This window comes from Amphiprion ocellaris, chromosome 17 (genome assembly GCF_022539595.1).
Source record: "Amphiprion ocellaris isolate individual 3 ecotype Okinawa chromosome 17, ASM2253959v1, whole genome shotgun sequence".
Lineage (NCBI taxonomy): Eukaryota > Metazoa > Chordata > Actinopteri > Pomacentridae > Amphiprion > Amphiprion ocellaris.
The window spans coordinates 3989511-4060211 of NC_072782.1; the positions used below are offsets into that span (position 1 = coordinate 3989511).

The 70701-nt window shown below is 38.6% G+C and overlaps 5 protein-coding genes and 1 long non-coding RNA gene across 9 annotated transcripts; 3 read left to right on the forward strand and 3 right to left on the reverse strand.

Annotated features, from left to right (window-relative positions):
- Positions 1-1785: 1785 nt before the first annotated feature.
- On the reverse strand, positions 1786-30130 carry hook3 (hook microtubule-tethering protein 3). Of its 4 annotated transcripts, none has more exons than XM_035958622.2 (25): positions 29952-30130; positions 21384-21469; positions 20953-21025; positions 20589-20639; positions 20271-20403; positions 20086-20153; positions 18506-18568; positions 18118-18201; positions 17208-17270; positions 15378-15541; positions 15140-15280; positions 14631-14718; positions 14277-14390; positions 14000-14110; positions 13610-13694; positions 13413-13482; positions 11098-11238; positions 10594-10681; positions 9296-9330; positions 9052-9134; positions 8766-8866; positions 8537-8641; positions 7258-7329; positions 6667-6803; positions 1786-5183 (listed from the first exon to the last, which is right to left on the reverse strand). In XM_035958622.2, exons 1-25 carry the CDS (start codon positions 30006-30008, stop codon positions 5168-5170), a joined length of 2229 nt encoding a protein of 742 aa, XP_035814515.2. In that variant the 5' UTR covers positions 30009-30130; the 3' UTR covers positions 1786-5167. The 4 variants fall into 4 exon arrangements, with proteins under 4 accessions (XP_035814515.2, XP_035814516.2, XP_023148965.1 ...); XM_035958623.2 differs by having other exon boundaries at positions 1786-6492; XM_023293197.3 differs by lacking the exon at positions 17208-17270.
- A 2167-nt stretch (positions 30131-32297) lies between these two features.
- rnf170 (ring finger protein 170) lies at positions 32298-40076 on the reverse strand. The gene is made up of 7 exons (XM_023293203.3): positions 39839-40076; positions 37690-37853; positions 36807-36882; positions 36046-36160; positions 35672-35745; positions 34142-34273; positions 32298-33793 (listed from the first exon to the last, which is right to left on the reverse strand). Exons 2-7 carry the CDS (start codon positions 37827-37829, stop codon positions 33524-33526), a joined length of 807 nt encoding a protein of 268 aa, XP_023148971.1. The 5' UTR covers positions 37830-37853; positions 39839-40076; the 3' UTR covers positions 32298-33523.
- A 60-nt stretch (positions 40077-40136) lies between these two features.
- Positions 40137-40880, forward strand: LOC129347327 (uncharacterized). Its single transcript, XR_008599369.1, has 2 exons — positions 40137-40545; positions 40660-40880. It is a non-coding gene; the product is annotated as an uncharacterized LOC129347327 (long non-coding RNA).
- Positions 40881-45358: 4478 nt separating this feature from the next.
- Positions 45359-48472, forward strand: gpn3 (GPN-loop GTPase 3). Its single transcript, XM_023293209.3, has 8 exons — positions 45359-45518; positions 45685-45793; positions 46402-46569; positions 47068-47192; positions 47304-47419; positions 47686-47782; positions 47865-47993; positions 48259-48472. Exons 1-8 carry the CDS (start codon positions 45471-45473, stop codon positions 48322-48324), a joined length of 858 nt encoding a protein of 285 aa, XP_023148977.2. The 5' UTR covers positions 45359-45470; the 3' UTR covers positions 48325-48472.
- A 136-nt stretch (positions 48473-48608) lies between these two features.
- Positions 48609-53124, forward strand: arpc3 (actin related protein 2/3 complex, subunit 3). The gene is made up of 7 exons (XM_023293208.3): positions 48609-48748; positions 49125-49224; positions 50386-50462; positions 50930-50998; positions 51655-51781; positions 52456-52550; positions 52851-53124. Exons 1-7 carry the CDS (start codon positions 48743-48745, stop codon positions 52911-52913), a joined length of 537 nt encoding a protein of 178 aa, XP_023148976.1. The 5' UTR covers positions 48609-48742; the 3' UTR covers positions 52914-53124.
- A 112-nt stretch (positions 53125-53236) lies between these two features.
- LOC111583950 (ubiquitin-conjugating enzyme E2 G1-like) lies at positions 53237-57131 on the reverse strand. The gene is made up of 6 exons (XM_023293200.3): positions 56940-57131; positions 56520-56622; positions 56311-56408; positions 54955-55133; positions 54361-54471; positions 53237-54213 (listed from the first exon to the last, which is right to left on the reverse strand). Exons 1-5 carry the CDS (start codon positions 56980-56982, stop codon positions 54385-54387), a joined length of 510 nt encoding a protein of 169 aa, XP_023148968.1. The 5' UTR covers positions 56983-57131; the 3' UTR covers positions 53237-54213; positions 54361-54384.
- Between the last annotated feature and the right edge of the window lie 13570 nt (positions 57132-70701).

The window sequence follows — 70701 nt, forward strand, 5'->3', positions numbered from 1 at the left end:
TTCATTTTAATGCCTGGTACAACTAAAGGTACATTTTGTTTGGACAAATATAATGATAACAGAAATAGCTCACAAGATTTTAATTTAAGAGCTGATATCAGACATTTTCCGTGGTTTTCTTGATAATAACCAAAGTCACTTCAGTTCTTCCATCAGTAGCTATGGCATTGTTCTGCCAAAAACAGCTTTTAGGATTCCATGTTTTCTTTTCTGTCTGTTTTAGTCCCATGATCCACACAGGAGTTAGTACTGATTCATAACCATTGTTTCTGATGACTGCAACCATGCATCTTGGATGCTCTCCACCAGCTTCTGACATTGTTCTGCTGTCACAGCAGCCCATTGCTGTTGCACTCATTCTAACACATTTGCTTTGTTTTTGGACTTGTGGTTCTCCATTTTACATTTGATGATTTCTCACAGGTTTTCAGTTGGATTTAGATCTGGTGATTGAGCAGCCAAGGCATGGTTCCAATGTTCTGCTTCTCCATCCAGGCTTTAACTGACTTTGCTGTGTGGTAAGGGGCATTGTCTTGTTGGAAAATCCGGTCATTAGAGGCACGAAAGAGTTTTCCAGCTGATGGAAGAAGACTGTTTTCTAGAGTAGCCCCAAACATGACCTGGTTCATTGGCCCTGTTCCACCCAGACTGAAACTACCCCAGATGGTCACTGATCCACCCCCATGTTTTACTGTAGGGGCAGACAGTCTGGTTTGTAGCTTCTCCAGGTTTCCTCCTAACCAGTAAGCTGGATGGAGAGGACATCAACTGAAAACTGGATTCATCCCTGAAGAGAACCTTAGTCCAATCATCAACAGTCCAATCCTTGAGATCCCAGCAAAGAGTAACCAGGCTTTCCTCTGCCTCTCCTTGATGAAGGGCTTCTTCCTGCCCTGTGTGACTTCAGACCAGCTTCAACAAGTCGCTTTCCAACTGTCCTTCCTGAACAAATCACATTTCTCCAGTGTTCACTCATTTTTAAGGTCCCTGGAGGTCTGAGGACGATTCCTGACAGGAACGGATGAGTGACAGTCATCTGGTGGGTAGAAAGACGTTTCCTGACCAGCTAGCAGTTTGGTAGAACCATGTTGGGCTTGTTTTTTCTTGGTGTAATGAACGGCTGTCTTGGAGATCTTCAGTTTTTTCGCTACCTGTCTCTCATTCATGCCAATTTCCAGCAGTGCCAAGATGGCTGCCTTTGTAGCTTCACATAATTCTTTAGTTTTAGGCATTATGTGAGAGCTGACAACTTCTGAGTTGTGCTACAGCTTGAATGTCAGCAGGAAACCACTCTAGACCTTTGGATGTGCTGCTGATGACATTAAATGTCCTCTTATATACCCTGGAATACAACGAAGCTGAAGCATGTCAGATGGGACATAAAGTATGATGGAATCAGCTGTATTTTTTTGTTGTGTTCATTGTATTCTTCAGGTAATATACCTTTAGTGGTACCAGGCATTAAAATGAAGAAATTGAAGAAAACAAGGGTGGTCTAATAATTTTTTCCATGACTCTATATCCTGGTCGCATATCCGCATAAGAGACACAACACACCTGAGAATAATCTTCTGTTGGTTAATTATTAAGAGCAACACTGCTGACACACTGTCATTTGATATTGTTCTGAAAATATCAGGCCTGGCTGCTATAATTAAATGAACTCATTTTAAGAGCAAATAATGGATTTTACCCCTCCAGCAGCCAACTTTGAGGTCTGACGACGCGTGTCTGGTGACTGATAGCAAGAAAATTATGCAAAACATATCAAAACAGACAAGCAGCCTGTTTTATACAAGCTTTATTTACAATGTCATTTCCAAGTTTTGCGGTGTAGGAAGCACATTTCCATCAGTAAGTCCTCAGCGGACAGATGCTATAAGAAATCCACCTAACTAGACATGGTTTTTTGTATTTTCTCAAATATCCAGACACTTCCTATACCACTACCACATACTGTATGTACATAGTGTGTTTGTATACAAGCAATATAAAACTTGGCAAATGGAAGGTTATTTGCTACTTCAATATGTAAAGAAATGTTCTCCAATGAGTAAAAAAAATACAGCAAACACTGCACACGTTATGATTCCGACCTGTTGACAGCCTCGTGTCGTTTATTTCATCCGTCTAATACATGTTGACTGGCCCTCAGTGCCGTTAGCAGTCAAGTAACACTAGGGAATACTGGGTAGTCGGTTTAGCTTAGTCATGTGAATAAAAATACACATTTTGACACATTTTGAGAGTTTTGTAAGGATTGCTGCTGATTCTCATTTTGATCTTTGCTCTTGAACATGAAAAATGAGCGAAGAGTTTGGCCTACAACATCATGTTGTCATCTTTCCTTCCCTTATAAACAACTAATTGTTATTGATAAGGGTCTGAAAACGGCCCAAACCACCGGACTTCTTAAATAACAGCAACAGAACACAGTGGCTGATTTGACGGGAATAAGACAATCTGCTTTCTCTTTAGGGAAAGATTAAAAACAAAACAAAAAAAAGTTTCCCCACATCCCTGATATAAATTTCAACATGTCAACCACAATGTGGATGGGCTCCATTATATACAGATTTCTTACCAAACCAACTCATGGTGATGGACGGTTAAAAGAGTTCTGTGTAATATAAGTTAGAGCTCAAACTGCAGATGTTAACGGCTAGTGGTTTACAAAACTCTGATTTACACAGAAACAAGCAGAGACCCTGACGAGACGCTATTTCACGGCTCCGGTTTGGAAATTTGTTTGATCGTCAAATATAGGATCTGATTTGACCTGCTAATAACATTTCACGTGCATCTTCAACCTTTTCCTCCCACAAACAAGGCCTTGGTCTGGTCGCTAAACATTAGAAAAGACGCTCATTTGTAGGGTCACAGTAAATTCACCAACCATTCCAGGAATTAAAAGTGTAACATGTGCTTTTTTTTGATAAAGATAAAACATTCCTTTTCAAACGATTTCTTAGCACAGTGATTTTCTAAGAAACTGCTTTTCCTGAAAGAAACTGGAGGTAAATGTAACTGCCTCCAATTTACGCCCACCTGTCGTGACTCTGACGCCATCATTAGATGGAGACGAACGCTACGCTGTGAACAGCCTCCTCCTCCTTTTGTTGCATAAGACGAGTAATTAACAGTATTTTGATGTCTATGGAAACATCACATCCATTGTAACAGTATAAGTGGTGAGAGAATAATACGACTGATATTTATATATATATATAAAAAAAAAATGTTAACACTGCTGTACAAGCGGCAAAAGAATAAATAAGCCATTAAGATAAAAATGCACGGCATGAATTGAACTAAGGTTACACAGTATAACAATTAGAAGTAAAATGGGTTAAAAACTGAGCAGAAAAGCCCTCATTAAGCCCACGTTTCAAATGAAGAGATTTATCAAGTAGATGAAGATCATTTCAAGCAGTTTTTTCCTCAAATAACACAATAAATCTGGTCACTACGGCAACACGCCTTACTGCCTTTAATCCTAAAAATAACCCAATGTTATTTTCTATACATTTTAAACACAGGCACTAAATTGGAGGATTCAGTCATCTCTCTCATTTACAGAAATATATGCATTTATGCCTATAATATGCATATATCCTCAGGTCCAGGGTGTGGTTTTTTATCCTTCTCACCCATTTCGTCAAAATAATTTTAATAAGCTCTGGAAATAAAAGGTAAATAAGACATTTATTTAAAAATTAAAAAAGCTACACAAAATGTACAGTATGACTTCGAGTAACATCAGTCTCCCTATTACTGATACTATAGCTGGTGTCGTCTATAACACTGTATGTTTAAGGAGGCAGCTTCCGCCATTATTGATTTACAACCCTAAATCAACATAGCACTGTAACACAAACGCAGAATTCCTTTGAACTACCAGTTGTGAAAGCTGTAAAAATGTCTGTGATCAACGGGATCTTTTGAGATTACTGCAGCTGTTTCCCTTCACGCATGTTTTAACCGATTAGCCCTTTAAGTCTAAGTGAGCTGACGATACATCAGCATACATGAGCTAATGTCATTTTACACTTTCTTTAAATAATAATTTTATTAAATTAGAGTTCATTTTTGGGGCAAAATGTATTAAACATATGACAAAGTGCAACAGAGCTTCTTGTACTTGGCTCAATTAGACCACAGGTTATTTGCTCCACATCAACTATAATATGGGCACAAACACTATAGAAATGTTTATTTTATCAAGAAATAGATTGTGTGCTCGGAAAAAAATGCAAGTAGGGTTAATGGGGGCTTTATCCTGCACATTTGTAACAATGTTATTTAAAACACTTGTTTTGTCATTCTATGCTCCTACTGCAATCTGTCCAAAAACCTACAGGGCGACTCAGTAAAGCCCCATAAGCTCTCCGTAAAGTCCAAATCTTGCTGTATTCAATACTTGAGGTAAAAGCTTCAACTTCTAAGATCCCACCGAGCAACAGGTTGAGGACAGGTTGGACATAAACACTTAGTGTAGCAGTTTAAAAAGGGGAGGTGACTCATTCGTTATGTTCTGCAGACTGATCAGTTATTACCTCACGTCCTCCAACCACGTGAATAACAACGGATATGTGGAAATATGGCATTGAGGTATCCTGAAACAGCTCTCCAACAACAGGTTACACACGAGTACTACAAAAAAAAAAATGGGTCATTAAATCAACTGGTAGATTGACAGACAATACTGCGATATTCTTCCCCCTTCCCGGGTGTTTGTAACGTGTGCTGAATCGTAACAGACTTGTTGCAGTGCAAGAAGCACGAGCAGGCATGTCCATGAAGAATAAGTAGGAGGAGATGGAGACAATAACAAAGAGCACAAGAACGAAGGAGGAGGGGGAAAGGAGCCAGAACAGAGGAAAAGAACTTAATTGGAGGAAGGGGTTTCTTTTTCCTACCCCGTCCCAGCACAGGCTTGTCTGGAGGTTATAACGCATGACTCTGCAGAGGGTTGTTAGTGCTCATGCTGCTGCTAGTGGGCTGGTTATTTGCAGGCTCGAGTCAATGCAAGGTCATGCAAACAGTACGCGGGCAGGTAGTTCATGCATTGCGCGCCTCAGCCTAGCCCAGCCACAGGGTCAGTGGAAGCCACAGAAAACGGCCCGGCCAGGCCACACGGGGCTTGGACAGGTCATTGGTGTGCCAGTCATGCAGTGACATTGCTGTTGAGGGAGGAGAGAGAGAAGTGATGGTCAGATGGCAGGGCTTGTTAGGTGAAAATCAACAGTCTGCCCCTGATCTAAACAGGCTTTGGAGGTTAATAAGAGATCATTCACAATGACAGTATGCATTAACAATGACAAGGTAGAGAAAATGGAACAAAAAAATGGGTTAAAGAGATGATGAGAACAGTTGCAACAAGCATCCCTATTCAGTCCTGTGTAACACTCATCGAAACACCTTAAAAAACCTTTTTATACTATAAAAGCAAGCGACATTGAATAAATGGCATCCTATTACTGACTTTTTGGCATTAAAAGTGACCTACAAACTAAATCCCCTACAACCAGACAGTCCCAGGGTGTAAAACTTTCTTAACTTAGTGGAAAAGCCTGCAGTGTTGCAAGGCTACCATTGACAAATTACTGAGGTACAGACATTTAAAACTATCACTATGGCACATAAGGTGTTGTCTGACACAACCTTGGAAATGCTGGTAAAGCTAAAACCAAGTGAGGTGGTTTTTGCTCGAAGGTGGATCCTTGTTCTTTGTGAGAGAAACCAGTTTACACTATTATGTGCATTAGCTGTGGATGGCACCTTTACAAACAACCTCAAAACCAGATGAAGTTACTTTTCTGTTGTTCTTAATAGAATATAAAATTATTCTTCAGAATTATTGCTGCACTATTACCAGCCAACAGTTACCGCTTTTTTTTGTCTAATCAGATCATTCACAACATTTAGCAAGCATATCCAACATTAACATGATGATACATATTCCTATGCCTCAATGGTCATGTTATTTAAGACTGACACAAAATCAGATGAAATAAAATTAAACAGTGAGACGAGTAACTGAAAATTGCCCTTAACCTCCTTAAAGCTACATCATAAAGCATTAAAACACAACGCAGGACAGAAAATCTGTTAACTCCAGTCAAAAAACAAGCCAAATGTTATCACAATTAGAGATGCGCATAAATACTGCATGAACAGGTTGAGCGGTTCCTCTTTTCAAAACTGACAGTAACTTCTCAAGAAAGGTGTGATTCTTCTGAGCCTTGGGTTCCAGATTACCTGCGCAGCAAACGGTTGCCACAGAGTACAGATTCAGGAAGGTCAGTGGTTGAGAGGGAGGAAGAGAGGACATTTGGAGTGATTAGTCAGATCCTATCAAATACGCTGGGATGTGAAACAGGTAGAAGCCTTGCATCACAGGTGTCAAGGTAAAATATGCTTAGTTGGGGGGGGGGAAAAAAAGTGGTGCAAGATTTGGGCAGCCTTGCCTGGCATCTCTACCTCATGGATCTGATCAAGAAGGGAAAAAAAAGGAAATCAATGGGGAGAATGCAAGAAAACAAGAACTTCCATTAGAAATGAATGGAAATAGAGTGCCTCAAAACAGGCACGTCTACTGCATGAAAGTTCAGGGGATTTTTAAAGTAGTTTGTCGCAGTATTTTTGTGCCCTACTGCCATCTACCTGGCGGTAGCTGGCTGGACGTGGCCTGGGTAGGAGCGGCGCGTGCTGGTGGCTTGTCTCTGCCGGGCCAGGAAGGACTGACCAGAACCGGTGTTGGCGAGTCGGTCTTCAGCCGCCTTCTTCTGCATAGACATACCCTGAGAAAAGATAGAGGAAGAAACTTTATGGGTCTTTATAACTGCGAGTATAACAAGGCAGGAAATAGAGCCAGTGCTTACGGTAGAGCACAAACTGCTTGAACACAGAATAAGATGCTCCTCTAGAGAATCAACTACCATCAGTCCACTAATGCTGATGTATGAGAAAGTAAATTAGCCGAAATGTAACATTAGTGCTGATTTACCATTTCATGAACACTAATACTGGCAACTGATGAAGTATATTACAAGCAAACACTGTCTGGGGAGGTTTTAGAAAAGTCAATGCTGCCCTCTAGTGGTTACAATGCCAGCTGACTGCAACACATGCAAGTTTATGCAGCATTATCACAACTATTTAAAATACAAATGTAATATTTTACAAAATACAAAAATGAACCCTGAGCAATCAGTATGATAAAGCACATTTTCAGGTTTTATAGGTCCTTCTTACCATATTGTACCAGGCTGACACGATCAGTTTCTCCTCGTGTTCTCTCTGGCTCTTTGTCTTGTCCATCTCTTTCTGTTGGGAGGAAACATGAAGGGACAAGAACTTCAGCAATGTGACAAGTTGACCAAATATTGCCGCACTTCCGTCTCATAAAGTTATTTCTATGTTTATATTTATATTTACTGGAGATGGCGGCTGCTACTAATCAATGTATCCACTATTTTACCGATTAGTAGCTTCATTTAAATTAAGCTTAAATTTAGATAAATTTTTTGAATTAATTCAAATACTTGTTATCCTTAACTTTATTTTATTTTGGCACGATTTAAACTAGTAGCATGTCTAAGCAAAGTTTACAAAGAGAGCTTATTTTCTAAGTAAGTAGAGCAACTCCAAAAGAAATCCAAGTTTCCATTAAACCCGTTAACAACGCTGGATCTATATATTAACCAACTGCAACATCTCACTGGATATTTTTCAACACAGAGCAGCTAAATCTTTTTCCTGATTATGCAATTGTTCTTCAAATTTGGTAGCAGCTTTGAGTTCTATCAATAGGTAGCTGAATTTACAGCACAACTCATGGTGACATTATGACTGTGTGAGTTTTTCCAGACAATATCACCATAATTATTTTGCTACAATTTCAGCAGCTTGAAAGTGACTGCTGGTTAATATGTAGTCTTCTATGGCTGAGTTTCAGTTACTATTTCATACTTCTGTTGTCTGCCAACAGAAACCAGAAAAATACGTAAATGAGAAAAGCTTTAATGGGAATTTGGCTGTGTTTAAATGGAGTAAAAAGGAGCACAGAGGGCGGAAGAGAAGCAACCAGATGTGAAGTGGCTCTGCACCAAATAGCTCCTGTGTGTTTTCTCTTGTGGTGCTTCTGCTTCATTGTGCTTCTGCTGCTGTGGTCTGCCCCAGAAACTCAGACCAGCTTGTTTGTCTGTGATCATTAGGAGTACTAACATGCTTATGAAGCTCTAGAAGCTTGTACACTGATCCGAGATGGACAGCTGCCACCATCTGAAACTGTATCGCTGTCTGCAGCTGACTAATGACTGGAGCCAAAAACAAGTGATCCAACAATTACGCTGTCATACTGAGGAAAAACACTTGTGACTGTAGTAGAAAGGGAGATGTCAAAACATTTTCAGCATCGACATCAGCAATTATGTCAACAAATCATGGCCGGCTCTTTGAGAATCATCCAATTACTTAAATGCACCTTGATGAGCACTATCCAGCAGCCTCTTTCAGATTATCTGATTCTTACCTCCAATGAGATTAACATTCTCTCCTTTTCCTGTAGCTGGTTTTTCAAAGCCTGCACCTCTGGGCCTGAACCCTGGTTCTGTTTGGGGTCCAGCGTCCGGATCACCTGTAAAGGACAGATTCACATCACTTCGTGCTGCCATCTTACAGTTACAGCGAGCATCAGCGGCTGCAGTGCGTCCTGCAAGAGGCAGTTTGTCTGCTTGTGCTTTGATGAAAAATATACTCACACTCTTGGCTTTTTCAAGGTATTTCTTATATCTCTCCTCCATCTGCTTCATCTCTTCATCTTTCTTCTTCAAGGCCTCTTCCAACTCGTCCACTCGTTGGGCTGAGAGAGAAACATGTCAGTCCAGCTGTCTAACTAATGTGGCTTTTTTCTGTACCGTGGTAGCTGTATGGCAAAATTACACATTAAACTGTGTCAATTTAAATTAAAAATCAGAACAAAAGTTGATGTGAGGAGAGGATGAACATCAACATGTTTCATATATTCAGAATCCACTCTAAACTCACAGCTGGCGGTGTATTTAGGCTCCATTTCATCGATGAAAGCGTTTTTCTTCAGTAACTCATTGTTCAATTCTCGTACTTTTTCCCTGAGAGAAAGAACAAACCACCAAATATAAGAGTTTCCTTGCATAATTGTGCTCATCATTCATGTTAAGAACTTAAAGATTAAATGATAGACACATGAAATTATCTTCAAATAAAGTGCACATAACCTTGTTAGTAAAGCAGAGCTCAGAATATCACTTACATGTGCTCCTCGTATTTCTTCTTCAGAATGGAAGACTGAAAAAAGACAATAAAAATTCTGTTTTATAACACATGCAATTCAGAGATAAAACTTGCATCTTAAAAAATGCAAACTTTAAGAGAGCAATTTTGTTGAGGGGAGTCAGGAATTGCAGAACATTTCTGAAATGAATCCAGTAGATGGCAGTGTGGAACAGATTATTTTTGTAGAAGATGATCAAAGATTAGATCTAATATGTTCAAAAGACAACCAATATTTTGGACCTCAAGCAAACATTTGGTGTGAGAAACAATGCAAATGTACAATTCAGTCAGTCTCATGATGTATTTCATTTTGTGATCATGCGTTTGGAGTGTTTGTGAGTCCCCAGTGTTATGCAACAAAATGACGTAAAAGCAGAAGCTTTCAGAAGATTCAAAGACTGTGTGCTCTGATGGACTACAGCATGAAGTTAGAGGAGGAAACAGGAACTCTGGGTGTCTATGGGACGAGGGGTTCTTTTATTTACTAATGATACTGGCAGTCCTTTATGCCCAGTTCTTAAACACTGTGCAAAGTTTACTACATTCTGTTCTACAGTTACTTCAGGAAGCTAAAAAAGAGAACTTGCGAGAGTCATTACATACTTACTATGGTCTGACAGTGGGAGCATTATTTGAAAAGAAAATGAACAGTTCTTTTTTTTTTTTTACCGAATGACAAGAATCAGCTGCATTCATTTTATAGAAACTGACTCATTTAAAGTAAAAAAAAAAAAAGGGCTATATTTACTATTTCTACTATTTCTCTCTACATTTCCAACTTGATTACACAATATTTGAAACACTCATATGGTAGAATGATGTTTTCCTACAGCATGTGGGGAATGTAATTCTCCATGTCGCAAACCACAATGAAGGTCTAGCAAAACAATGCAACAAATATATTTTGCAAAATATTATGCGGGAGTCTATTACAAAGAATCACAGACCTCCCAAATGTCTATGATTTCATATGCATTCAATAATTTATCATTGGATATACATTTAATTTACCCCTGATGCTAGCTCTTTCGCTAAATGGCCGCAACTGTACTCAAAATTTTCTGAGTGAAATGAGCACTAACTCAATAATGGGGCTACGGCAGTAAGGAAATCTGTTTTCTTATTTTTATAAACTGTACCATGCAAAAATAATCTAATAACATTGAGCCTTTAGGACGAGCAGTGTGCTGCAGTCTTGCTATGATGGGAATTTGGCTCTCCCATTCAACTGATATCAGAGTTATACACAGAGTACAGAACAAACCAATAACTCACATCATCTGCTTTGGAACCCTGTTCTTGAAGACTCTTCTGTAGCTCCTCCACCTGACTCTGTTCCTCCATCAAGCGCTGATTGATTAGCCTAGATAACAAGTACAAAAGACCCGTTTGTCAACATGGTGTTTAACACAGCAATGAGCAAATTGCAAGCTATACAACAGTAGATCAAACATGAAAGAAGCAGACTTTTGGCATAAAGGGCACTGAGCGAAGTACGAGTTGAGACAAAAAAATAAACTTTGTGGAGAAATAAATGGAAAATTGATCCACATCCGAACACAGAGCTGAAAATATGGCTCTGAAATCCATAAGACCACTCTGAAGTTGTAAAATATTCTCTTTGCTCTTATTTGATTCGACCTCAATGACACATTGAGTGCAAATGAAAGAAAAAAGTGCTTTTTTGATTGACAACTGTATTAGCAATTCAGCCTCAATGTTGCCTTCTTTTGCTGTTAACACTGTGAGGCTGCATGTGTCTGTGTGCTCTTTGCTGACCTGTTCTCTGTCTCCAGTTCATTCTTTCTTCTGTTGGCATCCTCCAGTAGACTCTGCAACAGTGCGATCTTCTCATTATCGGAGCCCTCCTGGGCCAGCTTCAGCATCTTGTTCTCATGCTGAAGGCGAATCAGATGTTCTCTGTACAAACACATGGACCAGAAGCAAGTGTTAATTTAGAATAACACTGACACTTGATTGCATATAGGTGATTGTTGTATACAACATCCTTTAGAATATTTAGAATGTTTTCTGATATACATTTATGACTAAAGATACACGGTGACACATTATTACATCTGTTGCTCTCTGGATATTTATCATATCTTTCTCAGATTGGTATTCAACAGAAACTATGCATCACTGACTGACACCACAGAGGAAACCTCAACCACAATAGGAAGAGCACCCACTTCAAACTTCTGTACTTGTTTGTGCTGAAATATATACACAACTGAGTCTGAAAAAAGTAATCAGAATCGGTCATTCATTTCAATTATTAACCATGGTTAAAGTGAATGACCGATATGATAACTGATGATCTCAATGGATTACCTCATAAGATAAAACACAGCAATTTTGTTGTAAAATAAATTCCACATAGACCTTTTGTAAACATATGCAACAACTGGCTCAGTCTAGTTAATATTTAAGGCCTTGTTGTAAAAAAGATTGGTTTAACACTGCTGTAATTATACTCTAAGTGTTTGACCATCAGACTAGCTGACACTGCCGTCTCCACAGCTAAAAATATGTTTGGGAGAGAGCAGTCACAGTTTGAAAGTCAACGCTTATGACTACAGCTTTATTTCGGCTCAGTCATCCAGTTTGCACCTTTTCAATTTGTATGTTTCCTCCCAGATGTCTGTGGTGGAGGATGGGATCAATTAAGGTTGCCTTTACAACAACAGCAAGAGCCGTCACAGTCAAGAGTGGCACAGCGGTAGGTCAAATGCATTCAGCATAGAAAGTGTTGATCAACTTTGTCCTCTATACTGGACTACTGTGGTTCAGTTCTCCCATTTTCCTCTTTTTGTATCATAAAATACTATCCAAAAAGTCCACAAACATTATGAATTTCACACTGCATATAGTTAAAAAGGGAAGGAGGACAACTATGTCTTGGATCTTGGTTCTATGAACAGTTGAACATCGCCAGAATCTGAAGGATTTGTATTCACATAAACATTGAAACAGCAGGTGGAAAGACAGGTAAGAAGCTTTGTTGTAGCTCAGTCAGTTTTAGATGTTTGACAGGCTGGTTGTCAGTGGGTCTCTCGAGTCGTGTTTCTTTAGGGCGTGGCTGCTGACTCCTTTCGAGCTAAAAACTGTCTAAATGATTCCAGACAGAGTCCCAGCTGCTCGCTAGTAAAGGCTGAGCCAGGAAAGGAAAAGAAAGACTTCAGAAGAGGAGCAGCAGAGTGAGAGAATAACTGCAGCTCCAGCTGTTCCTCTTGCTGTTTTACAATTCAGATAAATTTGACAAGCAACTATACATCCCAGAAACTGCTTTTTAAAGCAACAGATTGATGCTGAACAGGCAGTCAGTTGACATAAATTAGCATGACGTGTTGTTATTGCAACATCTTACTTCTGGCTTCAAAAGCATTCAGAATGAGACATCACTTCAGGACACAACGTTTCCCTCTACAGGGTAATGAATTGCCTCGACTGGGTTCATTCAAGCCTTTTTTCTCCAAAGTAGCTTTCAGAAGATTTAGACTTCAATGTAAATCCACATTTTTTCAAGGGTCACAAGTACTGAAAAAAAATCCAAGCATAGCATGCAGCCAACAGAAAACCCAGCCCTCTTGGAAAGCTGCTGTCAGGCTGATGTAACTCGCACACAACTATTACATAATTCTCTACAGAGACACACTTCTACCTTATAGCAGCAGAGAAAGCATGTGGAACAGACTAGAAAGTGTCTGGCTACAAAGTCAATAACAGCCCACAGACATACTGTACTGTCCAAGATCTTGGCAAGTTATATTGTTCAAGTCCATTATTTTGATGAAAATAGTCACAGCATTAAAGCAGCCTGTCTAATGTTGTGTAGCTCCCCCTTGTCCCATCAAAACAGCTCTGGTCCATGGAATTCACAAGACTTCTGAAGGAGTACTGTGGTATCAGGCACCAAGACATTAGCAGCAGATTCTCACAAAGTCCTGCAAGTTGCAAGGTGTGGCCTTAAGATTGAGATTTAAGGAATTAGCAGAGGAGGCCAACGCCTTGAGCTATTCGTCTCCTCCCTGAAAAGCATTTAATCCCAAAAGAAAAGGAAAATTTAGAGTTCAAAAGACATAAACACATACCGAATCTCTGGAGTGGTGATCTCAGCAGCCAACGAATCAGAACCGTCGTTGCTGACCAGCGGAAACAAACCTGAGCAAACAGAGAGCATCCATTAATAAATGCTAATCACAACTACGATTGACTGAGTGGACGATAGTAAGCTTTAAAAAAGGCTGAGCTCAGCTACTTATATTTAGGCACTAAGTCATTTCTTTACTTGATGTGAGCTGTCCTTCTTGAGCTTGAACACAGTGTAGTTCCTCAATAGTCTCCTTCAGCGAGTCTCTCTCTGTCCGCATACGCTACAAAGGAAAACAGAGTTAAAATGTGTGAAAGGACACAGAAATGAAAAGACAAGCAGTGCAAGATCTGGAATAAACATATCAAATGTGCTAAATGGCAACAGAATTTTTTTGTTTAGTTGTTTGCAGCTTTTGATCTAAATCTTATCTCTTGCTAAAGTCTATCTATAAAATGGGAATGATAACATTCATAGTAGAATATTTCTATGAAAAATACACATATTCTCTTTGCTCAGCAAAAATTAAATACTTTTGGATCATTCTTTTGCAGTTTATCTGTCTTTATAATAGTGAATTATACATACATCTTTTTCTTTTTGTAGAGAATCCACTTTCTCTTTGACGCGTTTGTACTCAAATTCCATCTTGTCAGCCTTTTTAGACTCTTCTGACAGTCTGTTCTGAAGTTCCACTACCTGTGAAAACAGAGGATAGTTCAAGACAAGACATTATCTCTCAAAATATATTCATACATGTGAGTCTACTGAAATCAAAGAGAGCTAAGTTATATTACACAGCCTGGTGAAGCTTTAAAAAAATCATTTTTGCAGGTGAAAGTTGACATGTCTGTTTGTCACGTACCTGTCTCTTGTATGTCTCCAACTGGCCCTTGGTAGCGTTTGCCTTTCGTAGTTCTTCCTCTAAGCCGACATTGGTCTGCATTAACGCTGTGTTCTTCTCTTCCATAAGTTTATTCTGGAAAATAGCAACAGCAGAGGAAGCATTACTTATGATGCCTGACTTCTGACTACTGTCATTTCTAGCAAGAATATCAAATTGTATTGTTTTTTTAGACTGCCATAAGGGTGGGAATGAAACAAATGATTCAAACTAAATTCAAGGTTTGTTACAGAAGTTCTAAAGTAAGAGAAAGCAACAACTATTCATCATAATGAAAAACACATTAAGGAGCTCTGCCTGTCTGTGACTGGGTACCTGTCTCCTGAGAAGTCCCATGTCCTCCAGTTTCTTTTTGTAGTTTTCCACTGTGCCCTCCAGCTTTGACACTTTGTCTGATGAATGCCTGGGAGGAAAACAGCAGACGGTCTCGTTTTGTGAGGTTACATTTAAAAAAGAAGGGAGGGAGAAAGCTTTATCACCGCTCTGTTTGTTTCCTCTCTGTATTTGGTGCAAGACTATTACTCTTCTTTTCCATGATTTATAACTTTAATTCTATGCTCACATTTTAGCAAGCTGTTACCAATACTAGACATTTGATCAATTTCAGACTCATGGAAGATTAAAATCCAGAGCAACTGTCACCTTTGACTTCCAATTTCACTCTAAAATAAAATGCAAATAAGCGCATAACAATCATTATCTGTAAGGCAATGAATGCCAACACCAAAACTTGCGATCCTATCAACAGTGATTGTCTCATCTTCTTGTGCTCAGTTTCTTTTACTTCACTCAGATAATCTCACTGTGATTCATTTCCATCTTACCTGAGGACATCCATCTCATCCTTGAGAGACTGGGCTTCATCAGCCAGTGATGAAAGCTCTTCATTCTGGGACTTTACATCCAAAAGTTCTTTTTCAAGCTCCTCACAACGAATGCGGTAGTCGTCTTTTGCTGCCTCCAACCTGGGGTGAATTGGAAACAATACAGATCATCAAATCTGAAGTCATTAGACATAATGTAATGACATAAGGATCAGTCAGCTGAACTCTAACTCCATACCTGAAAGTTTCTTCCTGTAGTTGCTCTAGTTGTGTCTGCAGCTGGAGATGCCTGCGTCCAGCAGGGCTGTTTATATCCTCGATGGAGTCAGACTGGTTAAGTCTCTCCATCAGGACCTGGTTCTCTGCTAGCAAACTGCTCTTCTCCTCTTGCAGAGCTGCCACCTGGGGAAAGTGTTAAAGAAAAGGACAAAGAAAGGATGGATGCATGGAGTACAAGGAGGAGGTAGATATGGATTAGGAAAGTGAAAATGGGATACCACAGGGGGAAGGAGGATTAAAGGTGTGGAGGGAGAAGACAATGAAGAGAAGAAATGTAGAGAAGTGAAACAAGTTAGAAGGTAATGAGAATTGACTTTGTAAACTGCATCTCTTAAGCTACTTAAAGGTACAAATAACACGTTATTTACAGGATTCAGTCCATTAGGTTCACTGCAGCATAATGTCTGATACTAAAGCAAGCACACACCAAACACACTTCAACAAGGCAAATCGGCAAACTCCAACATAGCAAAGTGGGCAACATATGGATTGATGCTGTCTTCTCAAATGTGATAGACAGGGAATCAAACTCCACACAGAGCAAAGCAGAAGCTGATTGTTGTCTTTCTAAAAATGTGAAACCATACCTTGACAAATATGGGAACTGACCTTGTTATTTGTGGTATGAAAAATACAAACAATCTTGTAGCATTATTAAGGAGTGTTCTGTCATAGAATGGGCATTTAAAGCCATGACCATTTTCTAGCCCTGATTTTTCTGAATTTGCCAGAATCAAATCATTAAATTGTCTTAGACATATTAGAAAATAACATAAAAAAGAAATGTCTGTAATTTTGCTAAAGTTAGTGCTCTATAACCCCAAATTGTTACAATATCCACAACCAATGGTAACTGTAAGTGAGAGCAACTGTTTTTAATGTCTTCTAAGTGACAAAGTGAGAGTGATGATTTCAAGTGGAGAATTTGTTTTGGGTATGATTTCAGACTCAGGTATTAACTGATATTACACCTGTTGAATTCATTTTTGTAGTTTAAAATTTAATAAAATCTAATTTCCTGTGACAAGGTACGTCAGTTTAACACGCATGTTTAAAATGTGTGCCATTTAAGTCGTGGTAACACTATTATGTGGAAGCATTCTGGGAGAACTTGCACCAACGTGAAAATTCTCTCATGGCAACAAGCCTTATATCACATCAAAGATGTGAAAAGGGCAGCTCAAAAAGCAGGAAACCAGGTGGGAATCAGATGTATTCACTCTCAAAACCAGGAAAGGTGTCATAAAAATAGACTTAGTTCTTACAGGTATTGAGATACGGTACATGCGAGACTTAACAACTGTGCTGACAGGAGTCATGCAAGGGACCTGGGATAAATCTTCAAAAACGGCACATCAAAAAGGTTGTTAATATATTTTTCCTACCTAAAAAGGGGAAAATAAATATGAATATTGTACTATTTGTGTAAATATTGAACACATAATCAATAGTTCTTCCTGGGTTCAAATGCCAACCTCTTTCCCTCGCTGTATGCTGTTGTTGTGGGAAAGCATGAAACACGCCAAAGTAAAGAACGCTCAGTATTATTAGTGAAGGGATGACATCTGACACACCCAGACAAAACTGCAGTTCTGGCTGGTGTGTCTCAAGAGGACCACGTGTATACGTGTGCACAAACACTTGTGCACAAACGTGTACACAAACATGCACACACGGTTTGGAGAAGGGGAATCTGGTGCAAGCAGACTGAAAAAATCCAGTACTATTTGACACACCACACAGCATGGACAGAAGAAAGAGACAGAAAGAAAAGAAAGTTTGGATTTACCCTCTCTTCTAGCTCATTAAACTCTAACCTCAGTCTATCACGCTCATCTTGGACATGGAGGGCCTTAGAAAGTAAGGCACACAGTGTTGAAATATTAAAGAAATAGGAGGAAACTGATTCAAGACAACAGGAGAGCAGGTAACCCTTTAAACTACAGCTCCATTTTCTGTAACAATCATTAACAGAAACCATATGCAGAACAATTACGCTTATTGATCGATTGCTATGAAGACAGACATAAATTGTGTGTTCTCTCACTTTCTTTTAACAGTTTATTACTGTTAAGGGAAAAAAGTATTTATAATAAGTAAGCATAAGCCATTCAGATGAGTAAAAAAAACCCAGAATCAACTGTTTTAATAGCATGTAATTATAGAGTAATTGTGCAAAAAAGGGAGCTGCCTTTAAAGCGTAACCAAAAATATCTGTAGAAGTACGACAACATCAGTTAAGTAGTAGAAGAGTTACAAAACACAGCAGGAAGAAAAAGTAAGAATCACACTCTTCTTTGAAGTTTGGATATGAAAATGGTTTGTATTTTGTTCGTTGTCATCACATAACACATAATGTACTTGACCAATTTATTCATTTTATGTAACCGTTTCAAATTGCATTATCTTAACACATTTATCGTCACTAAATACCAATGAGTGCCTGATGTTCAACAGTTATTTATTTACGGGTATTTTCCTTGCTGTGTGATCTACATGACACTCCTCCCTTACTCACAAATTCACTTTAATGATTGTGCAACAGTAATAATAAACTTGAAGGACCACTGGTATGGGCAGTGTATATTAAGTTAGGACATTCAGACCTGTGATAGACTAACCGAAGACTATGCTATGGTGCACAAAACCAGCTGTGAAAGAGCCTAAATGATGGGGACGTATTCCACCATAAAACCAACCTGCATATCGAGCTCACGACACCTCTGGGCGATCTCTTCCTTCGTAGCCAAAGCATCATTCAGCTCCTCAACTGTCTTCTTCAGCTGAGAACAGAGAGAAAGAACAAATTCACGTGATTTATTGTTCATGTGAGTGAGACTACAGATTTCACACACATGTTGAATAAGGAGCTTTACAAATTGAACTGAAGAATATGTCTGAGACATTTTAAAGCATTTTGTAGACAGTAATGATAGCTTTGCAGCACAGTGGTTCTGCTGAAGCCATCTTTTCCACAGATCCAGCTGTTTTACAGGTCTCTCGCCAAAAAAGGAGGAGACTGGAACATAAACATGAACAGAGATGCATTAAAGGTTACTATTATTATTATTACTATTATTGTTATACCTGTCTGTCAAGATCCACATAGGAGTCATTTCCTCCTGTGACTGGTGTCTCTTTACTCATCAGCTGCAGAAACACACAAAAATCTGTTAATGGCTGGAACAAGTTAAAGACTCACAGAAGTAATAACGATCACTTTTCATTCCCTCTAGGAATTCGCAATGTTGCGATCGCAACAATTAGCGCAAATTCAACCAATCTCTGTGAATTCTGCGCAACCTTGCAATCACCAATCACCGGAACTTTGTCCAGCCTCCCATGAGCTCCACCAATCATAGCAGTCCCCAGCGCAAACGTAATGCATGTACGTCACAGGATTCACCTCCTTGTTTATGGTTTGAAGATGCAGACATGTTGGATTCTAATGTCTCTCATTTACCAACAAAAATTACTGCTCAAGACCGTAACAAACAATTCCCTGATGTTCTTCACGAAAGTGGAGGTAAACTGTTCTGCACCTCACGCAATATTGAGATGGAATACAAACAAAAATCATCGATTGACAAACACTTTTCTACCATGAAACATATTAGGAGAATGGCTGAAACAAGCGGACCACAGACCAGACAGCTGTTGGAGCTCTGAAAGAATGAGAATGAAAGAAAGATGAAAAGAATGATTAAGTTAGATCCATTAATTGACGTGACGAGCATGTGCGAAATTAACTTTTTAAGCCACTGACAGATATGTCCAAATATGATTGATTCAATAGCAAATCATCATTTTGTGCCTTAAATCTACCAACCACTACATGTTAAACCAGTATCTGGCTGCTGCTAATTTCCCACGGTGGTGTACCAGCTTGAAAAAAAAAAAAAAGCAAAAAAATTTGTTTAGGAATAAATACAGTCAATTAAAATGTTGAAACGTTCTAAAAGCTCACAAAATGCAGCTTTTTAGCAATTGTCACTGTCTCCCACATTTTTATCGCAACAAATACACTTGAAACATCACAACTTGGATCGCAATTTTTTAGAAAAGCTGCTGCGAATTCAGGCATTTTAGACAGCAACAATCTTGAAAAAAGCCCGCAAAATCCTGGAGGGACTGATTTTTAGGATTTTATTGATATATCAGTATTGCCTATATTGTTTCCCTGAACTTAATGTGATTAAAATGTATAAATAAGCACACCTGTGATCAGTGTGCCCTTCATCCATAAAAACTACAAGGGATCAGGGCTTTGAGTTAATTTGTTCACCGATTATGAGAGGTATATATTTGGTTGTTGGTGATGCATTCATAATGTTTAGACAACAAAAAAAAATGCAGATGACTGAACAAAGAAATGCATGATGTTCAAAAAACAATTTTGATTTACGACAGATTCATGGTCCCTATCCCTAACTCCAACACTTGCTATGCCTTGGTTCAGCAATGGTGAGAATTAGCAATTGGGACTTTTCTCTCAATTCATTCCTGCAAGATATTTTACGAGCTGATACCAAAAACGTGCCATTACAGTGCTACTCACAACCCTGTTTTCTATAAAAGATATTTCTGACTGCTACCATTTTATTCCAAATCATTAGTTATATCTGTAAATACTCTCTGATCCGTGTGTGAACAGAACGACAGTCTACCTCTTGGATGGCTGTCATGACGACATGCTGCACTGATTCTTCCATCATCATTATGGTTTGGATGTATTCTAGAGATCACAGAGAAACACACAAAATTAGGAGGAAAATTGAAGCTTCTGAGTATGTTTGCAAGTCCTCATCACAGAACACTGTTTTTGCGCACACACACTGTACCCAATACACACCTTGTTTCTGTTCACAGTTGACAGCACAGCCCAATATAAGTTGTAGCATCCTGCCAAGTTCTGCTGCGTCGGAGTGTTCTCCGATAAGGTTAACATCTGGTAGTGTGAAGTCATTAATGTGCTGGCCTAAGACCTAGACAGGGACAAAATAAGATTTATTTAATTATTTCATGATATGAAAACTGGACTATCGGAACCTGTGCTGGCCTGAAGGGATTAAGGATGGAGTAGAGGAGTCACAACTTCTTTCCTTCAACAGAACTACTTCTGCAGTCTGGATGCTGACATTTTAAAATGTTTACAATAAATTCTTCTCACCTCCTGGTTATAGTCTAGGATGCCTTTTTGGATTTTCTTTAGATTGCTGACCTGAAGAAAGAGAGAGAATTTAGGAAGACATTTCCCCAGATTACTGGAACAAAATATAAGTGGCACAAGAGAGACTGACAAAAAAAAGTAAAGACAACAATTACAAATTTGTGCTCAACAAACATTTAAACGTGCATGTATTAAAATCTGCAAAGTTATGGTGGAATCACATTCAAGTCAGTTCAAAATGTAAAGTATCAACATACAATTACCATTTTCGGACAAAGTTACACTTTGATAGGTCTGCTTTGCTTGCTAATTGTGATCTCAGCCTTAAATTGCCACCATTAAAACAAGAGTAAATTATCTTTACCTTTAACCTCCAGTTGTCCCCAACGTCTGGCTTGATTCTACTTATCCAAGCATCGTTGAAATACACTATATCTCTAAAATTCAGACAGACAAAAAAACATAATGTCCATAAGTTTGATTGGTGAATAAGCAAAGCATAAACAAAAAGGCCAGACATCAAAGGGATGAGATGATTTAGGAAACCGAATGAGTAACAGGCTGGAGCTACAGCGTTGGAGTCATATTGAATGTTTGAATACGTCTACTCATTAGTGAGAAACATATTAGGAGTTGATTCAAGTATATTTATTTCAGTTTACACACATTTTCCCACTCGTGTGTAAACTGACATATATCTTTACACAATGAAAAGAAAATGCATTTTCATGAAAGAGTCAACTGACAACAAATATTGCATTTTCTCATACATCATCCTTAAGAATAAAAACTTACATTTTCTGCAGAGCCTGGGCCATGACCACACCACTGGTCAAGTCTTCTACTGTCTTGCATTGAGCCTCCACACCAAATGTCTGGATCTAAACAACAAATGGACACAAACATACATATATTGAGCACTAAAGGCAGAAACGATGCAACTGCACAGAGTAACCAGTTCATCAACCACAATATAATCAGTTCAAAACAGTCAACAAACATGTTCTGTGAAGGGCGATAATTTCCTCTGCACATGTTGTTCAGGGATGGTAAAAAAAAATTGGGGTAAAACAGGCTTTACTATGGTTAGCATCAAGATTGAAAAGACTCAAAATTTAGTTTTTCCAGTCAAATGTCTGTGAAATGGCACTTTGATGTTATATTTGCCACAAGAAAGCAGCTCAAACTTTACTTGCCATCACTGCTTAGTTTTCCGTTACATCACCTCTAATGTATCCCTTCCTCTCCAACTACCTCACTTGACATGTCTTTGTTCTGCTTTTACCCTTTATATTCTCCTCTAACGGGTATCCTCCAGGCATAAAACCTGCTGTCCAGACAGAAGTGTTATTTTTCAGTCTACATGCCAACAGTCTATGTGCCAAAGGAGGAGGGGACACTGAGAGAGGGAATGTTGGAATTCCAACAGGAAGAAAATGACATGGTTAAACTTCTGCCTGCACAACAGTCTGTCTTACTTTTCATTACACGGCTCAAATACGACATGCGACTGACGAGTCAAGAATCTCAGCAGACTGGCCAAATAATTTGAGAGACCACCTATTAACCAGGAGGCAGGCTAAATCCCTGATGAAAGGATTTCAGATTCTTCTCGTCTCAAGCATGCAAGTCATTCAAATTCCTTGTGCGTATGACTGGAAAGAGTTTCCTGTGAAAAGCAGCAAGAAGCATTAGTCTGCCATTTTACTTGTTGCCATCTCAGCTCACTGCGATTTAACTACTGGCTGCAGAGCTGTTCATACAGTTTTCCTAAAATAAACATGATGCAAGAACTGAGACCCTCTCCGACTAATGTGCTGCACTAATGCCAGCATCTATTCTGAACTTAAACAAGGACAAGTGAATTCACTGTGCTCGATTAAGGTAATTTGTTTAGCAACAGCTATATACATGTGGGACATTGAGAAATCTCTCATTAAGACACAGACAAGCAAACGAGAGCATTGCATTACCATTAGCAGAGCTGATGAAAGAGCAGTAAACAAGAAGGCACTGTAAACAGCGGAAGGACACACTTCACGTGGTATGACGACAAGATGACACACCACAATAACATTCATGGCTAGACAAATTAAGCTAATCTAAACAAAAAGGCTTTAGAATGAACTGAACTGTAACACAGCTGTGAACTTTAAACGGTGTCTGTCTCTTTCTATTTGGATGCTGTGATGGCCTTCAGGGGACCAACAGACTGCACGACAGTATCAATGACAGCTTTTAAAATGACTGACTTATCAACAAGCTTGTGAGGTTTTTAAAGGTAGCCAATAAGATTCTCTCTCTGTCATCTCAGTTTATTATTCGGCAGTAGGCAGCTAGTAGCTAAAGCAAGCCACTGGGCCGGAGCCAACACCAAACAGGACCAAAACAATGGCTCTGATTACATAATACCAATTACCAGTGAGAGACGGGGAGAAACTTTACTTGCTGTAATTACTCACACAATGTTCACTCAATAGTTTAGTTGAACAGCCCTGTCAATTACATACATTATATATATGATGACGCTTAGCTGTAAGTTCAGGAAGGAAGATCAGTTTACTCGCATTCTGTCTGTTGCTCTCATTGAATATGGATCTTCCTTCTGCTCTATTCTCTTCTTCGCTTCCGTTTTCCCACGCTGTCAAAATCACTTAATTCTCAATTTCACCATCACTAATCTTGGCCAATGATTTATCTGCCAATCAGCCTCTCGACCCCATCCTTCACGTTAATTGTAATTCTGTCACTATCCCTTTCAGACAGTCGATCTTGCATCCCTTCTCCTCCCCATCTCTACCTCATCTGGGCATCTCAATCAGTCTCTATTAACCATCTAACTATGTGCAACTGCTAAAAGAGCTGCAACAATTAATCAATAAGTTGCTGACTATTACAGTAATCGCCAACTACTCTGATAATCAAATAACTGGTAATTTTTTTAGACAAAAAAACTTATTAAATCTGGATATTTTCCACTTTCTTTGGTCCTCTATGGCTGTTAATTGAATATGTTTGGGTTGTGGACAAAACACAACATTTGATGATGTCATCTTGAGCTTTGGGAAACACTGCCATTTTCATAATACAAACAAGGAATCAATTAACAGAAACAAAAATCAATTTCAACAATAATTGCTAATTGCTTCCCTAACCACCCCCAGTGTCTACACTTGCGGGGGTCCTGTCCTTATCTCCTACTTTCATCTGAGACTCTATGATCTCCCCTTATTAAACTGCAGCTCAGTCAGGATTACACCCTTTCCTGTGGTGCTACTTCATCTTGTATAGTGGGTAACAAGCTGACCTGCTGTTTTAGATATAAGTGGGATACACACTGTTGCTGAAGATGACAGTAAACACTTGACTCTCTAAAAAAAAAATCAGAATAGACAGACAGTGAAACCGTCGGGTCACAAACACAGTAAATGTAAAAAATTGATAGAAATCAAACCACGTCACTCAGCCGTAAGCCACACTAAAGGGAACTGAAATACGACAAACACCATGGTAGAAATGGTTGCATGCAGACTTATTGTTCTAAACTTCGTGACAGCCGTCCCCCACACCAGTATTTGGTTTGCATCATTTCCCTTTGCAGGAAAGAAAATATAGGATGAGCCGGCCTATCACAAACAGGCAGACAACCAACGAGAACATCAGCGTGACAGGCAGTCAACAGCTGTCACCAGGCTGTAAAAGCATGAAGGGCATGAATCAGCAGCCCTGGTAACATATAATATACCAAGAGCTTGATGCCAGGTTGAAAAACTGACAAACACCTCCTATTTTTACTTTGCTGATGAGTTAAAGTATTAGATCAAGTTACCTTCAATCAACAAGCTACCGACGGCCCACAATATCAAAAACTGTCTTTTCTGTTTTGTTGACTGACAGTATTTTCACTCCCCTTTGCGGGGGCTGTAGCTGTTTTTAACATCCTAAACTATTGTTCCCATGCAACAAAGACTCCCGTGGCCACGTGAGCTCCACATGCTTGACTGCATGTCACATCTACAAACCTGTAGCACATATGTCACCACATAACAAAGCCTTTAAAAGGAATGTACGCCCATGTGATGCCTTTTGTGCGTCCGCAGTGGGGCAGCACAGGTGGGTTGCTTTACGTTGTGTAGGACATTGTGGAAGCACTGACTATCCATGACAGAAGCCTGAAATTACTGGTTCCACTGCAATTACTGATGGCGCATGAATTGTACTTTCAAGGGTTACCTATTTGTGTCATGCTTGCTGCATGGAGTGCTGATCAGGCACACGTATACCAACACTTATTTAGTGTTTAACAGCCTATAAAGTCAGTCAGCCATAGATCAAACCTCTTGCTGACAGCTGATTTGTCTGTCTGAGCAACCAACTGGATTACACTGCCAAATATAGAAACTGCTAAATACATAAACAACAATATTTTTCTGATGTCTTTCATTTTGTACTCTTAAGGTTGAACCAATAACTAAATATTTTGTGTGTTCAAAGTTTCTGGATATTTACCGAGAGACTAGCATATGTACTATTCGTGACGGGATAAGCGAAGTTTGTATTTTACTCAAATTTACTGACATTACAGCCCGGATATGATGTGAAATCTGTGCACGTCTGATGGGTCACAGAATCCGGTGTGATGCCTGCTCTGTCCAACATGTTGAACCGACAGTGTTGCCAGGACAACATCATTTGTGCTTTCTAGAACCCTTAGGCCTGTACGTCACTGTTAAAACCCTGTGTTGTAACAACGCTACTGTTAGGGTCTTGTAGGTTTAGGCACAAAAACCACTTGGTTAGGTTTATGAAAAGCTTGTGGTTCGGGTTAAAATGATCATTTTTAACCTGGGATGTAGTCATCACGTTAAAAGTAACGGTAAATATGTCAAAGCAGCAACGTAACTTGAGAACAGTGGACATGGTTGTCGGGAAAATGGGCCGTCAGGGCGATTGTGTTGAGCCTGTTGAAAGATAAGCCGAGAAAGATGTTTCTTAATGCATGCTGCTACGCATGTCATCCATTTCAATATCCTCTCAGATTTCCCTCTTCTTGCTGATATGATTTTGCAGTTTCTGTGAATGGTCCATAGGCCTGTTATGTAGAGGCCTACTCCCACATTTGCTCCTAAAATGCTGTCAATAATTTCCACCACAGCCTCCAGAATTCAATCAGGAAAGAGGTAGAAAAGTCACGCAATAAAAAAAAAAAAAACCAACTAAAATACCCCCCAATCACTGTGATGCAGTTTCACACGGGATTAGTATTATAACAGGACGATGGTGTTTGGCGAAATATGGTAGGTAATTTGCGGTGGATTTTTTACTTTACAAATTGCAGACATGGTGCATTCGCATGGGATTAAGATCACAGACATCCTCTGCAATTATTACAAATCACCATTAGTCCTGAGGTAATACTAATCCTGTGCAAATAGGGCTATAGTCACTATTTACGAGGATTTTTTGGTAATTACAATGTTAAGACTGCAACCAATGTCTTAGAGTGAAAACTTTAGTCTATGTGACCTCAGAGGTTTTTCAGTAAATGTGTTATTAGTGACCCGACAGAGAAAAAAATGACGAGGAGCTATCCACACCTAGCTGATTTCAGTTGTAATCGCAGCTTTTCTCAGACAGCCCTGTGAGTCTGGGCTATGCCACGTTCTCTGTCATGAGGATCACCTCCCAATCAGCTTATTATGATTATACTAATCTTGGAACATTGAAGCACTGACCGCAGAGCAGATGGAGGTCAACAACCACCTCTGCATCTATCAGAATAGTCTTTCTGTGTTCTATTGATCATTGTAGAAAACTTCATTACAATGTTACCCTGTCCTGCTATTCAAAGCTACAATGCTTAAAAATGAAATGTCAATCTGCACAATTAGCTGTAGTCTCTATGCACTCACCCCTTCTATACTTTCTCATATTTCTGCCTTGGTAATGCAGGTACTTGTTGCTTTTTGCTAACTGCTGTCATATAAATTTTCATGTGGGTGCATGTTTAACTTTTTACTTTGTCACAGGAAGCACATGATACTGGTTAAGCAGCATAAACCCGCTTGTTGTCCACAGCACGTGTTCTTTTTCCTGCACAGTTTCATAAGTCCTGTTAGTGTCCTCTATGTGTATGAGCTTCAAATGTGATTACTGAAACCCAATTAATCTGTTAACAAAGTATCACGTGAACTGAAACATTCTGAGGTTCTAGTTCAGCAAGAGTTGCTCATGTTCCCTGGTCATGTAGCCAGTCTGCTTTAAGCATCCACAGCAGTCTGCGAAAAGGGGACATAAGGTCAAATTAAGTTAAAATTAAACTACCTAGCTGGAAGTGCAAATGTCCTTTTTCAACTAATACTTGCATTGAACCGACAGCACACACTGACAGTGAAGAAAGTTTAAGTCTTTTATATCAGCAAATGCTAGAATTCTGTAACATAAATTAGTCGTCTTGTGTAGATTCAGAAAAAAAAAAACATGCTTTGAAAAACCCTAAAATAAAAATGACCGACACCTATAGTGTTAAAGATATTAGCTCAAGTAAACTAAACCCAGAGTGCCTGCATGAACAAACCAAACTCAAACAAGCACAGTGGACTGAGGTCAAAAAGGAAATCCACACCTACAAGTTTGGAAACAACTGTCAAAGGAGATGGATCGAGCTGATGAAAGGAGCTGATTGAATTAAAAACAGTGGCTGTCAAAGCACTAACATTACCTTACCAAGTGTATAATTTATCAGAAGGCTCCTTGATTTGATTTTATGCCCTTTTCAGAGAACTAAAGCATATTTGTAACATATGCTAACCTTGTGCAGTTTTGACTAACAGTGTATGCATTACCTAATACGAGCATTTTTTTTTTTTTTTTTTTTAAAAGTGCTAAAAAATAGAAAAGACACAATGCAGCCAAATCATGCAGTTGTTTTGGTGATATGAATCCCATATGGTCAATTTCATGTAAAGAATAAGTGAGTGTAAGACACCAAATATATCCAGTTATTTTTTTGTTTTGTTTTGTTTTGTTTAGTCTATTCCCTACATTTGGAAAGCTACAGAGCACATAAGTAGGAAATTCTTAGTTACAGTTATCAATTAACATGGTGACATGTGCCAAAACTTTTACTAGGAGTATTGACAACCATAATTACAGGATAACTTATGCTACACTGATAGCTCTGCTCTGCACAATTAAAATCAATTTTCTTGTACATTAAGTAAAATATTCTAAGCACGTGTTTCTATAAAAAATTTATTTCGATTTATCTGGTGGTTTTAAGATATTATTTGATCACCTGCACATTATCTTTTCATTAGGTGAGAACCATCCACTAAACATAAGTATACTCTGGCTTCCTGCAGCACTGACCTAAACCAGAAGCCTCAATATCTCTGCTGCTGTGAAGTCATGCAGCATTGCATGTTTTAGTAATGATCAGTCACACTCAGTGATGTGACTCCACAGCTAAAAGGTATGTGAAGAATGTCTGCCAGCCACATTATCACTGTGAAGAGGTTTGCTTGCCAACGTCACAAAGGTGATAACACCAATTGATTTCTATCATGATGATGTGTGAGCTGAAAAACAGCTACTGATGCTTCTGGAGACATCTCCACTGAAGCTGCTGGACTCGCTGTTTGTTTCAGATTTTGTCAGTAAAACACATCCTCCCCCAGGTGACCCAGCTGACCCCAATCAGACCCCACCATGTGCACAGATAGCATAACAAATAAGGAACCACATGCAGAAGCAAAATGACATGCCTAGGATTGACATGACCAGTGTAACATGCATGTTTTTATTATACACTGGCATTTAAGCCAGCCGTGTTTTGTGACAACTACACTGAGTTTCCATAACATTAGATTTCTGTCAGTCCAGTCACAATACTGTTTACACATCCAGGAGAACTTTGTGATACAAAGTTTTCAACTACATTAACTGTTGATTTTCTTTGGATGTAAGACTAAAGTACACTTAAAATATATACATTTTGGATGTTATTATCATCTAAAGTGTGTGGCTTGGCAAACATATTCACTTTAATCATTTTTTTCTCTCATGCATCAACAATCTCCTCAGAGTCGTACTATAAAATACGAGCATATTTTTCGATTTCCAAGTGCTAAGCTAACATTTTTTTTATCAGTATTGGTAGTTTTCACATAAATACAGCCAGTGTCTTGCCAAAAAGTAATCAACTGCCAAAAACTGATTGAGATGTTCTCCTTATAGCTGCATTGCTCAGTTTCTATACCTTTAAAGATGCTTTATCTGGATCTATCCTGACATGCAGATATACAGAAATTCACAACTGCAAAAATGTATCTTTTATGAATAAATGTTAGGGAAGAAATGTTTGCAGTTCGTGTCATTGTAATGGATGACATTTAGAATGATAGTAGTGCTGTTTCTGATGTTTAGGCTGCATGTGTTTGGTATGTTTAAAATCCTTGTTTACACTGAAATCAACATGACTTACAGATAGGTTTTCTATATTAAAATAAAGGCACTTTCACTTTTGGAATTAATATGGGTTATAATCTTGAAATCATAATCCCTCATGAATGAGATCGTCCCAATGTAGAGGCTTCAATCACTTCTGGCAAGTGGAAAGTTGCATAGTATGAGTTGCATTGGCTCTTTCAAGGTATTTCAAGCAGTAAAAACAACTGGATTGGTTATAATTTAGGGCACGGAGCAGGTAAAATAACGATACAAGGATAACTGCTTAGGGCGAGATTCATTCATGGATGTAAACACAGACCTGTCGGTACCACGTGATTCTAGACCATGAGGCTATTTCCGATTTTTAGCTCAAATTTCGGTTTTCAGGCTTTAACTAGAAAGATCTGGAGTACCGTTAGAAATCCAAGCCCAGTAAAGTTATCCTTTCTGATCAGAAGAAGGAATGGGGAAGCGTAATGACAAGCTACACTGGACAACAATGACAGGAATTCAGCCTCAAAGCAGACACTGAGGCGGTTATGCTCAATCCAGAAGTAGAAGAAAAAAAAGGCATTCGTCAAAGAAGCGTTAAATCATAACAAGGCCGGCGTCTGTACCGTTTGATCCCCTCGTTACAACATATGGAAGAGAATTAGCATTGGAAAATTGAGCTAACGTTAGGTCACAGGCCGGTTAGAGAGCTAGAATCAAAATTGCAGTCTTTGCTGGTGCCTGGCGAGCTCCACATCAGCAGCTAAACACAGCAAACAGCTGGCCTGCATACGTAACCAGCGCAAGCCCATGTCATTTTCCTCTAGCCGTTAGCTCGTCTAGCTAGCCGCTAGTTAGCCGCGTATGCTAGCCGGAGAGCTGTCTACCGGTGGGGGAGAAAACGTTATTTTTACTACGTACCCATGTTAAGAGGCTTTCACAGAGTTCCATTCGGTCCAAGGACTCTGATGTACTCATCGTTACCTAACGTAAGACTGACTTTACGCGGCGAAGAGAGCCTGAACTTAGCACTCAGCTTCATACACTCTCGAGGTCTCCGGCTCTCTGGGTGTCTCACCGTCCGGCAGAAAATAGTCGGGTTCGCTGCTTTGCCAGTCCGGCGTCTGCCAGAGGCGGGCTGGGTGGGCGGAGTCATCAGCACAGTTAAAGGAAAATACCCATTGATGATGGAAAAAAAACTTTATTTGCTAAATTTTTCTGTAAAGTGTGAGTTAACCAAAAAAAGCTAAGCATTTGAACCAATTTAAGTTCACTAAAATATAATCCTGTCCTTGATTTACTGTATGTCAATTAGCTGATTTGTTGTTGGCACTAAAACAGGGCTGTCAAACATGAGAAGACATTAACTGCAATTTGTAAAATTATAATTTCAAAAATAATTTCTAGCTCATGACAAGTTCATTTGATCAAAAAGTAAAATACTATATTGTTCATTGTTCTTTTGTCATTTTGTGTCTCATTTTTGTAATATTTTGTCTTGTTTTTTGTCTGACCGTTTTTCTCACGTTGCTGTCATTGTTTCTTGTTTTTGTCGATTTGTTTTGCTTTTTCATTGTTTTGTATGTCGTTCTTGTCACTTTGTTGCACGTTTTGGTCATTTTTTTTTTGTCTTGTGTCCATTTTTTGGTGCTTGTAAAGTTTTTGTCAAATATTTTTTGGTTTTGCGTCATTTTTCTGTTTTTGTCCTTTTGTTTCTCGCTTTTGTCGTTTTCTGTCTCATTTCTGTGACATTTTGTCTTGTTTTTTGTCTTTTTTTAAAGTGAAATACTATATTTTTCGGTTCCAGATACCTGTGACTAAATGTTTTGTGTCTTCGTAGACACTCTGTGATCTGTATGTTGTAATGTGTAAATGATAAACTGAGGCATCATGTTTTTGAAATTGAACTTATTTTTCTTTAGAAATTTCAGGTTGTTCATAATGTTTTGTAGAATGATAGTTCCATAAATGTGAATGTTTTCAGAATGTACTTTTTTTAAACACAAAAACAAAGGAAAAATTTGGAGTTGTCCTTATTTATCGGTTATTATGTTATGATTTTACTGGTCCATTGAGCCCATTTGAGATCAAATTGGGTTGAATGTAGCCCCTGAACTAAAATGAGTTTGACACTCCTGCACTAAAACCATGACTAGCACAATAACAAGAACATTCATATTGGGAATTCTGAATCATACTGATAACATTATGTGGGAGTGATTACAAAAAAAGGTAGTAACTTACCACGAGTCCATTATATGAATATGCATCAGCTAAGTAAAGTGTACTACTGAGCCACAAATCTGCATGACAGTTAGACTAATTTGTCTGGAGCATCAGAGAAGCACCACCAAACTCAACAAATACTGAACGTCCTGACAAGCATGACAAGTATCCTGGCTGACAAGTAATTATGTAATCTATCAAAGGAAACTTCATATGGCTGTGTCATGGGTTCATTTCACTTTTTTGCTGGAAAACACTTGATCTTGAGAAAGGTGTAGAGAAAATGGCATAGAAGGTACAACATAAAAGACTTGTAGGTGTTGGACTGTATAGGCAGTGAGGAGTCTAATCCTAGCATCATAACATACATTTCTGAAAAGAATTTTGTTTAAACTGTAGAAATACATGTTTTTAAAGCTCTAATCCAGCTTGCACCAAAGCACCAACTCCTCCAGGGTAAGACTCTCGCCCAACCAGTTTGTAGCTGTAGCATTTACAACACATGCTGCTGTCACTGGCTGAAGTTTAGGTAGTAAAACACAAAAGGGTGGAGGTTGCTCAAACACCTCGAGGCAAAGTGGAAGAGACACTAGTTAGCCAAGACATTAAGATTATGACACATGTGCTGCACCTTAAAATAAGGCATTCCATGAGGAAGCTGATCGACTTCTGTAGTGATTTGAAGCTGTCAGACAGAATGAATTTACAGCCGACTGCTGACACCCTCCTTCTAGTGTCCATTAACAGGAGTGCCATTACTTGCTCCGAAACGTGAACCCCTAAAAAAGCGAATGGCCTGGACACAGTTTCAGCCTCCACTGTGAAGCGTCCATTTTCAGCATGAGGGTCAAGACCCCACATAGTAACTACTGAAGGCTCCTAACCAGGAAAAGCTTAATACACAAGAGATATCTAGATGTAAAATTTGTGTTAGGAACTCTTGAAGGTAGCCTCAAAGTCAACCAGAAAAGCTAATATCTGTATCTGGCTACAATAGCCAACATTAACTATGACAGTTTTTCATTTAAAAGGCACAAAAGGTTGAGAACTGCATATTTACTGTGCACCAGCAGTGATTTTCAACTGAACATTGAGATCACACTCATTCAATTTACATGCTCCAGAAATCATTTCTTTTCACAAATTAATACATTTGCAAAAATATTTACAAAACCCCAAAACAACCAAATGCATATTGTACACAATATTCATTTAATTTTTGATCAAAACTAAATTTGGATTTATTTTTCAAAAACAGACTTATAGATTAGCAAAGAAGGGCGTTGGTGTTTGAAGAATTTGAGAATGTCTGTGGTGCAGAATGTCCACAGTTACAATGACTAAGAATTATGAGGTAAACTTTGAAACATTAACATTCATAACTTGTGTGAGATACATTCAAAATGACCTAGAATTACTCCGTTTACTTTGGTTTGGCTTCTTTTTAGGATCAATGGATTACATTTTTTTGTACTTTTCTTGAATAACAATCCACTGATTGAAAACTCATTGTGCATTAAATAGTTTGTCCTGTGCAATATTAGTTCAAATTACATCAGATTTGATTAATAAATGTAAAGTATCGCATGTTAGATGATTCTGTGATTTTCACACAAGCATATCGAGCTGTGTTTTTCAAGTCATTATGAATATGCATAGTTACAGATGACTTACAGAAATCCATCATCAGTGGACTTGACCAAACAGTAACAGCCACAGTAAGATGATTTCTTTAACACACCTTTATCTGGAGGTTGATAATTCTGTTTCTTGACAGTCTGCTTTAAATGCATTTAATCAAGTCACTGCCCTTCAATGCAGTCATTTTAACATTTTGATATATTACACAATGGTCTCCACTACAGTGTTATGCACATTAACCAAATGGCTGATTTTGGCAACAGTGTCAAAGAACCGACTGTTCATACAATAATGGTTGTTTTTTAAGTACACAGTTTAGCCAGAAAGATTTTCCTGGCTGACTCCACATCCTCCTATGATCAACTGTTAGTCTTGACTCATTCAACCTGTAAACCAATAAGGGGAAATTCTAAAAACAGTCAACATTCAGAACTTTGTTGTTTCTTCAAATCCTTCCTCAGTGGTGAAGCAACATCCCAGACTTCAAACTGAAGCCATCCGAGAAAACCAGCATCACTGATCAACACTTCTTTGAACATTCATTCAGTTTTAATACCTCAGATGATGAGTCCACTCTTCCCGAAGCCTCCAATGAGCGAGCTAAGGCCTCTTTTACGAGTGATCACCTAGCCATTCAGTCTCTGCGTAACGACCTCTCTGTACATGATAGAAATGTACACAAAGAGAAGCAGGATCACAAAGAAATCGTCCATGAAACCCAAAAGGCCGAAAAGTGCTTCGGGGAGGATGTCGAGCGGTGAGGCCAGGTAGGTGAGCGCGCCGACAAGGCATAGAAGAATTCGAATCCTGAACATCCAGAAGAGACCGCCTACAGAAAACATCTCCCTAAAGAGATGACGAAGCAGGGTGGGCACATCGCGCAGCCTGTCCATGTACTGAGGGGAAGAAAGGAAACAAAAAGAGGAGAGGCAACATTATGAAAACATCTGTTCTAAATATACTCCCCTTAATTATGATGCCCTGCACACGTCAGTATCTCATTTGCATACTTGTATTTTACAGCAGCTGTGTTGCAATTTATAGACATTTTTGAGGAAAGTTAATGTTTTAATCCACACAGTGACTTATACAGCTTCTAATGTATTCGACTACCATTTATAACAGGACAATGATAAAGCTTCTAGCAGCATCCACAGACCAGATCTGTTTTGTGAAATGTCACTCACCTAACTGAATGACATCTGACTGCAGCCAAAGGAAGTACTGGAATGAAGCATACTCACAGATCTTGGCTGTCCGGAGAACCTGCGGTTGTAATCATTGATGTCTCTTAAAATAAGCTGAGGTTCGGCCTCACCATCCTGCACCCTCTGAGGGGCGGCGTGCTCATGAAATAGTGGGAAGAGCAGCGTTACCTGGAAAAAGGTCAGAAAAATTAATACAGGGCATCTTCAACTTTCGCCTGAGTTCCATTCCTACAGATCGATGTGAGTCGATTTTCGCCATAAGCTGGAACTTCGGTGAAAATGTAAACAAAGCCGCTACGTGCCTCACTATAGCGATCAGTTCTTCGGAAAAGTCATGAACCCAACAACTTTCATGCATGTATGAATCATTTTACAAGAAGATAACAGAATATTGTAACGGATTGATATTGTTGTTGATGTTGAGGTTTCAATGTTTATTGTTCAGTTCCAGATTTACCTGATGTCAGTGAACGTGCCATGTTTAGTTAGCTCACCTCTGATTGGCTGAGAGTCAGCAGTAGAGAGAGCTGGAAACGGCGGCTAATTCTGGAGCTAAGTTATGGGGTTTTTCTAGTTATTCTGGCGTTGGCTACGGCCCACAGTAGCCTGTGTGAAGGTTCAATAAACCAGCAGAGAACCAGATAAAGTCTCACTCATTCATCACAGAGGGTCACTACAATATGTTGACCTGTTTTTACAACTTGACCCATGTTGGTCGGGGTTTCGCCCTGTTCCAAGTATTTTATTCCATCTAATTTCACTTCCACGGAGATGGTTTCCTTTTCTTTGAAGCATCAGAAGAGTCTGACTTGCGCTTGGAGCCATAATGAAGGGCAAAAAATTAGTGAATGTAGAACAATCCAAGGTGGTGCACAACCAGAGAATGTAAACAAAGCCGTCTTACAGCGCCACGTGACGATGTATTCATCCACTCCATTCGCCAACTAGTTTCACGTAACCAGTTCCGAACGATGAAACGCTGTAGGTCGAGGACGTCTTAAACCAAGGACCCCCTGTACATGATAGGTTCTCACAGGTGGGATGAGGATCCCTACATTCACGCATATGAATACAAAGCAGTTGGGGGTAATTCACAGCTCAAACTGGGGGGTGATACATCCGTCATACCCCATACCTCTTTATTCACTTTATGGTATTTGTTGACACTGTTTTAATCCCAAAATGACTCTAAACCTCAGGCGTGATTTGCATTTCGATCCTGTCTCCGGGCCTGGTGTTGTTCAGCATGGGTCCACTAAATTACAAAAGGGTCTCACCTGCTGTTGTCTGCACAGTATCAGAGAATATCTGTATAAAGTAGAGCCTTTTTCAAATTCCTCCTGTAGTTTGCAAGGCATTTTCATGTCCCTAAAGCTCAGGAGGGGTAAAAAGGCCAGGTCTTGTCCACTATGAACAGCAGCTGTCACTGTCCCAGCTTATCGAATCACATATGTGAATGGCCCATTAGAAAGCAAAGGATTCTATCAGCTACCTCTAGATCTGGCACAGAAAATCAGCAATAATAAAAGCTCAGTATGGTTGTTCAGCATGTAGTACAAGTCTCACCATTTGTCTGCAGATGGGGCAGTTAATAGCACCAAGCCAGGTGCCATACCTCCAGTAGGCTATGATGCAGGAGCCTGTACAGAAATGAGGGAAACAGTACATGAGCACAGCATAAGTACAAAAAGTTTAACTCCAAACATTTAAGATGAATTAGCTTTAATATATGTGCATGTTTGCAACTGAACTCTGTATTTATTCCAAATTTCTACTTATATTTCCAAGCTCAGCAGGTTCAGTCAACAAACCAGATTACAAATGTGGCCTTTTCAACACCACTGATATGCTTCTTCTTTGTTTCTTTCCCTCACAGTTTCATGATCTAACTGATTTGTTATGCTGATTGTGTGTCAATAGAATCTGGGCAGTAGCCTTACCACAGAAAAGATGTCCACAGTTGGTTTCCACAGGCAGAACAGCCTGTTGTAGACACACGGGGCAAGACATGTCTGTGTAATACTGCTGTCTGGCCTCAGCCTGGGAATTTTCATCCTGACAAAAAGATCAGAAAGAAAAAAGATAAAAACATAAATGAGAGTTTAGTAAATGTTACAATAGAGCTGGCCATTTTAAAATGCATGTCCGTATTGGAAAATAGGTAGAATACAAACATTCAGTCATCACTACGGCAATGTAACAAAGGGTATAATCTCACTTTATACTTGCAAAATACATTATTTACACCTTAATTGAAAAACAAATTAAAAACGCACAAAAAACAAGCAATAGCTATTTAAGGTAGCCCTTTTGCAACTTCCTCTGGTGGTTTGACTTCACTTTTTCATGTACTTCCCTCAGCTTTCTGCTACTTTCTAGCTGAAATACTTAAATGCTCTAAATGACATACATGTTACACAACTGTACAGAACTAAATATCACCTTAAACATTTTTTCTTGATAAACTATGGTTCTGAAACTATTTTACTGCACTAAATCTATTATTTTGATGCCTCTGGAGGCACTTGAAAACAGTACTGTTTTAGATTTTGAAATGTGTCAGGCAATTTTTTGCCTTTTTGAAGGGCCTGTTGATGTTCAAACAACTCAGATGGATTTGATGTTTTTTTGTTGCTGTTTGCATATCATCTTTGCCAACTGCTTTTGGCAAGAAATACTAGTGTTGCATTTGCCTCCTTACCTGCTCTGTTTGGAGCTGCTGTCGAACGGCTCGCACATGCTCCTGGTTCTCAGGATGGATGGTATGCTGCTCCTGTCTGCAAATGTCACAAGACAGACAGTTGGCAAAGCACCATTCCTCAGCTGAAACAGTGAATCATATACCAGCACACAAGTCAATACAACATTTTTTTTTTGCAAAGTTGGAATAACTGTATCATTTTTTGGCTATGATTAACCCTTTCTTAATGTGACCCCTTGTTCACTACTGCCTAGATTGACAAGTAAAACTCTTTTACATGGAAAAACAAAACAATACTCTCCCGTATCGTTATCAGGCCAGCAAAATCATTGGTTCACAAATTCATGTCTCTGAAGTGTTTAACCGCTCTGGGATTGGGAAAGCCATCCTGATCAGAGGACTCTTCTCACCCCTCCATCACTCCTTCCAATGACTTCAAACAAGCAGAAATAAGTCCCACTGGCCTGCAAAAGCATCTATAAAAAGTCCTTTATTCCCACTGCAATAACCACCTTGAACAAAATGAAATAAGACACTGAACATTACATTTGTTTTTTATCGGCTGCTGTTTCTTTTTAACATTTCTTTTAGACGTCTGTACTTTGTGAGCTTGTGTTTTAAGTGTGTTTTTGTTGTTGTCAAAGGAGAAAGTCTGTCACCGTTTGGGACAGACAATAAAGTCTATCTATCAATCTATCTATCTAAATAGCAAAACACGTATAATTTTGATCCTTTTGTCAGGATAAAAACCCACGGCTGTGAATGAAGTGGCTCGTACAGGCTACTTTCATTTTAAGTGTAGAAACTTTGAGCTTCTTCTAAATTTTGTCGAAATAATTCAAACGTTGTCATGTTTCTTTATCATTCTGTATTTGCTGCTTACCTGCAAAGTAGAGTGAGGAGGCCTGCAAGGAAGGTGATGCTGAGCACTACGACAAATAAGACCTGGTTGCTGATGCCCTCAATGAGGGTGTCCTCATCTTGGATCAGGTAGTCCAAGTCCCCACATTGATTGTCCTCCATCACCCACACTCATAGCCTACAACTCTAGAAAAAACAAGAAAAGGAGGTTAGCATTTCACTGGGCACTGTTCTGTTTCCAACCTCTTTCTATGGAAAGATTAAAAATGCATTTTTTTAAGCAATAGCAATATTGTATTTTCTCTGAACATACTTTGCTATCAATTAAAAATAATAATACATGCCCTTTAATGTACCACAACCCAAAGTGGGACTTTTAAAATACACATATTCTTCTCTGTTATCACTACTAAATATAATGTAAAAGTTATGTCAATACTGTTTCACTACAGAAAGAGTAAAACACACAAAAAAATCTAATACTTCATTCTTGCGCTTTTTTTTAATTAAAATTGCATGGTATCAATTTAAATAGTAATACGTGTAATTTAAGGTACCAGAACCCAAACAGGCAGCTTTAAATTACTTGTTTACTTGTCTGTTATCACTGTTAACTATAATCTGAAAATTACGTCACTACAGTAATACTGTTTCTAATCTTTCGCTATGGAAAGAGTCAGATAATTATAAAAAAAAAAATAACACTTCATTAATGTAGATTTCTATTAGAAGTAGTAATGCTATTTTTTTCTCTGAATATCACATGCTATGAGTTTAAATAATAATACATGCCCTTTAATGTACCAGAACCAAACTGTGAGCTTTAAATTGCATGTTTGCTTCTCTGTTATCACTGTTAAATATAATCTGGCAGTTTTAAAGAAGTTTGTGTGCCTCCAAAACAATTTCAGAGCTCATTTTACAGTCACAGATTCCAGTGTCACTTCAAAATGAAAAAATATCTCTGCTAATGTCTTCGTGGAGAAAAATTCCGGCATTTACCTCGATTAAAATGCTTCAGCATGTTGAAGATATGAAAATATTTGTTTTTTGACGATTTAAGCTGCAAACTTTTCGACTTAACCCTCCTGTTGTCCTCATTTACAAGCACCAAAAAAATTGTTTCCTTGTCTGAAAAAAAATCCCAAAATTCAGCAAAAAAATTCCTCAAATTTCTGAAAATTTGCAAAACCTTCAGGAAGAAAATTCCAATGATTTCTTAAAATTTTTATTTAAAAAAAAATTTGGCAAGAAAATTCATGCAAATATTTTCAAAAAATGAGTAAAAATCTTCCAAAAGAATCCTAAAAATATCTAAAGTGATTACATATATATCAGTAAAACTTCTAATATTTTCTTTAAGAAGATTTACAAAAAAATCAACCAAAATCCAGCGAAATTCGCTGGATTTTGGTTGATTTTTTGTGAATGTTCTTAAGAAACATTTTTAACATTTTTTTTTCACTTAAAAAAGTGTTCAAAGATTTCCCAAAAATGTTGAAAATGTGGAAATCAGAAGTTTCACTGTGAAAATATTTTTTCCCACATTTTCAAACTTTAAAACGGGTCAATTTTGACCCGCAGGACGACACGAGGGTTAACTGCTTGAGATGAGCCGTTAGCTACCCCATCGTCTTACCGTTAGCACGGCTAACGGTTTCAAAAGTACAAAACCTTGGCTAAACTGTCTGACAATTTATATTGGTTATATTTATATATATATATATTCATCAACGCATGTTTACCTTTTTTGTCTATTTTCCTGGCTTCATTAGCTAGTAATGTCTGTCTCCGTGCTCTCCTCGCAGCTAGCTAAGTTTAGCTTTAGCTAAAAGTAGCTGCTAATCAACGGAACATTTCTGATTATTTCTGACTGTTGTGTCGTTTCGCTTTCGGAATCACTTCCGCCGTTGAACTATGGCTTGTGTTGTGTGTTTTATTTAAATACAAATGAAAGAGCAACGACTCTTCCGGGCTCAAGCGGATTATTATCACTTGTAAATCATAAATGTGACTCCTCACTAGCTAACCAAGAACGTAGCTGCTGTAGTAAACGAGTCAAAGAGTCAAGCAGGGTGTGATGACACAAGAACACAATCAAGCTAATGCTGTCTACGTAACCTACAGTCTGAATTAATACGAGACATGACCAGAAGAATTGCATCGCCTACCACTAAGAAGTCCCCCTTCAGCCGGGAATCTCTCTTTAAGAGCTCCACTCGACTCCTCCATTCACTCTATAGAGGCATTTATTTATTTCCAGATGTTACAGATTCAGCCAAATCACGACGTCCAGAAATATCATTGCTTGTTTTGTTGCTGTTGCATCGCATGACGACAGTGCTGTTTCAGTTTGGTACGGTACTGTACTGTACTGCACTCCTCCTCCTCCTCCTTCTTCTTCTTCTTCCTGCTACTGTTTCTTCTTCGTGCTTTTCTCATTGAAATGCGTCTACACGTGCTACCGCCCTCCACTGGGTGGTTAGTAGACAGCATCAGACTGGCTCCAAGCACAGTTTAGCCGCGATTCCACAAGCATCTACTCGGCGCGGTACGGTTCGCCACTATTGTGTCTGACTCGGCTCGTCTCGGTTTAGTTGTTTTTCCATATAGCCTCATCGTGGGTGGAGTCGTCATAGCGCAGCGAGCCGAAAGTCCCTTAACGTCATTTGTGTGCGACACAAACGCAACATAACGGAGACGATGGTTCACCTGCTGCTTGGTCTGTAGCTTTCTGTCAGATTCAAAGTAATAGAAGAGTCAGAGAAAGCTGAAAGCGGCGAGTCGGAACACTCAGGAAACACACAGGAGAGTATGGGAGGCGATGCAGCAGTATCAAGCTGAAGACAAGAGGATATGAACGAGACGACATATGAGGGTAAGCTAATGCTAGTTCGCTAGCTATCGTGTATCAGTCCTGTGAAAGACCCTGTAATGGCTGCAGTTTATCGCTATTAGGTATTAAAATATGTATGCTGTGTATGTGTTTCAGGTGGCTCTCTTGTGAGACTTCATGGGATTTACCTGAAGCAGCAGCACATGAGCCTGCAGTGGTACAAGGTGTAGAGGAGGAGGACAGAGATGTACAGGATGCACTGATGCACTACGTGTCATACAAAGTTATTCTTCTCGCTCTACTTCTGTTTTTCTGTCCCCGGACCACTATTGTTTTCTTTAATGCAATTCTGACAATAAACTTTTGTACCTTTTGCAGATGTGTCTGTGCTATTGTTTTATTTGTGAAGGTTAGCAAGATTACATGACAAATTAAACACCAAAACATTAAAACAGCTGTTTTAAGAACATTCCAGTTTGATAAATCAGTATTGTTTTGGTGTAATTCAGTCAATGGAATTATGAACCATAAAGGAGTTTGTGTTAAAACATGTTAAATCCCATTAAACATAAATGCATTATTAGGGAATACAGAATTGTTTGGTTCAGACTGTTGACTCGTTTCCTACCAGTGTCTTAACAGACAAAATGAAAAGTTATGATGCAATCACATAAGTCACAAAATAGTTTATTAGTCAGCAGCAAAATCAAAACTATTTACAATGTGCAAAGTACAAACTGTGGTGGGCCTCTCCTACAGTGGAGGGCTAAAAGTAAAACTATATACAACTAAATCTCAAGTCTCTGGGAGGTGGACTCACTGGCTGCCCACTGCCTGCACCAGCTGCCCCAGCACACCCAGGACTACCTGCACCAGCTGCCCCAGTACACCCAGCACTGCCTGCACCAGCACAGCCAGGACTACCTGCACCAGCTGCCCCAGTACACCCAGGACTACCTGCACCAGCTGCCCCAGTACACCCAGGAATGACTGGTTGAAGGCAGCATTCTGGACCATCTCCTCCCGCTGCAAGACTGCTTCATTCTCTCTTGCCTCGCTGAGGAGCAACCAGATGTTCTCATCATGCTGGGTGCCGGTTCCGCTCCTTCTCAGCCTGCATCTCCACAAGTACGCTTGGAAGGTCCAATTTTCTGTTGCACCTTTTCCTCTTGCCTAGACCAAAGGCAGAAAAGTGATCAGAATCAGCTTTAGTAAGTACACAACATGCAAGGAATTTGGTTTCGACTGTTGGTGTCACACTAGGAATATGGAAGAGAATAATTAAAAATAAAGAAACTATAGAAAGAGGAACAGGAAGAAAAATGAAATAGCAAAATTAAATAAAACAATATATACAGAAATTTACAGCTAGACTGGAATAAACACATTAGCAAAATGATAATTGCTATAAACACAGTAGTGCAAAAAGCAGAGAATGCTGTTCATGGTGAAAAAAAATGCTGTACATGTCCATTGGAATACTGACTATTGTACAGGTGTGTAGGAATGGCTCAGCTGTTTATTACAGTGATGGCAGTGGGGAAGAAACTGTTTTGTGTCTGGCGATTTCTGTGTACAGGGATCTGTAGTGCCTGCCAGAGGGGAGGAGGGAGACAGTTTATGTCCAGGGTGAGTGGGGTCTCTGATGATGTTTTCTGCAGTCCGTACTATAGGCTGTAGTCTGTTTCTGTCCTGCTGTGTGGCTGATCCAGAGGTGCACAGGACAGATTGGATGACTGCAGTGTAGAACTGGATCAGCAGCTCCTGCAGCAGGCCGTGTCTCCTCAGCTGTGGTAGGAAATACATCCTCTGCTGAGCCTTTTTCAGGATGGAGTGGATGTTCATCTCCCACTGCAGGTCCTGAGAGACTGTAGTCCCCAGGAGCTAGAAGGACTCCACAGCTATGATGTGATGTGTTTAGCCACCCGTCCATTGATTTTCAATCATGATCATGTCTTTGATTGTTTTACTTTAATAAATTTTTGGCACTCTTTACTTTAACTGAAGCACAAATAGTATCTCCTCCACCACAACTAAAAACAACGTGGTGTGAAATTTATTTCATCTTGTGCACATTTTGGAGTTCCTAAGAACAGCTGTGTTTTCTTATTTCTATGTATATTTTCATTCAGTTTCACAGTTACCTAGTGACTATAAGAAGAATGGTTGCAATACTACATTTCACGAGAAAGTAAATTACAGTGACTTGCTTGTTAAGTCAATGGGAAAAAAATGCAGCTGCATGTGTTCTGTTTATGTGTCACTGTAGCTACATGTAGCTTTCATCAGGCGTTCCTGAGCTGCCTGCTGCACAGTTTGCATTTACACCTGTCTGAATTCTTGGTCGTTGGTCTCGCTGTTCTGATCATGCTTGCAGGCATTTACACCTGCAATAATAATAATGCGAAAATCAACCATGGTCTCTGTTTACCGTGTCTTACCGGTAATAAGACGTTGCTGTTACGTTGATGTTGACAGGGTCGGTGTCCGAGCTGGTACTGGTGCTGAAGCTGGTGGTGGAGAGGAGGCAGGGGGAGCTGGGGGCTCCGCGACGGAGGTGGAGTAGGCTTCGCATGTGGAAAGGGATTCTTGAACAGAAATAAACATTCACCCTAAGTACACGAAAAAATATGACATTGTAACTTGTGAAAAAAATAAACCTGTACGACCACTAGCTTAGTTCGTCATGCAGACTGATGTATTAGCTTCTGAGAGTTAAACGTTAGAAACAGCAGCACGAAATACAAGCAGAGCACGGAGCTAGCGCTGATGGCTAACTAGCTAGCGCCGATGGCTAACTAGCTAGCTTATTGTCTGCTACAGGAGACAACCTTACTTTCTAAATATACTTGTTTGCTTAAAAGAAGCTTGCCACCAATGGGATAAATGATGTAAAAGTTTCTTGAAGTCACAAAACACTCACCATTCTTGAACGTCTCCAATAATGCTCCTGTTGCTCGTCGGTGCAGTGCCAGTAAATAGCTTCCATTAAGCCTCTTCCAACACCTCCTGGTTGACCCACGCCGGCCGCTGTGGTCCCTGGTGGACCAATAGTCATTTTTGAGCTTTTTCAGCTTCTCCCTACACTGCTTCATTGTCCTCTTTATATACAGTCTACTGTATATGTGAGCGGCCATCGCTCAGAGACCTCCTGATAAACTTTCTATGTCCAGCTCCCTCTGTATTCTTTGGTCCACCACCAAAGACAGAAAAGTCTCGACCTCTTCATTCACCCACGGTACAGGTCTGGCTGTCATATTAAAATTATGAAGACAGAGAGGTCTGTGAAGAGCAATGCGCACTGTCGCTGTTTAGTTTTTTTTTAAATGCCGGTTTTGTTTTCGTGCTGGAGTCGCTCTCGTGTGTCGTCACTCCCTGTCCAATCAGTGGGCTGCACTCCTGTCCAATCAGTGGCCTGCACTATGTAGACGTCACATCTCGGCTCATTTCATCTCGGTTGGAACCTCAGCCGAGGAGGTACGGAAAATCGTACCTGATACCATGCACTAATCCATATGGAAACGCTCGCAAACAAAGACGAGCCGAGCAGCACCCCGCCGAGTAGGTGCTTGTGGAATCGCGGCTTTTGATACCAATAAATTAACAGACAAGTAAATAAAAAAAAAAAATCACTTTTTGGCACAACACCAGCTCTGCAGACATACCGTACTCGTAAAGCTGCAGGCTGGACATGCATTTAAATGACCCTCTGTAATTTTAGGCATCACAGAAAATAACCTGGGTTACATTTAGTTCATATTTTGTTCAGTAGGTGGGAATAGGTGCATATACTAATTATTTTCCAGGTGACAATGTTTCATACCCTTCTGGTCCAGTGACTTAAAAATTTTTGATAAAAATACATCGATTGTGGTAAAATCCGTGGTCACAAAGGGCCGTTTTTCATGAAAGATTGACTTCTTATGGATAGATAGTTCTCACAACATAGCAACACTACAAACACATGAGAATAGAATAGAATAGAATAGAATAGAATAGAATAGAATAGAATAGAATAGAATAGAATAGAATAGAATAGAATAGCTCTATTGTCATCATACATGGGGGCATGATGAAACTATAAGCAGCTGCCACTGGCTAGTGCATTGAAACAAGCTAAATTAACAACAATAAATAATAAAATCGAATGTACATATAAAACAAAACTATATTAAGAAATCCAACATATGCAAAAGAGGCAAGATATATACAGTACAATGAGGAGGTAATTGCATAGAATATAATGCATTTCTGTAAATTAAACCACTCAACTGTACATAAATTAGTCAACATTAGTTAAACCTTAAAATTCTGCTACAATGAAACACAACATACACATTAATGCAGCAGTAACTATCATGCCAAAACCCCTTACTTACAGGGGACAGTTTTTTTCACTTTTTGCAGAAGGCTTTTAGTACAAAAGACACAAACAAAAGAAAAGGGGGATACAAAAAGACCAGCAAGACACACCAAAACAATACAAAGAGACACAAATGACCACAAAGACACCAAACAAACACGAGACACAAATGTAGGATAAAATGGAACAAAACGACAACAAAAACACACACAGCATCCATTAAACACACAAAATTACACACAACAAAGACCACAGAGAGAAAAAAAAATACTATAGAGGACCACAAAACGACCAGAAAGACATAAATTGACCACAAAGAGCTGCAAAATGACCACATACAGGCAAAAATTACTATAAAGAGACCCAAAACGGCAGCAAAGACAAAAAAAAAGTAAACAAAAAGAGACAACTTGTTCACAGACAAAAATAACCATGTTAATTGTAGTTCCAACTCTGTCCTGTAGATGGCAGCGGTGGCGCACACAATGAATGTAAAAGTTTCTAAGACAAAAGAAGAAGAAGTACTGAAGCATCAGTACATAGATGATTACAAGCTATCTTTAGCGACACAGGAGAGTAAACAACACTGTCTAACGGAGGCAGAATGCCTCGTTATGCTCAGCTGGTGATGGGCCCGGCGGGCAGCGGGAAGGTAAGCTAACAGCTATTCACTTAGACGTGATAAAATGCCTTGTTATGCTATCCGGCTAATGCGCTAAGCTAAAGCATGAGGTTGTGTTGTCTTCAACAGAGACCAAGTTCAAGTTGTATCTTCCTTTGTTTGTTTGTTTGTTTATCGTATGTGTTTTCCATTCCAGAGTACCTACTGCTCGACCATGGTCCAGCATTCGCAGGCCTTCAACCGCTCAGTCCAGGTGGTCAATCTGGACCCAGCAGCTGAGCACTTTGACTATCCTGTCATGGCTGGTTAGTTCAGGATGGTTTTAGTCTGCACAACCCAAAACAAAAAGAGCTGTTAGAGAAAGACTCAAGCAGGTTAAAAGAAGAGATCCAAATAGTATTACTACATATTTAGTAATATTTTTTGTGATTTAGCATTTATTTAACCAGGTTAGTTGAGATCAGAGATCTCCTTTACAAAGGGGACCTGGACAAGAGGTCACATTAAAAAAAAAAAAAAAAACAGTAAACAACAAATAAAATGTACTAGCATTACAACTGGACAAATGAAAGGAACCCTTGACCAATACAGTAAGAGTGTGGGGTGGCTCTATTAAGCTGCAGGGGGCATTTTGCTGCCATGATTTGGGTTCACTTGTCCCTTTGGAAAGAAGGATCACTGCAAACTAATAACACAATTGAACACCTAAGGGAGCTCTTCTAATGATCTGTTAGACGGCACTATCAGCCAACATCATTAAAACGCCACACAAGGGATATCTTGAGAGAACGGTGATCCACAGACTTGAAAATCAACCTTACTAAGACATTTCACATTGCATTTTCCTTTAATTTGTCTTCTGTCCTGATGTTATTTATGACCTAAATGACAACCTCATTGTTTCTGTCTTCAGACATCCGTGAGCTCATCCAAGTAGATGACGTGATGGAGGATGATTCTCTCAGATTTGGCCCTAACGGAGGTCTAGTTTTTTGCATGGAGTACTTTGCCAACAACTTTGACTGGCTGGAGGAGAGCTTGGGTCACGTTGAAGATGACTACATATTGTTTGACTGCCCAGGTAAAATGCCCCATTGGAGACATGCTGAAGTCGGTCAGTTTGTGCACCTCTCACTACTTCCAGAATGCTTTGTGTCAGTTTAAATTTCATCTTAAGTATAAAGTATTGTAGATTCATTCATTCCCGGTTTGGAACCCAGGATTTTTTCCCCATCAAAAGAGAAAGGAAAGAAAAATCACAAAAATTACAAGAATAGACAATACAGAAATACATGTGTAAATATTTTACCCTGTTTTGGTTGTTTGTGTGAATTTATGAAAGCATAATAGACATACATATTTATTAAAAAGTCATAAATAAGTGGAAAATGTACACATTCTGTCAAAATACACAGTAACACAGACTCACTGCCTTTCATGTCTACGGACGGATCATTCTTGCTGTCGTATATCACCACCCAAAGGTCCATTCTGAGCCAGAAATAACCTGTTACCGCTTGAAAAGCGTCGGCCATGTGCACTTTATACAACAGTTTTGACAAGTGACATCTTTTTACAGGTCAGATTGAGCTTTACACACACCTCCCCGTAATGAAGCAGCTGGTGGAACAGCTCCAGCAGTGGGAGTTTCGGGTTTGTGGGGTCTTTCTGGTGGACTCTCAGTTCATGGTGGAGTCTTTTAAGGTAAGAATTTCTCCACGGTCTTCTTCTGTCTTTGTTTTTACATCGCAGTTAATGCAGCAACGACAGCAAACAAACTCGAAGTCTCACATCTTTACGTTTCTCTGATTGTAGTTTATCTCAGGAGTCATGGCTGCCCTGAGTGCCATGGTTTCACTAGAGATTCCTCAAGTAAACATCATGACAAAAATGGATCTGCTTAGTCCCAAAGCCAAGAAGGAAATTGAAAAGTAAGTTCCATATGAAGGCAGTATAACAGATTTACATGTATTGAGTGAAACCTACAGCAGCAATTCTCTGTAATGTTGCTATTAAGACCTAAGGAAAAGAAAGGTTATTGTGATTAAAACTTTGAAGTTCTGTTTTTAAATATGTTTTTTAAATAGTGTATCCCTCAGTTTTGTGTTCTTCAAAGAATAAACCTACTTAAAGAGGAAAGTCTTAATTCATTCCACTGCAAGACATTTCTAAAATGTTCTTCTTTCTACTCTCACAGGTACCTGGATCCAGACATGTACTCAATGATGGAAGATAACTCGGATACCATCAGAAGCACAAAATTCAAGAAGCTAACCAAAGCTATTTGTGGTCTGGTAAGTGAGTCCTTGATTTTCATGCACATTTAATTTTGGTTCAGGTCCTTGCATTTTCTAATGTCTGTCTGTCTGTGTCCAGATTGATGACTACAGTATGGTGAGATTCCTCCCTTTTGACCGCACAGATGAAGAAGGTATTAACATAGTTCTGCAACACATCGACTTCTCCATACAGTATGGAGAGGACCTGGAGTTCAAGGAGCCAAAGGTAAAGAAGTAAAACACAGCTGAATATAAATCATGAATACATTACTCAACAATGCGTCTTTAACAAACAAACTGATTAAGAAAGCCAGTTCTGTCCTGGGCTGCCTACTTGACCCTGTGGAGGTGGTGGGAGACAGGAGGATGATGACAAAGCTTTTATCTATCTATCTATCTGTCTATCTGTCTATCTATCTATCTATCTATCTATCTATCTATCTATCTATCTATCTATCTATCTATCTATCTATCTATCTATCTATCTATAGGAGGTGGATGAAGAGGCTGCTAACATAAATTATGATGAGATTTTTGAAGACAAAGTGAGCAGCTGAGGGGTAGTATGAAGACCGAAGACGTTCTGTCTGCATATGGATGCCGGTGAATGGACGTGTGGGGGAAAAAAAGGACTGTCATGGATGTCATTTTTATGTATAAAGTTTTTCTTTCTGTTGTGGTGTCTCAATAAATTGAGAAATTCAACCCCTTCATTTTTCGTTATTTTAATAAAGACTTGTTATTAAATGCGTTTAATAATGATATATTTTTAAATAAAATATTACAAAAAATACTCGTCCTTGTGTGTGTAATAAAATTTGTGGTGGCAGCGCCCCCAAGTGGCTGCAACGCTCCACTACATGTAGCCGCTTCCTGAAAGCTGAAGGGTGGGACAGGCAGCAGCCAGGAAGTAGCGTCCTGCGGTGCTAGTTTTCTTCTGTCGCTGAGCAGTTGGACTGATATTTATCATTCAACATGCCGGTGAGTAAATACTACATGGTTATTGACAATTATAGCCGTTTACGGTGCGGTTTAGAGCACAAATAATCTGTACAGAAACTCTACTGGGTGACTGAAGGGCCTCCGAGTTAGCTTTGATGACGAGTCTCGTTAGCATAGTCGGCTAGCCACGTTAGCATTCGCTCGCAATTTAACGACGTTTTGACCCGTTAGAAATCACATTTTCGCCACTGTTGCTTCATTTTAAATGTTTTTTTTTTTTTTTTAAAGCAAAGTATCCATAAAATATATTATCTAGCATCGCTGCAGCTTAGCCGCTAATGGTAGCAGGGATGCAGCAGCTGCAATCTTAGCAGTAATAAAAATAGGTTACAGCACTTTTTCCTCTGATTTTCAGGCGTATCATTCAAGCCTGATGATCCCTGAAACCAGACTGGTGGGGAATATGGCTTTGCTACCCCTCAAAACCCAGTTTAAAGGACCAGCGAGAGGAGATGGTAAGTGTGTACGATGCTTTAGTTTACTCCAAAGCAGAAAAGCAGAGAATATGTTTAACTTCAATGGCACGTTCACTAGTTTTGTGCAGTTTTTTTTTTACCTTTTTATGACACGTTGTTCGGTTCCTGATACATGCATCAGCTTCCTTATATGGCCTGAAGAGTGCATCCTCAAGTTTAACTTCTTCATTAGAAACTGTTCACACATCCAGCTTTTAACTGTCTGCAAAAAAATTCAAGCAAATAGATTTTGTAGTATATTTTTTACAGAGATGCAGTGATCAAGTATATGGAATCACAGGAGTGCCATAATAAAAGACAAATCTGTTTAAAAAATTAAGGACCTAAATTTGTAAATGTGGAGAGAAATAAATTCTAAAAAATAAATCTGTTAAAAATAAGGAAATAAATGTAAATATAAAGAAGAATAAAAAAAATTAAAAATAGGGAAATATAAAGGCAAATTTTGTCTTTGCTTTTTCCTCTTGTCATTGTATTTTTCCATTTTTTTAAACATGTTTTTTTTAATTCATTCCTCATCATATTTGCACATTTATTTCCTTATTTTTTAACAGATTTATCTTTTATGATGGCACTACTGTGATCACATATGGGAAGACGTTATGATTTGAGAGATTGTCAATGCAGCAAAATAACAAAAGATGGAATAGGACATTTATAAAGGTTTTTATAAATGTGTAACGGCACCATATTTGACACAATTGCTGGGTTGGTTTCTCAGCAGCACTTATATTACAAATCAAAAATAGAGCTTTACCAGTAGCAAAAAAAGATTTGCATGACTAAAACAGGAAATGACACTACATCGACAAGAATAGTTTGACAGCAATTCTAAAATTCATCATATATGTTTAATTGAGAGCCTTGCTTTTATTTATACATTTTTTTTGGATACAACACTTTCTCATAAAGGTTTAATATAGTATTCTGTATGTTTTTTGTAGGGTTTTAATCCTTAATATGTGCATTACTCAACTAATTTCACATGACAAATATCACTGTAGATTCTTTTTTCTAATATTTAAACATGTTACGTTAAATCATTCAATCGTATTTTGATGACAGCATGTTGACACAGCAGCTCTTAGGGTTAGGGTTTAAGTGAGCTGTTTAACAGTAAATTGACTTTTTTCATTTCAGGCATTGAATCTGATATCATTGACGAGGCTATCTACTACTTCAAGGCTAATGTCTTCTTTAAAAACTATGAAATCAAGGTAAGAACAGTGTCCCTCATTTAAAGGGACCAAAATAATTAAAAGAAGTTGTGTTTATAGAGCCTGCTATATATGTGATCCTAAAGCACCGTGTCAGCATGAATGTACAAAAATCAGGACCGAAGTTAAGAATAAACTTAATGAGTTTGAACATTCTGACATTTAAAAAAATCCCATTTCTCAACATTTCATCACCTGTATCTACTGGTTGAAGCCAAATATAAAAATTGTTACACAAAGAAGGCGACTAGCATGTACCTCACTAGAGTACTTGTTCCTGTATATGTTTTTTTCCCCCCCATCTTTCCCTCTCTTTGGACAACTGTGCACTCTGTTTTTCCACATGCCCTGGCTTGCTTCTTTTCGTCCCCGTCAGCTATGCAATCCTCTCATAGTTGTTCAGGCTCTAAACTGTTCAGCCTTTTGCTTTTCAGACTCAGTAATGTGTGAATTTGTGTTTCTTTCAGAACGAGGCCGACAGGACGCTGATCTATGTCACACTCTACATTTCTGAATGCCTAAAGAGGCTACAGAAGGTAAATTGAACATTCTTTACTGTACAGAATTAACAGTGTTTGACTTTTGTTCTTTCCACTGGCTCCATGAAAATCTCTAATGTAATTTGTGTAACAAAAATGAGTCGTTATTTAACGCTCACTTGCATCCAGGAGGAACTAGTTAAGATAAGATCTACTCTATTCATTCCAGAGGAAATTATTTTGCCAGAGTACAATACAATAAACAAAGGTTAGTGGAATAGGCACAATTACACAGAGGTCAGTAGTAAAATAGAAATAAAGAATACAAAGTACAAAATGCAAAGTGTCTAAAAGTGTTTGTGTGAAGTGTCTAGAAAAAATAAATACAGGATGTAAACTGTATACTAATAACAAGAAACAGATTAACAGAAAATGAACTTAAAGTAAGAGTAAACAGATGTATTGCACTAGAAATACTGCACTTGGACAATGATAATACACATTGTGAGTCTATCAGGAAAGAGTCTGATGATATTGCCCATGGAAAAGTTTGTTGATTATGTATCCCTTCTGCAGAAAGGTGAGTAATTCTACAGTCTGATTGCCTCGGGTAGGAAGGACCTCCTGTGGCATTCTGTGGTTGTAGTTGCTTGAATGCCTGTTTAAAGAGGTGCTAGTAAAACCTATGTAACCATCTGTATTGATCTTTACAGTGCAGCTCCAGGAGCCAGGGAGAGAAGGAGATGTACACTCTGGGCATCACTAACTTCCCCATTCCAGGAGAACCTGGCTTCCCTCTTAATGCTATGTATGCTAAACCTGCAAACAAGCAGGAGGAAGGTAAGAGTCGGCACGATAAACTAGAACGTCCATGTTTGGAGGATTGCCAAGAACAACATGTAAAAGGCAGAAAAATACCATTGACATTTCACTAAATTCACAGATTTGTAGCACTGAATTATCTAAGGCCATTGATGCTGTTTCACCTCCCTGTACTCTGAATCAGCGCCAGTTTCTTTGTACCCTTCTTATATTTCATCTGATTCCCAGCCGTGATATCAAACCAAAAATAGCAATGCTGACCAGGGCCCCGTTAGCTTGAAGGAAAACGCTGTTTCATGCTTGCATGTCTCTCAAACTTGTTTTATACAGTATCAACATTGTTTTTGATAAAACTCAGGGAAAGGGCACCTGGGTATTTAATCTCCTCGCAGCATATGGAGAAATTTTACTAAAAAAAAACACAAGTTGCCCTGAGAGTGAATCCTACCAGAACTATAACTGCTCTTTCTCTTTACTTTCCATTTTCCTTTTACTCCTCAATATAACAGCGAGTCTCTATTTTTGTACAGACAAGAAAATATTGGTGGTCAATAATTAAAACAATGCCCAGGGCCTCCTTTTCTACTAAATGCTGTAGTGTTCTTTTATGGTGACAGTGCTCTTATAATAGCAATGTCTTCTGTTAAACAGCAGTCGAGTCATGATAATATTGTCTTTTTAACCTTTTTCAGAGACCATGAGGGCGTACCTCCAGCAGATCCGCCAGGAGACTGGCCTGAGGCTATGTGACCGTGTGTTTGACCCCCAAACAGACAAACCCAGCAAGGTGAGTCAGACATATATGTAATAGCAATACTTGTTCCAGGAAATTGGCAATTCTGGTCTTGAAAACAAGACAGGAAGAGTGAACAGATTGGGGTTTTAGGTTTTGTCAAACTCGCTCTATTGTACACGCCTCAGGTTCCAGCAGTGAAACAATCTGTGTCCTGTTGTCTTGTGACTAATGAATTATATTCATTAGTTGTCACTGTTGCCTTTTTTTTTTTCTTTTAATTCTCCAATTTAATTTGTAGTTTGAGTGCCAACACTTCAGAGGCCTTTCTTAACAGATATTTGTCTCTTTCAGTGGTGGGTGTGCTTCGTCAAGAAGCAGTTCATGAACAAAAGTCTGTCAGCTCCTGGACAGTGAACGACTTGAGACCTGCAGTTTCTGTTCCACACTTGTAAGACGGATGGATGGGTTATTTTTTTGGTGGGATTGGGTGGAAAAGGAGAAGGTTTGCTTTTGTGTTAAGATTTTATACTCTTTGAGTTTAAGAATATGTCTTCATTTGTCTGGATGTTGATCAAATTGAGCCAGTGCTTAATTCAATAAAGCAGTCACAGAGATTGGAAAGTAATACGGTGTTGGTTTCTGATTGCTCACTACACTTTAACAAAGCATATTGAATGTCGATAACTACTAGCTGTGAAGAAAGTTAATTTAAGAATGAATTTCACCAAATCACTCAACAATGTCCACACTGAGCTTTATTACTTATTTCTTGATCTAACATTCATTACCCAAAGTCAATACAACTGCATACCTTTAAAAAAAATGCTACAACACAGAATCTTATGTGAGTGATATTCAAAGTATTGCTGAACACATTACCTCTGTTATAGAACCAGCAGAATGCTTTTTGCTACATGTGCAATAACAAGGACATACAGTTCACATTTACATCGGTAAAACCTGTAGCGTGTTCAGTGAAAACACATTTTTTGGTGTGTTTGATTTGGTTCGTCCTCCGTTTTTTCCGGATTTACAACAAGCTTTCAGATGCAGTCCTTACTGAAGACAGATTTCCTTTCCTGGCACTCAGAGTTAAGGCAGTGCTGACTTATTAGTTTCCCACTTTAGGGAAGAAGAGCACTTAGGATGTACAGGGGAAGGAAATGTAGTCTGGATTTCCATCACTTTAATGACAAAAATTGCATAATTAGTGATACGAGTATCTGAATGGCTCAGTGTGGCAGGCTGAGAATAAGAAGAAAACCCAAACAATGTGCATCATAAAATAGCTTCACTCTAAATAAATAGGTAAATAGGAGTAAACTAACTTTAGAAAATGTTGCGTTTGTCAGAGGAGATATTTTCTCCAAGAGTCTGATGGGTATGTACATGACACAAGAAAAGTAATAGGCTGTATAATTGAAATGCTGATTGCCCAGTGTTTTGAGTAATGGTATGATGGAAAATTGTAGTCTTGGCAGCATGAATGCCAGTGCCATTCTGCAATATTCATAAATATAAACAACATCTGTCAAACTGCAAGAGAAAAAAACTAATAGAGGAATAATTAGCTGCACAGAAACGCAGCCAATGGTATGAAAATATTTCATTTTTAAACATTTTCCTGTGTTTCTTCATCAGTGACTAGTTCTGCCAACTGTCCTCCAGCTGGCTAAAGTGGAACCAGTTGCCCAGTCCACTGTGTAGCTCCAACCTGAGGCAAAATAAACACTTCACTTTAGTTAACTTTTATTGGCTGTTTCGGCACAATTACTGTTAAGATTTTACAAGACATGACGGCTCTCTGTCCTTTCTCAATGCATTTCATTGTGTTAATGTCTTGACAAGTGACTGTACTCACTGTGGCGATGACAGAAGTGAGGCCTTAGTCAAAAGCCATTTCTTGACTTCTCCGTACACAGCGTGCCACCTTTTTCTTAAAGACTCCTGCAGGATCTTCCCTCCACTCTTTCTGCAGGGTGTAACACACACCTTTATCTATAATCTCAGTAGTGTAACCTTTACTTCTTCACGTGATTCTTGGCCTCACGACACAGAAAAGTTCTCAGCACAACTGAAGTAAACTATTGCCTTTTTCTCTCTCCAGGCAGCACTTTTAAATGAAGTAATGAGTGCTTTTCACCCAACCTAGACTCAATTCGGCCTTGACTGGCTGTGATTTGCCGCCAAAGTACCCCATATCACTCGGCCCACTTATTTTGAGTTCTATTATAAAAGCCAGACTGAACTGAGGTGACAGTCATTTCATGTTTTTAGTACCTTCATATACTGTGCAACGTTCTTCATATGTATATATTTAAAAAAGAGGTCAGGAGTAAAATATTTTCTATAAATAATTAGCTTCAAATGCAGCCTACACATGGTTAAAAACAATAGAAGCCTCTGCAAATTAATTACATCTTAAGCTTGCCAACAAGTGACAGCAGGCACTTACCGCAGCATCCACATTGGCAGGAGAATCTCCATTGGGGTCTGCTAGCATGGAGATAACACTGATCATGATGGTCTCCACTGTGTGGATCGGTAGCCAGCGCTCCTCAGGCTTCTCGTAGCCGTACTTGTCCTCACCAGGTTCATGCAGGATGGAAATGCAAACATCGCCATTTTTCGCCACTGGCAGGAAAGAATACGAGAACATACAGAGAGATTGGTACAGTTCTGCAGCTGCTGAAGAAATGGGAAAGGAAGACAGTAAATACTACAGCCAGTTCTACTCAGTGTTTTTTACTCAAGTAGGGCTCTTGTCAACATCATACACATTCCGTTTGTTTTACTTTAATCATTTTAATCAGGTTTTTATTTTAGACTAATTTGGAAGTTGAATTATCATGTATTTACATTATGAACAAGAAAAGCACTCAGAGAGCGCAGTACTCCACCAAGGCGCTCAGTCGTATCATTTCCAACGGCTGAAATCTTGAAAAAAAATCGTAGCTGAAATTGCGACACTATAGAATGTGGCCATTTAATATAGATGAACCCATAAACAACCTGCGCTAAGCACAGGTGTGTGTTATGCATGTGTACGTTATGTACGGATACTGAATCACGTGACCTAAATATGTAGCGGAAACAGATGGGACTTGGAAACACCCACATAATTTAATCAATTGTTCCTTGTATCATTTCCAACAGATAAGTCCGCAGCGTTGGATTTGTAGTAGGATCGCAATTGTGATCGTCAGCAGGCAACTGAGGTAGTGTTCACTTGTTGTCATGGTTACAGTGACGCTGTGCCGCGATCTCGCATTTATACAGAAATCTTTAACAAATCTCCACATTTGTCCAAAACGACTAGAGATTACTCAAATTTGTCTGGAACTTACTCCAAAAATCCACCTTAACTGTTCAAAATCTTCAAAATCTAATTTGCACAACAAGAAGTACAAGACAAGATGTATTTCATGACTCATTTATAGACTGACTCTTTTTTTAAGGTGATATACTTTCCCAGAGGTTTAATGTTTTGTTGCATGTTTTTGTACTTGAAAATTCCTCTCTGTTGTAAAGTTAAACAAATACTAAAGGACAAAGTATTGTAAAACAGTAAAATGTTCTGCCTGTAATTCAAATCTTTGTTGTTGTAAGCGTTAAGGGACCAAAAAAATAAGTTATTTTATTCATTATATATTTTTGAAATTAATCGGTTATCGGTATTTTTTTCTGCCAGATATCGGCCTCAAAAAATCCATATCAGTTGGGCCCTAATTATTTACATACAACATCCTAATTACAACTTCAAATTCACTTTAAAGCTAAAAAATACATATTTAAAATACTTTGTTCTTACCATTTGGATGCCAGATTTCTGTGATGAACTTCATTTTGGGAGGCCTCAGGGGGTAGTCACGGGGAAAGGTTAGGGTGGCTTTAAAAAAACCTCCTTCACTGCAAAAGATAAGACAGAATCGTGTCAACATGTACACACCCAGGACTCCAGTGAATACACAACTCAGCTACAAGCGAATGTAGGTTAATTGGGCTGATAATATCACTCACAATAAAGTGTCCTGAGGTCCAATAACGACCACTTCCCACTGATAGATGTCATCGTCGTCCACTAGCCCCGCAGAGAAGCCTTCCACTGGGTTCTTATTGAGCTCTGAAATGTGAGATATCAACAAACACTGTAAAGTCGAAAAACAGGTACGAGAAGCGACGTGGGTGGCGGTTTGGAAATAGGACTTATTGAGCAACAAGAGCTAGCCGAACAGTCACAACTTTGCTAACAGCTGTCCGGCACGCTGTCTATACACGTGTATTTCAGCTGTCCTGTCGTGTGTATGTCCGTAAAAACACACGCTAAACAAATACAACAACAGCTAAAACAAACGTATCCACGGCCATGACAATATAAAAGAGAGTATAAATTAAAAATGCTAGCGTTTCAAGCATGTTAGCAACAGTTAGCTAACTTACCTGCTAATTGTTTACGTAGTAACAACGACGACTGTTCCGTCATTTTTCGCTTATGTCTTTTCCAGTAACTGTTAACGAGCTAACTAACGCCAAGCAGCTGTCAACCGGTTTAGTAGAGGTAAAGTAGGTTAAGCACAACGTCCACGTTTTCTCCTCTGTGTCTGTCTGACAACACAACATGAGTCAAAAAAGAAAAACGACCCGAGGAAGACGAAGGCGAATTTCACCCGCAGTTAAGTCTCTAAGGCAAAACACCTGTCCAAATAGCGACATGAATAGTACGTTCTGTCCGTCAAATGAAAGTCAGGGCAATGTTTGATATGTACAAGTGTAAATTAATGGAAAAGAGCTTGAATTTATGGCTCATATACGGGGACGTGCTGCCTGTAAGGCTAAACTCAGGGCATAAATATGCAAATCTCGCTTCTTCTTCGTGTGTCTCTACAGCAGGCTCAACTCCGATTGGTGCAGTCCTGCCTTGAGGCGTCGGTAATGAATAGTAGCACAGAAATAGGCCATTATTTAATACACTGAGCCCTATGCTATTTTTCTGGCAGTTTGGGTAAAGCTAGGAATGTATAAGCTAAATTTTAAGAATAAAAATGACCATATTTCTAACTTTGGTTAAGACTCAATTTAAATATAACTACTTTAAAACCACCCAACCCTCATCTCACCAGCACATTTACCAAGGACTAGCATCTGGAAACACCAAAAACTAACAATGTAATGACTAACTTTATTTATTCATGATTTGCTAACCACAAAAATGGTCTACCTCATTTACTGCTGCACTTTTTTCTTCTTACATACACATTCCACTGAATTGTGTGTAATAATTTGTTACAACCTCATCCTTTTGTATATTATTGAAAATCCTGTGTATATAATGCTCACTGCAATTTTTGCACTGTTGTTGATATATTCTATTACTGTCATACTCTTTTCTTTTGAGCTGCTGAAATGGTGAACTTTGACAGCTGAAGGTGAAGAAAAGTACATAATGTGACTTGCTGCTCTCCATGTAGGAGATAATTTAAGATTATAGCGAGTTAATGTAGTCACCGCTGTAGTTCTGTGCGTGAACATGAATGTCTCCTGCCGCTGCCTGTTGGGTCCGTGTATATTTTGATAATTGGATTTTCCGTTCTGAAACGGGTATTGAAAAATAAAAAACGAGTGTTTTTTTGATTTTCGTTTTAAAATACAAAAATTAAAATTGAAATACAAGGCGTTTTTCCTTTTCATGATCAAGAAGGGATATACGATTTTTTTTTATAATGCTTTGATTTTCATTTTATATTTAGAATAACAAAAAAGTAAAATCAGTAAGAGACAGAAACGAAAAAGGTCAGTTTTTTTCATTTTTCTGAGACCGGAAGTGGTCATCGGCAAGTGTGGATCCAAACGACAACAAGATTCTCAGAGGGCGGAGCCAGAGAGCAGTGATTGGTCAGACCATAGACATACATAGAAGACAGCGCGCAAGCATATCTAGTCTTCTATATATATATGTGGTCAGCATGTCTGGTAGCATCTTTGGCTGCTGTTGACTTTGTTTTTGGAGTAAAACACGGTAAGAATAAAATAAATACTTCTAACCAGTAGCGTTGTTTTGTTGTACGTTAAGTCAGCGACTTCTGAAGAGTTGTGTTTTGTCGTGTTTGAGCAGTTGGTCCGGACGCGTTAGCTAACTAAGCGGCTAAGTTAGCTAGCGGGCTAATTAACACAGGTGGCTAACTTACCGCTGAACACCCGTGTTAGTTGCTGCCGCAGCTGTCCTCATTATTAGAATGACCTTCTCAACCTGTATTTCTCTGCTGTGTATTTTAGCTTTTAAAAAGTTATTTTACATTAAGGTTAACTGAAACCCGTTCAGCTGCACTGAAGTTTAACATTCAGCTGGTTTGAATTAAGCCGTGGTAAACTTAACATTGCAAAACATTACCTCTCTGAATCTCCATAATTTCATTAAATTCCTTCTCTCTTCCACTGCTCAAGTTCAATCCAGTATATAAAATGACATTAATAGTGAATAAAGTAACAACCAGCCATTGTATTTATTTATTATTCTATGTATTTGTAGTAAAACATGAGTTGAAACATCCTACTTTTTGATCTAGAACTGCACAAGCCGTTCATTTTCATTCACCTGAAGAGTTAACTCCCCTTTTTATGTGAGGTTGAAGCAGAAAGACTGAGTGAACAAAGAAAGTTATTTATTATTTGCGATACATGTTACCTCAATAATATGAATGTTCAGGTTAAGACTGTGCAGTGATATTTATTATGTAAGTTTAGCTGATTGAAGTTTATGACTCTGCACTGCAATATTAATTTAAATTTACATCATTATTATAATATTTAGGGTCAGACCGTACAGTATTGAGATTAAGAAATCAAATATTCTTTAAAATGTGAATAAACTGAACTAATTTGGATATATTTAGGTGAGACTCTACAATATTTGACACAAATCTATCTAAATCAAAATTTTAATCATTTTTACTCCAAACATTGACAGGACTGATTTAAATTTAAATTTAAAATTTAAATTTAAATCAGATTTAAATAAGATTTAAAATCACTCCTTTCTAATCCTCTGCTGTATGTTCAAACCTGAGGCCTTAAATAGAAACACACAAGTATCTGATTGAAGGAACTTCTGCAGAGTCCTGGTTCCAGAACATGATGATAGAATTATAGACAAACTTTAACAAAAGCTGCCTGAGAGTTTACAGCTTTTTATGTCAGATTTCTTCAGTAATTTAATGAGAGTTATCAGCAAAAATCAAGTGTTCATTTGATGAACTTCATTTCCTAAAACATCCAGAATTGGAGCTCATATCTTTGGCAGCTGTAAAGTTTCTGCTCCTTCAAAGTTCACAACACAATGAATGAATTCCTAAAACACTCTCAATGCTGGAGAGCGTTTGTGATGCTGAAGCAGTGACCAGTTTTTCTGTTTCTTCTCTGGAGATGCACAATGAGGGACGTCTGCAGCGACTGAGAAAGAGTCTCACCACATCCTGACATGAGGAAAAAGACTTTATTGAAGACTACAATGAGAAAAACTATCAGACAGCAGATGGCTGCATTCAAGGTGAGCTCTGAACATTTGATCTGGAACAGGAATTCAATCATGGCAGCATGAGCTTCATTTCAGTCTGTAGCTGCTGAATTCATGGATGAATCATCTGGCACTAGAGAGGAAGACCATCAAACATCCACGTCAGCTGATGGAGGTCCAAGAGTCTCACCAAACAACCTACAGAGTGAAGACCTCCAATCTGATTGGATGGCCTCTTATTCAGCCACGTGTGAACAAATGCCTCTAAGCTGATTTGTTTTCTAAAATAAATCTAGTTTGAGTCCTAATCTATGCCTGAGTGTTTGCTTCTTTACACTGCTGTTAACAGTTTAGGCTGTTAGATTGTTCCAGATAAGACAAGTACAAGATTCTTCAGAGCCGTACTACCACGAGCCTGACAGGAAGAACTCCAACAGCTTCTGAATGTTCCTGTGGTTCCCTACAGGCTACAGGAGGAGCCCTACGAGGACGAGCCGGTCCACCTGATGGCGGCCAGTCGCTGCGGTTCAAAGCCAACACCGACTACGTGGACTTCTACTGGACCACACGGAGGCCTTCAAACCGGACCAACAAGTTCAGCGACTCCCCGACTCGTGGGTCTGAGGATGCCGCCGAGCCTCGGTCCAGCCGGCCTCCTGTCTGTGGGTGTTTGAGTGCTGAGAGGTTTGTGGATGCATGTGAACGTGTCTGTATTGAAACAGCAGCTTTTGACTCAGTAATGCCGGGAAAAACCAAGAGCTCCTTTATTTGTGACTTCCACTAAAAAAAACGAGGAAAATAAGTTTGCCAGGGTTCTGACTGATAAGAGATTATTTAAAAATGAAAATAATCGTTTAAATATTCCTTTAAACAATCCTTTTAGGTCTACATTTCCTTTACACTGACTTCTTGGTATATGTGCAAGTATTTTGGGTGGAATATACCATTAAGCCCAATGTTCAAGGGTTCTTCTGGGAATATACCATTAAACCAACCTTTTAGGTAAACGTTCCAGGATGTTGGGTAGAATATACCATCAGATCAACCTTTTAGGTCTACATTGGAAGATTTTAGAGTAGAATGTTGCTCCAAACCATCCTTTCGGTCTACATTTAAGGTGGAATACTGCTTTATACCAAGATTTTTTGGTCTAGATTGAAGGATTTTAGGTGGAATATTCCTTTGAACGAACTTTTTAAGTTTATGTTCAAGGATGTTGGGTGGAATATACCATCAGACGAACCTCCAAGGTCTACAGTAGTGAATTTTAGGTGGAATATACCATTAAACTCACCTTTTAGGTGTACAATTTTAGGTGGAATTTTCTTCCAAACCGTCTTTTACTCTACATTTAAGGATGTTTCGGATGGTATATTCTTCCAAACCAACTTCTCAGGTCTACATTTCAGGTGGAATATTCCTCCATACTATCTTTTTTGGTCTGCATTGAAGGATTTTTTCTAAACCACCCTTTCGGGTCTATATTTGAGGTTTTAGGTGGAATATTCCTTTTAACCAGCCCCTCAGGTCTCTTTGAGGATTTTGGATGGAATACTTGGTTAAACCAACATTTTAGGTGCATGTCCAAGGATTTTTGGTGGAATGTTCCTTTAAGGTGGATGTGTGAGGACCTTGTAGGTGGAATACTTCCTGAAACCAACCTTTTAGGTTAACATTCAAAGATTTAAGGTGGAATATTCCTTTAAACCAAGCTAAATTTCATGTTGTGATCATTATCAAGTGAGAAACCTCAATCCAGACTCCTCATAATGACCGTTACGGCTGTGGCCGTATTTTGTAATATTGTGTTTGTAGTTTTGAACTGTTTTGTTGTCTGGGAGTGGGTGCTCTGTCTTTGTGTGCATCTTTGTCTCGTCCTTGTTTTCTGTGTAAGTGGTCTGTTTCGTCCTGTTGGTTTGTAGTAGGTGTTCTGTGTTTGTCTGTAGATCTTTGTGTGCAGGAGCTGTAATTGGTTGCAATGGTGGCAAAGCGGACCCAGCGCTGATTGGCTGTTCACCATTTTAAATCTTGGTGGCCGGCAGTGATGGAGGAGCCTCTCTGACAGCAGCACCCTTTGTTTTCCCAGACTCCAACCTTTTGCTTGATACCCGTGTTTCTTGTTAGATTAAGATAGTGTGGTTTTTGTTTGTTAGACTTAGGTTTCTTTTTGTAGTAGTTGTGGTTTTGTTGGATAAGAGCTTTCGTTTAAGTGCTAAAATGCCTCTTTAGTTTGTATCCAGTTCTTTTGTTGCTTGAATGAATAGCCCATGTGGTGGCCTGTTTTATTTGTAAAATATTGTAAATAAACTTTTGTAATTTTTCTAAGAACCTTTTCATTGTTTTTTGGGGACTGGGAAAATATTCCACCTTTTTTTTTTTTCAACAAACATTATGCTACGCACCTTCCCCCTAGACGGGTGCATAACAATGATGTTTGAGATTTATGCTGCTGTTATTTGTTAAGTCCGGACTAAATGACAGAAATCCACAACTGTAATTTTATTTCAGGACTCGGTTATTAAATGTCAAAACAATCCATGTGACTCTAAAAACTCAGTAGCTTTACAAACTCTAAGATTAAACTCTCCACAAGGATCCAAAATAAGTTTTCTTCTACATGAGAGCTTTAATTATTCTTCATCTCCTTCCTGAAAAGTTTGGTCAATAAAAAAAGACAAAAACTATTATTTTCAGCTGAACAGACAGCTGACAACTGATAGACTTTGTGATTTTTCTGCTCACGTGTTGTTGTAAACGTACTCTTTCAAATAAATAGCCGCCTAACCCCCTGGAAACCAGCGTTTGTCCTTTTTTTGTGTTGCTCCTCGGCGACCCTAGACAGCTGGGTCCTAATGTTTTTTGAGCAACACACCATACTATGACGTTTTTACAATGATGGTTCTACTATGGAACCAGTTTGACATGTTCAGGTGTTCTTTGTGTGAAAACTCAGAGATTTCAGGGATCAGAAGGTGGTTTTCAACTTTCTTTGTTAACTTTCTGCTTCAACTTTAAACTAAATTTCCTTCACTAACCCAGCCCTCTGGACTTCCAGTAAGCTGTGTTCCTATTGGCTGTCCAGGTGGCTGCTTGGTGTTATCAGGAACACCTGAGCAGCTCAGTGTCTTCCTGCTTTATTTAGCTGCATTCAAACATTTCCTCTGCTTCTCTTCACCACAGAACTGGGTTTGGCTCCGTTGCTTTAGTTCTTTAGGCGTTGGCTTGCAGCTTCCAGCAGTAAAATCGTCTTTAATGTGTTTCTTGGTGTGTTTTAGGGCTTTGTACTGGATAGTTGTCTTGGTAAATGTGGTTCTTTAGCCACAGTTAGCACATGGTTCTACTGTGTGCAGTGATTAGTGGATTTGATGCAGCCGAGTTGTGTCTTTATCTTGGCTGTAGTGAGTCTTTAGAGGTTTTTGGTCAGACACATTCTGTATTCTTGTTTGTGAACCATCGTTGGTTGTCCAGAAGGTAAGAGTTCCTGTCCTGATTCTCTGTTTAAAGAGGTTCTCTGGTAGGCTGCAGGAGACTTTAGCGTTTGGGTTGTGCTAGTTTGGTTTTTGTATGGTTTCATTTGGACGACTATCTTGAGGCCCCTCCATGTGGTTTAGTGAGGTTTTCTGGAACAGTTCTACAAAGCAACCTGCAGCAGAAGAGACTTTGAGAGTTTTTAGGAAGTTCTGGAGACCAGACTTCAGAGCAGCAGAAACATTTGTCAGCAGTTTGAGCAGGAAAAGGTGAGCTTCAGAGCAGAAATGAGAAGGAAACCTTCTTGACCCGTGTGGTGAGGTCCTGTACCAAGAGTTTGAGCAGGTTGTGAAGAGTCTGTAGTTCTTTGGTCTGAAAGCACAAGAAGAGTCGACTCATTAAAGGAGAAAACAGGAGATATGGTTGGTTCTTCTGTCGCTCTGCAGTTTCCTTAGACTGAATATCAAGTTTATATTTTAAATGATTTCCCATGTGAGCCCAAGAAGACTTCAATAAACTCCCTCCATCCCCTGGACTCAACATGTTTTATTACCATGTTAAATCTCTTTCTTAAAAAATGTTTTTGAGTTTTAATCCTAGTTTTAGCATAGTTTTTTCTCTTTGCTTGTTTAGTTTTGTCATCTGTGTGAAAGGTGCTAAACAAATAAAGTTGAATTGATAAACTGAATAATTGACTAACTCATGATTGTGACAACAAAAGTATTTTCATTGTGATTTTAGGGTTTATTTCATTTTTAAGGTTGGGGTTAAAATCTTTACAGAAAAAGAAGATTAAAGAAATAAACTACATAACAAAAAGCAATTAAATCAAAGGAAAAAAGCATTTAATACAATAAAACTTTAAAAAAATGTTTTTGTTAAAAAGTATTTTTTTAAATGTTTAATATTATTCTTGTTTTAAAAGTATTTTTTAAAATGTTTAATATAATTCTTGTTTAAAAATTATTTTTTAAAATGTTTGATATAATTCTTGTTTAAAATAATTTTTTAAATGTTTAATATAATTCTTGTTTTAAAAGTATTTTTTAAAAATGTTTAATATAATTCTTGTTTAAAAAGTATTTTTTAAAAAGTTTAATATAATTCTTGTTTAAAAAGTTTTTTTTAAAACGTTTAATATAATTCTTGTTTAAAAAGTATTTTTTAAATGTTTCATATAATTCTTGTTTAAAAAGTATTTTTTTAAAAACATTGAATATAATTCTTGTTTAAAAAGTATTTTTTTTAAATGTTTAATATTGTTCTTGTTTAAAAAGCAGTTTTTAAATGTGTAATTATCTGAAATATTTTCTCTGTAATTTGTAATAATTGTATTTTAAAAATTATGTTGATTTCATACTTACATGTGTTGTATCGTGTTTAATTTTCTAATTCAATATTTTGGCAGTTTAATTAAATTAAACATTAAATACAATTAACTGATATTAAACTGCCAAAATATTGAATAGGAATTAAACACAAAATACAATGAAGCATTTAAAAAGAAAATTAAACATTAAAAGGTGGCAAAACATTGAAAAAGAAAAACCTTAAAGATTTAATAGAAAAATTAAACATTGGGAAAGAAAAGCAAATTTTTCAAACAAGCTGATAAAACATTTGAAAAAACAACAATTAAACATTAAAAAGACAACATTTTGAAATCAAATCAGACATTAAAAAAGGTGAGAAAAGAGCAAAACTAAACATTTAAGAAGAATCAAACTAAAGACAAAACATTTGAAATGACACCAGTTAGACTTTAGAAAATCAAATTAAACAGAAGAGACAATAAAACGTTTCTTCAAACATTTCCTCTTTCTATGTTCTCGGTTTGATTGTGGACAGATTTACTAAGAACTCATTTCAGAAAACTGCTTTCCAGATAAAGTCTACTAGTAGTTGAAGGCATTGATCAAGCTAATGTTACCTTCTGATCTCCACAAACTTTACTGTTCAGTGAAGAGAATCAAAGTTTGTTGAGGATTTCTAAAAAACCCACAGGTGAAGGTCTGAGAAGAACTCAGATGGATGGTCTAAATGTGAAATCAAGACTCATGGTCACAAGTTTTAAGGCTTCTGTTAACCAGAAAGTTCAAACTAACAGAGAACTACTCAAGAACTTTTGGGTTTTCAGTCCTCAGACTGTTTAAAGGTTCAAACTAACAGAGAAGTACTGAGAAACTTTTAAAACTTCAGCCCTCAGACTGTCGAAAGGTTCAAACTAACAGAGAACTACTCAGTAACTTAGAAGATATCAGTCCTTGGACTGTCTGAAGGTTCAAACTAACAGAGATCTACTGTGGGACTTAGAAAATTTCAGCCCTCAGACTGTCTGAAAGCTCAGGTCCTGAGGACTCGGGAGGTGTGGAGGCTTTGGAAAGTCTTGGAACTGAGGGTTCCACCCTCCAGCACAAAGGCTGAAGTCCAACCTCCTGAGAAAAACGGTCAAGACGCAACTCAAGTTAAAAAAAAAACTCGAAAACGACAAAAAATAGATGATAAATGCGCAAAAAAAAGAAGAATTAGTATCTGAGCGAGTAGCTCAGGGGAAAAGAAGACAGACTACCAAGCGGAAGGTCGCAGGTTCAAGACCCACCACTGGCAATTTTCTTTCTTTGTCTTTGTCAGGATTTTGAGAAAATTTAAGAAGGGACTGGTCTCGAACCAGCGACCTGCAGCTCCACAGGCAAATCCTTAACTCACTGAGCTACAGATCAGATAAAAAAATATGATTTCGTCGTCCCTTTGACATCGTAGTTTCCAAGTGACCACACGGGTGGAGCTAAGGCGGAGTCTGGGTGGAGTCAGGGCGGAGAGTAGGCGGGGAGGTGGGTGGCGGCCTCCCCCCCTCTACTCCCCCACCTCCCCACACCACCCACCACACCTTCCCCCGCCCGACGAGTTCTTCGAGTCTCGATGAGTTCCTCGAGTCTCGACAGGTTTCACTGAGTTTCTTGAGTTTCCACAAGGTCGGAGGCAGAACACGTTGTCATGAAGAGGTGTTGAAGTCGGCCAGGATGGAGTGACTTTTTACAACGACTAGAAGGAAGACCACTAGAAGAGCAGGTCTTTCACCTCCATCCATAAAATCCATGGAGTCGGCTCCACAGAAATGAAGGGAGGTCAACTTTTATCAACCTCCATCCAGATTTTCAACTTGATATCTTTGACATTTTTGGCACCACAAACCTTTAGTATCACACTTTATTATCATTTATTAGGACTTTAATGGAATCCACCAGCAGATTTAGTTTTTGTTGAGAAACTTTATTCTTGTCATCATGGGACTGCAGTATTTAAAACGCTTCCTTCTATTTGACCTCATGTTTATTAGTTTTAGTGAAGAAAGTTATTTTAATTGTCGATTAGTCAATAAATTGGATTAGTCAAGAGTCAAGAGGTTTAAATTTCTTACTTTGTCATAGTTTAAATATGACAAAAAAATATAAAGCGTCTTGAGACAATTTGACCTGTAATTGGCGTTATATCAATAAAATTGAATTAAAATTGTATGTATCTCGTAATGTTGGAGTAATTCAGCCAGATATGTTGGAAAACACATTTTCTTTGTCCATTAATCTGTTGATTGTTTTCTCCAGTAATTCATTTCTTGTTTTAGTTTACAAAATGTCAAACCCAAATATATTCAGTTTACTGTCATAAAAACCAAAAAGATTTACATTCTTGATGCAGGAATCAGGCAGTTTTTCACTTTTTATCTTAGTTTAGTCAGAAAGATAGTTGATAATATGTGAATTGTTGCAGCTTGTGAGCCGTAAAAGGTTTCAATCTTTGGGGCCGAGTGTCAAAAAACATTTAGAAACCAACATCAACAAAACACTCAACAAAGATTTGAACATCATTAAAGGGAAATCCAACTTTTGCATGACAATGTCTAATTAAAGGACATTTATTTCCAACGTAAATGTGTGATATTCATCCTCTGGAGCTTTCTCTTCACATCGTCTTCCACCTGGACTGGTTTGGTCGGGAGCATGTGCAACAAACATTTGAAAACCTGCACTTTAACATCAATGAATGACACTGAAGTTTAATCTCTACATAAATGAGACTGAGTCTGGATGTGCTGCTCTGTCATTAACTCCTAAGTTTAGGGAAAGTTCAAACAAAAGAGGACAGTTCAGAGAAGAGTTGAGAATGAGTTAATTTTGAACAAACATCTCAGACTTTCTGAGCTTCAACACCTCTAGCAAGATATTTTAACAACAAGCAACTCCAAAGATCCAGAAGTTGGAGAGAGTTAGCTTTAGCTGAGCCAAAGAACATGTGGGACGCTAACCTAGCAAACATTTCAGACTTTTCTCTGTGAATTCTGAGAAATCATTTCCTATTTAATGACAGAGCTACACATCTTAACTCAGTCTCATTAAAACAGACTCTAATTCAGTGTCATCCATCCATATTAAAGTGCAGTTACCCAAAATGTTTGTTGCATGAGCTCCAACAAAACCTGTCCAGGTAGAAGGCCACTTTGACAAACAGGAAGTGGAAGATTCCAAGCAGATTTATAGAAGGGGGAACCGGACTGTACTAAGTGTGGTCGAGTATAGAGGGGTGTTTTGTGGGTTTTTAAGGCTGATAATGATTATTAGTGAGACATTTGGAGTAGATATTCATTTGCAGTAAATGAAAGTATTTAAAATCTTGGAGTTAAACTTAGAAGAACACAAACTCTAACAGAAAACTTTGTTGATACGTTTTTGTTTTGTTTACAGATGTTAAGTTAAAGGAGTTGTATTCGTGACGTATAACCAATCAAATCACTCCAGAAGACAGAGCGACCACAGGTAGATAAAGGTTCAGAGCCAAAGTAGCGCCATTTTTAAATGTATTTATTACCGTAAATCAGTAAAAAATAAAATATTGATAATCAGTAAATCAGTCAGCCCACAATTACTACAATTCTACAATGTATGTCTCTTTCCTTTGACTTGTTATTTGTACAATATACGATGTATATGATGGCATTTTTTCATCCCAAAGGCTATACTATGATGTTTTCTAAGAGACATACCATACTACTCTGGTTGTTCTGGTCCTGGGCCACTGCACTCCTCCTCTGTTGTTTTCTGGATTGTACTCAGCTGCATGCCTTCGTCCACCCGGCCTCCGTTGACTCGTCCCACCTGCCGTCTCTGGAGCTGAAGTTGGATTGGAACAGACCAAAGTACAGTCCAATCACGATGCCAGCTGCCTCTCAAAAGGCTCCTTCATCTGGCAGGTGGTTGCACTTCTTCTGAGGGGAAGCTGAGCTGGTCCGGCAGAACTTTGGAGATGTGTTCCAGTGGTTGGTGGATGTGTGGGGAGATAGAGAGGGACCTTTGAATTGTTCACAAAGGAAAACAGGGAACCCATTGGTAGTTTAAGTTGAGGGTGCTACTGCGGTGTGTTTTTGGGTTTTAAGAGGTGAAAAGGAAGACTTTTTTTTTCATATTGATTATCTTTTACTTTGTTCCTGGTTGGAACGCCCATCAATGTCAACATGAAGTTCACTTTTAGTTCTGCTGATTTATTTTTATTTTACTAACACCCATTTGCTTTTAACCCCCTCACATGTTGTGTTGTTGTAAACTTACTCTTTCAAATAAATACTCGTTTAACCCTCTGGAAACCAGCGTTTGGACTGTTTTTGTGTTGCTCCTCACCTACTTCAGACATTTGGGACATAACGTTTTGTGGACTAAAGGCTATACTCTGACCTTTTTAGAGTGACATGCTATACTATGATGTTCTAGTTGTCAGTAATTAGCTTTAATTTGACACTAAAACGGACTCTGATAGTTTTAAATGACATCAGTTTCATGAATTTGTTGAAAATTGTATCATTTGTTGTTGTGATGTTGCTGCTGATTCATTAAAAGCAGATGATCCATGTTGAAGATACGTTTAGTTCTAGTATCAGAAGTACAAGAAGGAAAATGGAAGTTTAGTTCTGCTTCGTCAAAGATTTCAGGAATAAAATAACTAAATGAGTCTTTATGCCTCAAACTTTATTTTACAATAATGAAATAATAAAATAATCACAGATAATAAAAATATAAATAGCAGAGAAAACCTGAGAGAATAATTTCCTGAAAAGTCTGTGAAGGAAAAGCAGCTTTTTATCCTGAAAGATCAGAATCAGCTCCAACATCTGCATCTGACAGCATCAAGTCAACTAGAAAGAAAAGAAAAAAGAAAATGACTTCTTTCTGATCACATCTGTTCTGCTACTCACAGGCTGCTGCTGCTCACATTCTTCATATTTATTGTCTACTTTTAAAAATTCAGCAGACAGGTGCTCTGCTTTGGAGTGTGACGATGTCATCGGTGATGTGGAGAGTGAAGTTTCCGTCTCACCCACAGCGTCCTTTAGGGCAGCCAGGTCGGACTTGATGTTTGAAATACTGACCGACAGCTCAGATTTAACTGTCTGTAGTTCCGTTTTGATGGATGTTAAATTTTCACTCAAAGCCGCCAGGAGCTGGGTCTTTAAAATAACCGCCGTCTCATTACAGAGTGAAAGTAGCAGTTCCTCCTGAAGGTCAGAGATTGCAGCATCTGAGGGCCTCTTCAAAAGAAGACGTAGTTGATGAAGGCGTTCTGGAGCAGGACCAGAAAGACCACGACCAAGCAGCCTTTGAGTTCCCTTCATACTGTGCATGTGGAAATGTTCTTACTTTCACTATTAAACATAGCGGTGAGTTCTACTGTTGATTTCCTACGATCATCATCTAAGAGTTCATTCCGACCACATTTGTTCCTAGAAGATGATGGTTCACCACTATCCTTCAGGTTTTAATAATGCATTAACCTGATTTTAGTAGTTTCAGAAATCTCCTTAATTGTTTTCTTTGCTTGATGCAGGCCAATAATTTGACCCTTCTGAGACAGATTAACATCCTTTCCATGACCACAGGATATGTCTTCCAACATGGTTGTTTCAGAAATGAGGAGCTCCTCCCTGCATCAGCTCGGGTTAAAGAAGTTGTTGCAGCTGAAACATATAAATCACTGCAGTAATTATCCAATGGAAGGCTCTTACCTATTTGCTTAGTTAGATCCAAGTGTTGACTTTGTTTTTTGGCCAGGCAGTGTATATAAGACAAGACAAAAAGTTTGCCTCTGGGATTTGCATCTACACTGGTCAGGAGGATGATAAAATGATATAAAATAGTTCAGCATATCAAGAGCAGTTATTTTCATGGCCATTTTTACTTT

Excerpts from the sequence above, each read along its gene's own strand:
- hook3 (XM_035958622.2), bottom strand. The coding sequence starts at position 30,008 with ATGAGTACATCAGAGTCCTTGGACCGAATGGAACTCTGTGAAAGCCTC. Across the intron at positions 20,404-20,588 it reads TCCTAGACTATAACCAGGAG|GTCTTAGGCCAGCACATTAA; the intron begins GTGAGAAGAATT and ends GTCCCTGTCTAG. Across the intron at positions 15,542-17,207 it reads TTAATGAGCTAGAAGAGAGG|GTGGCAGCTCTGCAAGAGGA; the intron begins GTAAATCCAAAC and ends CACTTTCCCCAG.
- rnf170 (XM_023293203.3), bottom strand. The coding sequence starts at position 37,829 with ATGGAGGACAATCAATGTGGGGACTTGGACTACCTGATCCAAGATGAG. Across the intron at positions 36,883-37,689 it reads CTCCTCACTCTACTTTGCAG|ACAGGAGCAGCATACCATCC; the intron begins GTAAGCAGCAAA and ends TGACATTTGCAG. Across the intron at positions 35,746-36,045 it reads CTGTGGACATCTTTTCTGTG|GCTCCTGCATCATAGCCTAC; the intron begins GTAAGGCTACTG and ends ATTTCTGTACAG.
- gpn3 (XM_023293209.3), top strand. The coding sequence starts at position 45,471 with ATGCCTCGTTATGCTCAGCTGGTGATGGGCCCGGCGGGCAGCGGGAAG. Across the intron at positions 47,193-47,303 it reads TCATGGTGGAGTCTTTTAAG|TTTATCTCAGGAGTCATGGC; the intron begins GTAAGAATTTCT and ends CTCTGATTGTAG. Across the intron at positions 47,420-47,685 it reads GCCAAGAAGGAAATTGAAAA|GTACCTGGATCCAGACATGT; the intron begins GTAAGTTCCATA and ends CTACTCTCACAG.
- arpc3 (XM_023293208.3), top strand. Across the intron at positions 50,463-50,929 it reads TTAAAAACTATGAAATCAAG|AACGAGGCCGACAGGACGCT; the intron begins GTAAGAACAGTG and ends TGTTTCTTTCAG. Across the intron at positions 51,782-52,455 it reads TGCAAACAAGCAGGAGGAAG|AGACCATGAGGGCGTACCTC; the intron begins GTAAGAGTCGGC and ends AACCTTTTTCAG.
- LOC111583950 (XM_023293200.3), bottom strand. The coding sequence starts at position 56,982 with ATGACGGAACAGTCGTCGTTGTTACTACGTAAACAATTAGCAG. Across the intron at positions 56,623-56,939 it reads ACTACGTAAACAATTAGCAG|AGCTCAATAAGAACCCAGTG; the intron begins GTAAGTTAGCTA and ends CTCACATTTCAG. Across the intron at positions 55,134-56,310 it reads AGAAATCTGGCATCCAAATG|TGGCGAAAAATGGCGATGTT; the intron begins GTAAGAACAAAG and ends CTTTCCTGCCAG.